This window comes from Daucus carota, chromosome 8 (assembly GCF_001625215.2).
Source record: "Daucus carota subsp. sativus chromosome 8, DH1 v3.0, whole genome shotgun sequence".
Lineage (NCBI taxonomy): Eukaryota > Viridiplantae > Streptophyta > Magnoliopsida > Apiales > Apiaceae > Daucus > Daucus carota.
Window position 1 is genome coordinate 7,654,378 of NC_030388.2, and position 72,089 is coordinate 7,726,466.

The 72,089-nt window shown below is 36.1% G+C and overlaps 4 protein-coding genes across 4 annotated transcripts; all 4 read left to right on the top strand.

The window, feature by feature from the left end:
* Nucleotides 1-12,633: 12,633 nt before the first annotated feature.
* Nucleotides 12,634-14,804, top strand: LOC135148238 (tetrahydroberberine oxidase-like). Its single transcript, XM_064082563.1, has 2 exons — nt 12,634-13,669; nt 13,865-14,804. Exons 1-2 carry the CDS (start codon nt 12,822-12,824, stop codon nt 14,634-14,636), a joined length of 1,620 nt encoding a protein of 539 aa, XP_063938633.1. The 5' UTR covers nt 12,634-12,821; the 3' UTR covers nt 14,637-14,804.
* A 979-nt stretch (nt 14,805-15,783) lies between these two features.
* Nucleotides 15,784-21,291, top strand: LOC108221132 (uncharacterized). Its single transcript, XM_064082562.1, has one exon. It carries the CDS (start codon nt 15,930-15,932, stop codon nt 21,153-21,155), a length of 5,226 nt encoding a protein of 1,741 aa, XP_063938632.1. The 5' UTR covers nt 15,784-15,929; the 3' UTR covers nt 21,156-21,291.
* Nucleotides 21,292-36,316: 15,025 nt separating this feature from the next.
* On the top strand, nt 36,317-38,487 carry LOC108199841 (tetrahydroberberine oxidase). Its single transcript, XM_017367837.2, has 2 exons — nt 36,317-37,352; nt 37,548-38,487. The coding sequence occupies exons 1-2, from the start codon at nt 36,505-36,507 to the stop codon at nt 38,317-38,319; spliced, it is 1,620 nt and encodes a 539-aa protein (XP_017223326.1). The 5' UTR covers nt 36,317-36,504; the 3' UTR covers nt 38,320-38,487.
* A 3,144-nt stretch (nt 38,488-41,631) lies between these two features.
* On the top strand, nt 41,632-43,390 carry LOC108197143 (scopoletin glucosyltransferase). The gene has a single exon (XM_017364658.2). The coding sequence runs from the start codon at nt 41,823-41,825 to the stop codon at nt 43,248-43,250; it is 1,428 nt and encodes a 475-aa protein (XP_017220147.1). The 5' UTR covers nt 41,632-41,822; the 3' UTR covers nt 43,251-43,390.
* Nucleotides 43,391-72,089: the final 28,699 nt, after the last annotated feature.

Below are 72,089 nucleotides of genomic sequence, written 5' to 3' on the forward strand. Positions count from 1 at the left end.
TCTGGAATGAAGCTACAAGTTGATTCCAACTTCAATCGAGTCAATAATGAAGCTACAAGTTGTTTCCGAGCTCAAACGAGTGAAGAATGAAACTACAAGTTGATTCCAATTTCAAATAACCAAAAATGAAGCTACAAGTCGTTTTCAACTTGAAATGAGTCTGGAATGAAGCTACAAGTTATTACCACGTTCAATCTAGTCAGTAATGAAGCTACAAGTTGTTTTCGGGCTCAAACGAGTTAAGAATAAAACTACATGTTGATCTAATTTCAAACAACCGAAAATGAAGCTACAAGTTGTTTTCAACTTGAAACGAGTCTGGAATGAAGCTACAAGTTGATTCCACTTTCAAACAACTGAAAATGAAGCTACAAGTTGTTTTCAACTTCAAAAGAGTCTAGAATGAAGCTACAAGTTGTTTCCAACTTCAATCTAGTCAAAAATGAAGCTACAAGTTGTTTCTGGGCTCAAACGAGTCAAGAATGAAACTACAAGTTGATTCCAATTTCAAACAATCGAAAATGAAGCTACAAGTTGTTTTCAATTGCAAACAAGTCTGGAATGAAGCTACAAGCTTTTTTCAACTTCAATCTAGTCAATAATGAAGCTACAAGTGGTTTACAAGCTCATATGAGTCAAAAATGAAACTACAAGTCGATTCCAATTTGAAACAACCAAAAAAGAAGCTGCAAGTTGTTTTCAACTTCAAACAAGTCTGAATGAAGCTACAAGTTGTTTCCAACTTCAATCGAGTCAATAATGAAGCTACAAGTTGTTTCCGGGCTCAAACGAGTCAATAATCAAACTACAAGTTGATTCCAATTTCAAACAACCGAAAATGAAGGTACAAGTTGTTTTCAACTTCAAACGAGTCTGGAATAAGATGTCAAAAAAAATTGTTTTCAACTTCAAACGAGTTTGAAATGAAGATACAAGTTGTTTCTAACTTCAATCGAGTCAATAATGAAGCTACAAGTTGTTTACAGGCTCAAACGAGTCAAGAATGATACTAAAAGTTGATTCCATTTTTAAACAACTCAAAATGAAGCTACAAGTTGTTTTCAACTTCAAACGAGTCTTGAATGAAGCTACAAGTTGTTTCCAACTTCAATCTAGTCAACAACGAAGCTACAAGTTGTTTTCGGGCTCAAACGAGTCAAGAATGAAACTACAAGTTGATCCAATTTCAAACAACTGAAAATGAAGCTACAAGTTGTTTTCAACTTCAAATGGGTTTTGAATGAAGCTACAAGTTGTAAGATTTGGTGGGATGTTGTTAAGCTTACACGCGACGTTAATCAGATGACTTGGGCTGATTTCGAGACCCTTTTTAACGAAAAGTTCTATAGTGAAGCTATGTTAAGTGCTAAAGTAAACGAGTTTAGTAGATTGTACCAGGGGAGTCCATCGGTTGCTGAATATGCTTGAAAGTTTAATCGACTAGCTAAGTTTGCACCGGATTTGATTGTCACTGAGGCTAGTAGGGTGAATCGTTTTCTTGAGGGATTACAACCGGAGTAGCTAGAGATGTTGACTGGGACATACTGGGCCTCTAACTTATTCTCAAGCAGTTTAAAAGGCTTTGATGGATGAACATAGGGAACAAAAGATAATAAGGGCGAAGGGTTCTCCTGCAATGCCTCGAAGAGAAGTTCCATTTAATAAAGATCAAGATCGGTTTTTAAAAAAACGAGGTGGTGAAGGATCTCAGAAAGGATTTAATCCAAATAAAAGATTTAAAGGTGAACCACGAAACAAACAATTGGGGCAACAACCTTGGCCACAATGTCAAAAGTTCGGAAAGTGTCATTTCAGGGTATGCAAAGCATCAACAAGGAAGTGTTAAAAATGCGGTAAGGAGGACCATCTAATCAAGGATTGTCTGATGTGGCAAAATGTGCAGAAGAAAGAGGAGCCTTCAAGGACTAATGCCAGAATCTTTGCTATCACTCAAGCAGATGCACATGCTAGCAATACGGTGGTGTCAGGTAACATCACTATCGATGGTATTCCTACTTATGCATTGATAGATTCAGGAGCCACACATTCATTTTCATCTAAATTATTTGAAAAGACTTAGGAGACCCTTTGAGAAGTTATCAAGTGAGTTTAGTGCAATATTACCATCCGGAGAGATTTTATATTCTAACCAATGGTCAAGAGCGGTTCCTGTATGTATTAATAACCATGAATTGTATGTTGATTTGGTGGTTTTAGAGATGTATGATTATGAGGTGATACTAGGTATGGATTGGTTATCCAAGTATAATGATACTATTGATTTTAAGAACAAAAAGGTGATGTTTAAACCTTCTAAGGAGGACCAATTTGTGTTTGTTGCTGATTTCCCCAATAACATGATATATAGACCGTCTCAGCTATTCAAGCAAGGAGAATGTCACAAGACGGTTGTGTTGGTTTTTTTGGAAACGTGTTAGGTACTAATTTCGTAGTAGGAAATAAGCCCGAGGAGATACCTATAGTTAAAGATTTTAGAAGTTTTTCCAGAAGAGTTACTAGGATTACCTCCCGATAGAGAAATACAGTCTGAAATAGATTTAATACCTAGTATGGCTCCAATATTTAAAGCACCTTATAGGATGGCCCCTGCAGAACTGAAAGAGTTAAAAAGTCAAATACACGAACTATTGGAAAAGAAATTCGTTAGACCTAGTTATTCGCCATGGGGAGCCCCAGTGTTGTTCGTGAAGAAGAAAGATGAGACTATGAGAATGTGCATTGATTATAGGGAGTTAAATAAGGTTACGATTAAGAATAAATATCCCCTTCCAAGAATCGATGACCTTTTTAATCAATTACAAGGATATGCGGTATTTTCAAAGATTGATTTAAGGTCTGGGTATCATCAATAAAGATGAGAGAGGAAGATATACCCAAAACCGCTTTTAGAACGATGTATGGTCATTACGAGTTTCTACTGATGGCATTTGGACTAACCAATGCTCCAGCAGCATTTATGGATCTCATGAATAGAGTGTTTAAGGATTATCTTGACAAGTTTGTGATAGTGTTTATAGATGATATTTTAGTATATTCTCGATCTAGGGATGAGCATGAAGAACATTTGACACCGACCTTACAAAAGTTAAAAGAGGAGAAATTATATGCCAAGTTGAAGAAATGTGAGTTTTGGTTGGAAAAAGTGGCATTCTTAGAGCATATAGTATCAAAAGAGGGTATTTCAGTAGATCCGGCCAAAGTTGAAGTAGTGAGCAACTGGAGTAGACCAAGGAATACGTCAGAATTGAGAAGTTTTCTTGGATTGGCAGGATACTATAGAAGATTTGTTGAGGGCTTTTCTAAGATTGCTACCCCATTGACACATTTGATGAGAAAGAATCACAAGTTTGAGTAAACAGATGTTTGTGAAAGGAGTTTTCAAGAATTAAAGAAACGTCTAGTGTCTGCTCCAATTCTTACTATTCCATCATGATTGGGAGGATTTGTTATCTATAGTGATGCTTCTCAGCAGTTTTTGGGATGCGTACTGATGCAAAATGGTAAGGTTATCGCTTATGCATCTAGATGATTAAAAGATTATGAAAAGAGATATCCTACACATGACTTGGAGTTGGCAGCAGTTGTATTTGTTCTTAAAATTTGGAGGCATTATTTGTATGGCGAGAAATGTGAGATATACACGGATCATAAAAGTCTGAAATATTTCATTACTCAAAAAGAGTTGAATATGAGATAGAGACGATGGTTAGAATTAGTCATGGATTATGATTGCGAGATTATGTACCATCCAGGAAAAGCGAACGTGGTTGCAGATGCACTTAGTAGAAAGGTTTATGGTAACTTGTCAGTTTTGAGATCATTGCCCAAACCTCTTCAAGAGGATATTAGTAGATCAAAATTTGAGTTGATTACCAATAGACTGGATAAAATGAGTATCGAGTCAACACTACTTGAGAGAATCAAGAAAGGTCAAATTGAAGATAATGAGTTGAATAAACGAAGAGGTGAAGTGGAAAGTGGTAAAGCAATAGACTTTAAGATATCGTCAAATGGGAGTTTAAAGTTTAAGGATAAAATATGTGTTCCTAACAATGAAGAGATAAAGAAATAAATCCCTACGGAAGCTCATAGTACCTCATACTCAGTACATCCAGGAACAACCAAAATGTATAACGATTTAAAAATGCATTACTGGTGGCCAGGGATGAAGAAAGATGTGGTAGAATTTGTGACAAGATGTCTGACATGTCAACAGGTTAAGGTTGAACATCAAAGGCCAGCTGGATTATTACAACCAATACAGATCCCCGAATGGAAATGAAGAGAAATCACCATGGATTTCGTAGTTGGATTGCCAAAGACTCTTAAACAGCACGATGCCATTTGGGTTATTGTTGATAGATTTTCAAAATCAGCACACTTCCTTCCAGTACACATGACATATAGTATGGATCAGTTAGCTGAATTGTATGTCCAAGAAATAGTTAGATTTCATGGAGTACCAGTATCGATAATTTCTGATAAGGATGCTTGGTTTACTTCTAAGTTTTGGGAAAGTTTGCATAAATCCATGGGTACCCGATTAAAGTTCAGTACTGTTTTTCATCCACAGTCAGACGGTCAAAGTGAAAGAACGATTCAGACATTAGAAGATATGCTTAGGGCGTGTGTTCTTGACTTCTCAAGTTTATGGAGTAAGTACCTTCCACTAATAGAATTTTCGTACAATAATAGTTTTCAAGCGTCAATTGATGCAGCTCCATATGAAATTATTTATGGTAGAAAGTGTTGATCTCCTATCCATCGGGATGAAATGGGAGAAGGAAATTATCTTGGCCCTAAGTTGGTCAGAGATACAACAGAGGCGGTAAAAAGAATCAGAGAGAAAATTTTAGCCACACAGAGTCGACAAAAGAGTTATGCGGATCCAAAACAGAGAGATATTATGTTCTCGGTTGGAGATAAAGTATTTCTAAAGGTAGCACCAGTAAAGGGGATAGTGAGATTTGGAAAGAAGGGAAAGTTAAGCCCAAGATTTGTAGGTCCCTTTGAGATACTCGAAAAAGTTGGAAAAGTAGTTTATAGATTAGCCTTGCCTCCATTATTAGAAAAGGTTCCTAATGTGTTCCACGTCTCGTTGTTAAGAAAATATGTGGCCGACCCATCTCATTTACTTAATTATGAACCTTTGGAATTAAGTCAAGATCTGACCTATATGGAAAAGCCTGTGCAAATTCTCGACAGAAAAGAAAAAGAGCTTAGAAATAAGAAGATTTCACTGGTGAGAGTTTTGTGGAGGAACTCTAAAATAGAAGAAAGTATGTGGGAGCGAGAAGATGAAATAAGATCCAGATACCCAAAGTTATTCCAATAGCAAATTCCGAGGAAGGAATCCTTATAAGGGGGTAGAATGTAATAACCCAGGGTTTCAAATTTAGATTTGATTATTATGGATCTAAATGGTCCAGATGATTATTGTGTGGATAGACATATATTATATGTATTGCGTGATTAAGTGTTATGTGTATAAGGGTTCGTGTGATTAATTATGATCAATTATGAATATTATGTGAATAATATATGAATTTTTGTGAATTTCGTTTTATCTGGTTTATTGATTTGACTGCTTATATGTGTTCGTATTTGAAATATTTCAATTTTTATAAGCACATGATAAAATATAGTTTATTTAGATATTTTCATATCGATTTTTGGTTTGCTATGTGATTTTATAATCGATTTATGGATTTAATTGCGTATATTGGTATTTGATTATTAATTATTTTAAAATCGTTTACTTAGCATTTTAAACCCTGGGGGCTTTCGGAAAAATTTCACCATTAGGCTATTTGGGATATTTCGAGCACTTTTTGTGTTTTAACTTTTTAAATTCGGAGTACGGTTTCACCCGTAATCAGTCTAGCGCAACTTTAAGGGTATTTTTTTGTTGATAATTATCTGGTTGTCTCGAAGTACGTGAAGCCTAGATATTTTCGTTATCTAAAAGTATATTCAAGGAATATTCCAAAGCATATTCAAGGAATATTCTATCCAAATGTATATTTAAGGAATATTCCAAAGCAACTCAAAGAATATTCTCAAAACTTCCTTGATAAATAGCTCTTTCAGTAGTTTTATTTCGCACACATAAGCATTTCACCAGTTTTATTAAGTGATTATCGATAGGAATCAAAGTTAAGCTCAAATCTGAGGTGATTATAAAAGATCTTGATCGAAAGTATCTTGCTGTTTAAGCTGGATTTGAGGTTAGTAAAGTACTTAACTGCAACACAAGATTACTTATTTGAATTTGTCCTTGGTGGTTGTCAATTTTGTGTTACTTTGTGATGATTGAAGTGATTGTAGTTACATGTGTGCGTATTTATCAAGAAATTTTGATAGCATATGTTGCTAAATATACGAAAGTATGCATGTGATCGACTGGGAATATGATTGTATAAGTGAATTGTGTCACTATTATGAGAAGATGAGTTTTATTAAGCCCTTCGTAGGCTCGTAAGGGTAGCCCGTTACGGGCAGGCTAGGTTCGGTTATCGAATATGAGTTTCCTCCTCCATGTTATTAAGATCTATTTGATCTAAGATCCACGTGATCAGATATCACAGCGCAAGGCCGCCTTAGGTCTTGAGCTCGACAGGGCAACGATGGAATAAGGTACACAACGAGCCACTCTGTTGGTAATGGCGCCTGAGGAGATTTCCCATGGGATATTATGTTATAAGAAAGCCCTGCAGGCAAATGTGTCGAACATGGTGCACTAATTAAATGTGTCGAGGTTCATAAATAATAAAAGATGAAATGCATTTATACGTGTTGAATTACTTATGTGTGTTAAATTATCTTCAGCTACTTTACTTACTGAGCGGCACAACTCATAGTTTCTTGTATTGCAGGCAAGGGTAAAGATAAAAATAAGTAGAAGTGGGACCGAGCTGAAGTAAAACCTTGCATGGATGATGTACATATGGCTACTTTGACCTGGGGATGGCTTATCTATATGTTTTGCTATATGTCACCTAGTAGTAATGACACGTTTTATAATACGTTTTAAGTATGATTTGTATTAAAGAATAAAAGTAAACTCTATATGTGTGTAATGTGGTTTTGTTGGAGTTATAAGAAGAAGAAAAAATATATGTTAAAGCTTATGTGATGAATTCGCAATGTTATTGTAGTAAGTTTCCTCTTATAAAGTAATTCGGGTTGGGGTGTTACACCTACAATTCATTAATAACTTAAAACTACTCACCATGTCAAGACAAAGGCATCCATGTTTGATAGACTAAGATTCAAGAAGACTCAATTTTACATGCCAGTTAAATTCCTCTCTAAAACAATCCGTAATGATTTTTCAGAAGAAGATTATGGGTTGTTCTAATTGGGAGAAGATTAACAAAAGAGCAGAATACAGATTCAACAACACTCTCATCTTGAAGCATAGACGGAAACGACTCCAAAGAACAGACAAAGTAGGCTTATTAGTATCGCCGGAGGAAGAAGACGATGGGGTATGAGGGATGCGTCCATGACCTGCAGATCGTAACCATCGCTGAGGACTAAAAACAAACAACATAATGCAAAAGCGAAATCATCAACAATCAAAATCAGTAAACACACCGGACATGGCACAGGCAAGATCGAGTTGCTCTATGAATGATCGAAGAAGCCAAACACACTACACTACGCCTCAGATTACGTCTTCAATAATCATGGAATTTCAAATTTCAAATTGATGGGGAGATGACAAAATTATGAGAAAAATTGGGAACATAGAGAAAAAGTAGTTAAATATTAGATACGTGATTAGCATTAAAATATGATTTTAACCGATAAGGATATGGACTATCCATGCAAGTGCAAAAATACACTCAAATAAAGACGGGTTCAGCTCGTTTTCAAATAGATAGTCCAGGTGGAAGTAAAATGTTTAAAAAGCACATGGGTATTAATATAGTGGATCACAAGTTAAGGGCAAATATAGTCATTTAGAATGTGCTAATACTAGCACAGTTTTATAATATATTGATATTGATATAAGAAACTAACAAACGTTTATACAGAGAAAAATAAATGAAATTTGTTATATAAGAGCAAGTTCAAAGAGTATCATTATAATTGATCTATAAATATTATAAATATAAATTTTAGTAATTTAAAATATTATATTTATATATCCACTCCAACAAAATTTCTCATCCATAAGTCTTGTTATCAAGATATTAATATATTTGAATTATAAGAATGGAAAGAGAGGATCCAATAATATTTTATTATTAAAATAAAAATAAATTCGAGTAGGGCAGTTTTAAAAATAAGACCCATCACAATACTCTAACAATGGGAAAATTAATTTTAAAGTCCCTCAACTATAAACATTTTTTTTCTAGGTCCCTGAACTATAAATGTCAATTCATAAGTAATTCAACTCTTGATTTTTTCCTATCTGGGTCCTTCCGTTAGATCTGGTTTGACGTCGTTAGTTCTTCTTAAGTTCATGAGAATCAAAGATAACTTTGAAGGTGATTCCGGTATCGAAATTTGAAACTTGAGTAATCAAATTGCTCGTTTTTCAATCCCCTATCCATCTATACCATCAAAATTTAGTTTGGTAATTTCCGAATTTTGAGTTGAATATTAGTTTTCATTTTAATAGCTTTTATTCGAATTATAATGATGTAGATCGATAGATCATGTGATTATGAGCATGTTCATATAATTTTCGTGATTTTTAATGTTCGAATTAGCCTCGTCGGAAAATTCGAGCACACCGGATTTGAGCTTTTCCGACCAAGTTCGTCGAAAAAACTAACGACGTCAATCATATCTAATGGAAGGACCTATGTAGGAAAAAATCAAGAGTTGAATTATTTATGAATTGATATTTATAGTTCAAGGACCTAGAAAAGAAAATGCTTATAGTTCAGGAATTTTAAAATTAATTTTCCCCTCTAACAATTTAAGACAATACAATGTTGAAACGTTTTTTTTCTTTTTGTCTAATATCTTCAATTTTGATTTAAAATATCAAATAAGATAGATGTTAGACTTGTTGTTACAATTGTCAAATACTTAAATGACTAAAATGGCCTCCTTAATTTGAAATATGATCCCTGCTCTGAACAAGTTATTTATGTTTTTACTTTTATGTCATTCCTAATTTTATACTTTAAATTTTTAGAATATAATAATAATCACATCCATCACTTTAATATACTATTAAAAAAGTATTAATTAATTATTAAGTGATCTCAACTTTTAGTTACTCTTTCAATATTTTATGTAGCATAATATTTGTCTCATGTTTTTATCCATAATAATATTTCGATATTTTATCTAATCATATTAAGTATTCTCATAATTATGAAAAAAAATTATTTTTTAAATATATAATTAGTACCAAGTTACATTAATAAATGAATGTGAATAGTAATTTTAAAGAGATATAATCAAAATAAATGATAGGAAGAGAATATATTTTTCTCGACTATCTCTCGCCACATGTAGAAAAGGGTGAGTGGAAGGAATATAAATATTATGTATTTAAATTTTATCTCATATTTTTTTTTAAATAACATGAGGGAAAGAGGACTAATTTTGATTAAATAATTTTGTATATATAGAATTTCATTATTATATATATTAATAACTACAATTTGGAAAACAACTTTAAAAATATTTTTTATAATACCCAATATTTTAATACATGTTAAAAGTCAGCATCCATCATGCATGCGGACTTTTCATCGCCATGTGGTAGGAGGTAATTCACAAACATGCAAATAAACAATAATGTATGCAGACAGAGCAAGTGAACCACTCAAGAGATAGGGACAGGTATGGGTAGAAAAACTAAGAATTGAAATCAACATGGCATATTCGCGATTGTTACCACGTTTTAATACTATTGTCCAGCGTTGATACAAAGGCATAGCCGTCGGCTAAATGATTTTTCAAACACGGGACGGGACAGCCGCTCCCACTTGGCTTGCTTGTCAACCTAATCTTTTAGGTGGAACTAGTAGTATACTCCCTCCGTCCCGCCCAATTTTTTACATTGGGTTTGGGCACGGAGGTTAAGAAATATGTATAAAGTAGTAGAAAAGAGAAAGAAAAGTGGGTGAAGTGGCGGGACCCACTGATTTTTAATATATAAAAAAGAGATAGTTGAGTAAAAGTAGTGTGAAAAGGAAGAAAAAGTGGGAAAATAGTGGGACCCATTAACTATTTTAGGAAAGTTTTGTAATGTAAAGAAATGGGTGGGACGACCAAATAATGAAACTGTAAAGAATCTGATGGGACGGAGGGAGTAGTAATTTTCAACTACATGTATTAATTATGTCTCTACACGCAAAACAGTGTTCTAAATAATCACGGGTATATATCTAATTATTTATTTTAAAATTTTACATATTTATATGATATTTTCATATTAAAATATTTAACAAATAAATAACATTCCTAAATAAGAATTAAGTTACTTATCTACATCAAAAAATCAAGTATAAAATTTTTACGCATATTTTAATTTAGAAATATCAAGTCTAAAATTCTTACATAAAATATAAGTATATATTTTGAATATTTCAGATAAAAGTATATACTTTGAAAAACGTGGATATGAAAAATGAATAAGAATAATCAGAGAGAGAAGGAAAAGAGAAGGGAAGATGAGGAGAAAAGACTGAATATAAATTTTGTGTAACAAAAGATTGGGGTAGAAAATGAGAGTATATATTGGTAATAAAACATTATTTCACAAGATAAAGTATTTGAACTCTAGTTAAAAAGTTTAGAAATTAAATGACGGAAAAATTGAAAATTTAGAACATTTAATTATATTATAATTTAAATTTCATTTCATTAATTTCTATTTTCATTCCCTCAACCCCAACATAATATACAAAATTAAGCATATTAATGTCCGAAAAGATACGAAAGCCGCGTTGATTATAAGTACTGAAAAATATATTACTAAGTATTTCTTTTTAAACTCGTCGCCTTAAAATCGAATAATACTGAAAACTACAGTAGAAACAGAGACATGCAATCGAAGACAGTGATCCTGACCATTAAATGCCATCCATATAATCAACTCGTAAGATAAGTGTTTTGACTTGACCTCAGCGTGTTGATGTACAAGTAGGCATTACTATATCATTAAAAATAAGTAAACAATATTGCCCGAGTTGCCACGCCGGCAGTTTCTTAATAAAATATCTAATTCGTCCCGTGTTCCAAAAATTGCTGATTTAATCTATAATCCTGAGCTAATTCGTATATTTGATTTTTGGAATTTAATTAATTCTTATAAATTTTTGTTAGTCGAAGTATATATAATAAATTATTAGTATTGAATACTATATTACTTTAAATATGAACAATTATAGAATTTATGGTATATAATATATATTTGTCATTACAACTAAAATAATAATAATTAAATATTAAAATAAAATTTTAATATTAAAGTACAAACAATTTTCACTCCGATTAATCCCCGATTTTTGATTAATCTTGAATCGGTAGTTCAACTGATTAGATACGATTTTCGATTTCTGTAACACTAGATTAGTCGGATAAAGAAAAACAAATTCTAAACCGAAACGATAAAATGGCCGGTCAATCTTAAGTGGGAATATTTACCAACTTCAGCTTAAGTTTCCATACGATTGAAAATGTTCGCGAATTCGAAGTTTATCAACGTTTAATTAAAAATGGTGGAAATTAAGTCATTTTGACCAACTCTTACACTGCCAAAGATCTCAGCAGGATTGATATATCTTCGAAAATCGAAAAGAATTTCGAATTGAATTCGTAAACTAGCTCATTGTACAAAATCGAACCAAAGTTTCCAAACTTTTAGGTGAAAAGTAGGTCAAACTAATTAGCAAAAAAAAAAAAAAACTTTTAGGACAAACTTGTTTGCGAACGTGTTATATTCGACTTCAGTGTAATTCAAAAATATTAGAAGGTACTTGGTTTTACTTGGTTTTGGTAACATTCAAAAATAATGTGTAAAACTTTATAAATAATATTTTTACTACTTGAACTCATATTTCAAGGTACTTGTTTGATATTTATGGCCACTTCAGTGACCATCTTGATACCGTTTTGAGTTCAGTTACCAACTTGATACATTAAGTTTACTTCAATGACCAACTTGATAATTAACCCAATTATAAAGTCGATAAATTAATTACTACTTTTAAACGAAAGGTACGAATATGTTTTGAAAGAAAAAAACAAAAGGTGGTACGAATATAAATAAAAAATACTCCCTCCGTCCCGGCCAATTCTTTACGTTTGGTTTGGGCACGGAGGTTAAGAAATATGTATAAAGTAGTGGAAAAGAGGAAGAAAAGTGGGTGAAGTGGTGGGACCCATCAATTTTTAATGAATAAAAGAGAGATAGTGGAGTAAAAGTAGTGTGAAAAGAGAGTAAAAGTAGTGTGAAAAGGGAGGAAAAGTTGGGAAGTGGTGGGACCCGTTGACTATATTTGGTAAGTTTTGGAATGTAAAGAATTGGATGGGACATCCCAAAAAGGAAACTGTAAAGAACCTGGTGGGACGGAGGGAGTATATATTTTAGTAAAATTACAAATGTAATCGATGAGGACAAGACAAAGGTTGTTGAATTTTAGTCACGATTCAAAAGATTTAGGTGGTGGCCTTGTGTCTGAAAATAAATAATCGATAAGCTTTCATTATTGAAGCCATCACCTCTACGTCCTAAACTATCATGGCCTTAGAATAATCAACTCTAAATTTCACCTTATATAAACACACATTCACAAACCCAAAATCATCCGAATCTGAAAATGAAGCTCTCAACTTGGCTCTTAGCCTTGGCTCTTGTAATCTCATCCCTATGTTCTTTCTCATCCGCAACTCAAACCACGGCTTTTCTCAATTGCCTAGCCCTGTCTAGCGACTCATCCACAATCTCGGGGCTTGTTTACACCCAAGCTAACTCTTCTTTCAACGCCACATTGCAATATTCCATCAATAATCTCCGATTCGGACAGGCCTCGAAACCGAAACCCCTCGTCATTATTACTCCCACGACCGAATCTCATATCCAGACTGTTATCTATTGCACCAAGCTAACAGGCTTGGAGATGAGGATCAGGAGCGGCGGCCACAGTTTCGAGGGCTTCTCCTATGTTTCCTCGATCCCGTTTGTACTACTTGACTTGCGCAACATTAATAAAGTTGTCGCGGACGTGGCTACCGCGACTGCATGGATCGATAGTGGCGCGACGAATGGCGAGCTCTACTATTATCTCAGCAGGGCCACGTCCGAGTACGGGTTCCCCTCGGGATTATGGGCTAATGTTGGCGTTGGTGGGATTTTGAGTGGTGGAGGGTACGGTATGTTGAGAAGGAAGTATGGTTTGGCGGGAGATCATGTTATCGATGCTCGGTTGATTAATGCAGATGGAGTTATTTTAACCAGGGCGACGATGGGGGAGGATTTGTTTTGGGCGATTAGAGGTGGTGGTGGTGGAAGCTTCGGAGTTGTTGTGTCGTGGAAAGTTGATTTAGTTCCTGTGCCTCCGGTGGTTACAATTTTTCAGGTTTTCAGAACTATCGAACAAGATATGACGAATATTTTCTACAAGTGGCAATCTGTGGCTCCCCTGTTCCCTAAAGAACTCGACATCAGGTATGGGACATACTGCGTATTTTAATTTATCACTTGTTTGACTTTAGAGTTGTTAAGTGATCACTTCTCTTAAAATCTCGTGAAAAGAATTATCAGGATCATATTTTATTCTTACAAAAGTAATTGATGAAATTGGAAATTTATTGGGAAACAATTATTGCAATTTTTGATCTAACGAACGAAGATCTGTGACAGGTGCAACGGAAATGTGATATTAAGTGAAAACAGTACCAGGGCCGATAACAAGACAGTCCGAATGAGCTTCGACTCATTGTACCTCGGACCAGCCTCGGAGGTTCTTGCAATCATGGGAGAACAATTCCCAGAGTTAGGATTAGTTCAAGAAGATCTCATCGAAGTTAGCTACATCCAAGCTATGGTATTTTTCTCACAGTTTCCATACAATGCGCCCCCAGAACTTTTACTAAACAAGACAATTTTACCCCGTCCCGCGTTCAAAGGAAGATCAGATTTCTTCAAGCAGCCAATGCCAGTAGAAGGCTTACTAGGCGTGTGGGATTACATGTTCCAACTTCCCGAAAACCAGGCATTCTTGCAATACACTCCCTATGGTGGTAGAATGAATGAAATCTCTGAAAGCGCGCTCCCATTCCCCTACCGAGCAGGGTACTTGTACATGTTCAATTTCTTTGCGGTGACATGTCCGGGTCTGGAGGAATGTGCAGAGGAAGCTGCGAGGATGGATTGGGTGCGGAGGTTGGTCGCATATTTGACTCCTTATGTTACCAGCAATCCCAGGAGTGCATATGTGAATTATGTGAATGTTTGGATGGGTCAAAACAATCCAACAGGGAGCACAAGTTATGCTCAGGCTAGCCAGTGGGGCAAGCGTTACTTTGGTGTTAACTTCGATAGGTTGGTTGCGGTGAAGACGGTGGCTGATCCTCTCAACTTCTTCAGACACGAGCAGAGTATCCCTGTTTTTTCACTTGTGTCCGATATGTAGATTGGTGCATCTTGGTTGTATTACAAGGTGTCTTACTAGATTGTTTGTACTTATTTATTTTGAAGATTGGATGGATCGTTTCATCTAATAAAATATATGTGTGTCCGTGAGTCTTGCAGTTTGTTTGGTAAAATTTTGAAAATAATAATATTTACGAGTTGGACTTTATGAGATGATCAAAACATGTCTGATAGGGTATAACCCGGTTAACCAACACCCGGGTCCTTCAGGAGCAGCACCCGGGTCCTTCAGAGGAACCTCCACCCCGGGTAGCCACCAACACCACAGGGCATCCCCAGCCTTGACAGGTGAAACAACCCGGACATGATTGCTTACCCGGGCACATGAAACTTACTACTCACCCGGATACACATGTACCAGCCGACACTTGCTGCACAAGGCGCAGACTGACACGATAAAGACAAACGTAACGGTCAACTACTGGCGATAGAGACAAGCCAAGGAACATTCCAAAATACTACTCCTAAGCTGACACCTGGACACGTGTAGGGGATCAAACCCCTACACGTGTAGGACCAGGATCCAGGTACGCACCCTTAAACCCTAATCCTTGGCCTATAAATAGGACCAAGATCAGGAGTTCAAGGGTAACTCTCTCTTTACACTCATTTTACACACACACTCACACTCAGCATATATTCAAACACTCTCAGCCACCAGTCACCAGCAACCACCATACATACATCTTCTCCCACCACACATAGATAACACTTTCTCTAATCTTTATCCTTCCGAAACCCGCGCTTACTCTCACGCCGGAGGCGCTTTGGGGCAAAACCCCCCCGCCGGCGTTGTTTTGTAGGCTCCCATCCAGCAGCTACACCACGGAACCACCAGTCACGGCGGAGGAAGGACCGGGATCGGAGATTGGCGTTATCATTTGGCGCTAGAAGGAGGGGAAGGTGTCCTCTGTCCTGTGGTCACGGTGCCACTGGACTCATCTTCTTCAACAAACCCCCAAAACGGGGGTCCAAATCACACCAGTAAGCTTTCGTAAAACACCCAGCTCCTCAAAACCTTCAGCCATGGTTTTTCTTGATGTGTGCATGATAGCAAACCCTGTCTGAGCAAAACCCTAATCTTGTCTGTAGCACATAAAATCTTTTGTCTCACACCTGCACACATTTTGTCACTTAACTATTTGTGGTATCTCTGAAAATAGTAAGTTGACTACTTGTGCACACTATTTTTGTCATCCTGTCACTATCTATACTATTTGTGGGCACTACCACCAAAACAGCAACCATACACCCTGTGTAAGTTCTTGAGACCATGACAAAAAGGACGCGCTCCCACCTGGGTCTTCCCCAGAACCCGGATAACCCTCAGACAGACCAGGATAACCCGAACCAGGATCATGCCTCAGGACCCCTTTTCACCCATGTGAACCCGGACGAGAACCAAGCAATCAACCCCAATGACGCCCGGGTCACGATCGAAGCAAACCAGTACAAGTACACCGACGTCCCGATCACCACCCTCCACCTGTCCCAGCTCACCAATGTAGAGTTGGCCGAGGCCATCCGGCAGTACCATGATCGCCGGGAAAGCAACCGCAGACTTGAGGACATCGGTGAGTCTGAGGACTCCGGGAACAGCCGTCAATCCCGGGGTTCCGTCTTCGACCGGATCGGAGACAAAGCCAAGAAAAAGAAACAGAAGGATAGTGAGGAAACCCGGCTAAGAATCTTAGCTGAAAGAAAAGAACAGATCCGAAAAGAGGAAGAGGAAAAACTGGAACAAAAAATTGCCATCCGGATGCAACTCGAAGAAGAGAAATTGATAAAGGGATCCCGGTCCAAGCGATACCGGAAGGAAACAACACCCGAACTCATCTCTGATGAAGAGGATGAGAGACCGGGGCAAACCAACCTCAGAGACATGATCAATGAACTCAACCGGAAAATCGGAAATGATGCCGGGCTTGAAATTGGGGGAACCCTGACTCCCTTCAGCCACTCCTTGGAATCCATACCCCGACAAAAGGGTATGAAACACTACAACTTCGAATCCTTCAATGGACTGGGTGACCCGGAGGAACACCTGCACTATTTTGAACAGATAGCCCTGATCTACTACTACAATGATCTGACCAAATGCCGCTTCTTCGCATCCACATTCAAGGGAGGGGCCCAGAGATGGTTCAGCCGGATCCCCTCCCGGAGCATCGGATCCTGGAAAGATTTCAGGGAAGCCTTCCTCAGAAGGTTCCGAGCAAACAAGACACATGAACTTCATATGTGTCACCTGGAAACGGTTCGTCAGTATGACAATGAGGCACTCTCAGATTACATGAAACGTTTCCAGGAAGCAATCAACAAAATCTCCAACCTGGACGAGCGTGAGGCTTTGAGCATTTTCAGAAGAAACCTAGACCCGGAACAAAACGAGAGATATGTTGTCGAGTTAATCAACAAAGAACCCCAGAGCCTGGCGGCTGCCTATGCCATGGCTGCAAAATTCATCAAAGAAACCGACGTACTCCAAGCCATGAGAATGACCAGACAGGGCAGCTCAAGAGGAAAACAGGTCGAGGACAGACCCAGGAAAGAATACCATCAGGATAAGAAATTCAAGCCAGACAGACAAACAAACTTCATCCAGCAATCAGGTTCCAAGAGGACAAGCCAACAGGGATCCGGGTCCAGAAGTGACCCCGGTCCAAACAAAGCAACCAGGGAACCAAAACCAGAGCCCGATTGGACTCCGTTAAACAGATCCCGCGAGGATATACTCAAAGAAATCAGAGACAAACCCTTCTACTACCCACCAAAACCTATGCAGACTCCTCCAGAGAGCAGACCCGCTAACCGGCATTGTGACTATCATGGCACCCACGGTCACAAGACGGAAAACTGCATATCCCTCAAGTACTTCATTGAAGAGCAAATCGGCAAAGGCAACATGGGACAATACATCGCCCGGAACACAGCAAACAAGGGAGAAGGTTCGGGGAAACAAAAGAACATTGTCAACGTAGTACTGGGCGGATCCTGTTCCCCTCCTCCCAGCCCGGACTCCCGTCAAGAAGTGATGTCCATCCAAGCCTTCCCCGAACAAGTGATTTCCTTCAGCAACAAGGACTTTGAAGGAGTCACACGGGGTCACAATCAAGCCCTGGTAGTGACCCTTGACATGGCCGAAAATGAAGTAAGGAGGATCCTGGTGGATAACGGCTCCTCGGCAAACATTTTGTTCAAACACACCATGGATCGGATGGAACTAGGAAGCATCCGGATGAACGACTACAGGGAGGATCCTTTATATGGATTCGGGAACAGCATTGTCCCAGTCCTTGGAACACTTTATCTCCCGGTCCGATTCGGAACTCTCCCGAACCAAGTCACCCACACTATCAAATTCTATGTGACGGATACACCCTCCCCTTACAACGTGATCATCGGTCGCCCAGGTCTGAACAAGATCGAAGCTATTACTTCTATCCCACACCTAAAGTTCAAATTCCCAACCCCGTTCGGGGTAGGGGAAGTCAGAGGAGATTCGGAAACAGCTGGGATGTGTTACAGCCAAGCCTTGGTCATGGCGGAAACACACCTGGACAACAAGAGAAAGGCCACCGTTTTCCAAAAACAGAGAAGTAACAAGAAGCATCGACCCTACCCGAAAACAAACCCAAAAGGAGAAGTCCAGGTGATCGAAATCGACCCGGGTAACATCAACCCGGGAGCAGCCAACCCTGATCCCAGAAAAAGCAACCAAAAAGCAACCATGAGCTCAGCTCAAGATTTTGCGGAAAAGAACACGGACGCTCGAATCCAGCAAATGATCTCGGCACAAGAATTAACCAAGGTCGAAGCTGCGGTCGAGACCGAGTCAGTCCTGATCGAAAAAGACAACCCGACAAGGAAAGTCAAAATTGGAAAAGGCCTAGATACCGTTTTTAAAGAGGAACTCATCCAACTGCTCCGGAGCTACGCAGACGTCTTTGCCTGGAGCCCGGACGACATGCCCGGGTTGGACGAATCATTGGCAATGCACAGCCTTGACGTCGATCCCAAAAAGAGGCCTGTTAAGCAGAAGCGAAGAAATTTTGCCCCAGAGAGGCAGAAAGCAATAGATGAGGAAGTCGGGAAGTTAATGAAGGCGGACATCATATGTGAGATCAAATACCCGGAGTGGCTAGCTAACGTAGTCATGGTCAAGAAAGCAAATGGAAAGTGGAGGATGTGTGTCGACTACACGGATCTGAATGCGGCATGCCCCAAGGACCCTTATCCTCTACCAAGCATTGACCAGCTTATCGATGCCACGTCCGGACACCTGATGCTAAGTTTCATGGACGCTTTCTCCGGGTACAACCAGGTCAAGATGAACCCAGCGGACATAGCCAAAACAGCCTTCATAACCCACCGAGCAGTTTATGCCTACAAGCTGATGCCTTTCGGGTTAAGGAACGCCGGGTCTACTTACCAGAAGGCAATGAACGAGATTTTCAAGGACCAACTTGGAAGAAATCTGGAATGCTACGTCGACGACATCATCTCCAAATCTACATCAGTCCCGGGTCACATTTCAGATCTCAGAGAGTGTTTTGAGAACATGAGAAGAACTAAACTAAAGCTCAATCCGGACAAGTGCACCTTCGGGGTAGAGGCCGGAAAGTTTTTGGGTTTCATGGTAAGCAACCGGGGTATCGAGGCTAACCCGGAGAAGATCAAAGCTGTACAAGAGATGCAACCACCTCGGACTCAGAGAGAAGTCCAAAAGCTAGCAGGGTCTTTAGCAGCACTTCGGAGATTTGTCTCCAAACTCGCTGAAAGATGTCTACCGTTCTTTGAGTTGTTAAAAGGGGCAAAAAATCAGAAGTTGGTAGAATGGAGCCCGGATTGCCAAAGAGCTCTCGACGAAATAAAAGCATACCTGTCCAAACCCCCGATCCTGACAAAAGCTTTACCCGGAGAACCTCTCTATCTATACCTGTCAGCCGGACCTCTGGCCGTTGGGGCAGCCCTGATCAGGGAAGAAGCCGGGCAGCAGAAGCCTGTCTACTATGTCAGCCAGGTCCTCAAAGATGCGGAGACCAGATACCCCAACTTAGAGAAATTCGCTTTCGCACTGATCACCGCATCCAGAAAGCTCAGACATTACTTCCAAGGAAGAGAAATCAGGATCGTCACAGACCAACCTTTGAGGAAAATCATTCACAAGCCAGACATCTCCGGGAGACTAGTAAACTGGGCGATCGAACTTAGCCAGTTCAGCCTAACCTTCCTACCCCGGACAGCAGTCAAAGCCCAGGTCCTGGCAGACTTTGTAGTGGAATGCAACTTCCCAGAAAACCAGTCAACTCCTATGGAAACCGAACCGGAAGCTCCAGTAGAACCCAACCCGGAGTCTTGGATACTCCATGTTGACGGCTCCTCAACAACCGAAAGGTCAGGAGCTGGGCTAATCCTGAAGAGCCCGGACGGGTTCACCATCAAAACAGCAATCTCTTTCAACTTCCCAGCAACCAACAATCAAGCAGAGTATGAAGCCCTATTAGCGGGATTGAAGTTGGTCCGGACCTTGTCAATCCGGAACCTCACCATCTACAGTGATTCCCAGATCGTGGTCAGACAGACCAATGGGGAGTACCTTGCCAAAGACCCGATCCTGACCAAGTATCAGGCCTTGGTAAAAGGCTACCTCACTCTGATCCCCGGGTGCAGGATCTTGCAAGTCAACAGGGAAGAAAATGCTGAAGCGGACAACCTCTCCAGGTTGGTCCAAAATTCAGCAGACCTGGATAGCTCGGTCTATTTCGAGGAATTGCACAAGCCAACAATAGATCATGAAGAAATTTTCGAAATCAGCAACAACCCTACCTGGATGACTCCCCTGATCAACTACATTGAGAGGGGAGAGTTACCTGAAGACAAGGGAAAAGCACAACGGCTGAAAGCTAAGGCGGCCAAGTTTTTTGTCGAAGAAGGAACACTCTTTCGCCGGACCTACTCATCCCCAATCCTGAAATGCATAGGTCCGGAGGAAGCCGAATATTGTCTGAGAGAAGTTCACGAAGGGATCTGTGGAGATCACATGTCAGCGAAAGGCCTGGCATATAAAATCATCCGGCAAGGCTACTACTGGCCAACAATTCATCAAGACGCCGTCGAGTTTGTTAAGAAGTGCAAAAATTGCCAACTGTTCAGCAACGTGCCCCGGTTAAGCCCTGTCCTACCTTCCTCGGTTTTATCCCCGATCCCCTTTGCTGTATGGGGGATAGACATCATGGGACCCTTTCCCCGGGCTAAAGGAGACCTCAGATACTTGCTTGTTTCCATTGATTATATGACCAAGTGGGTTGAAGCCAAGGCAATGCGGACGATCAATCAGCAAGATGTCATCCGGTTCATGGACAACATCCTGATGAGATTCGGGCTACCAAGAGTCCTGGTCTCAGATAATGGACCCCAGTTCATAGGGTCGGACTTTGAAAGCTACCTGGCTGAAAGAGGCATCAAGCACAAGAAGTCTTCAGTCGCCTATCCTTAAGGAAATGGCCAGGTCGAGGTCACCAACCGGATCCTCCTGAGAGGAATTGAGAAAAGACTTGAAGAAAGCAAGAGCAAGTGGCCAGAAGAACTACCCCATGTCCTCTGGTCATACCGAACTAGTCCTCGGACAAGCACCGGAGAAACTCCCTTCAAATTGGCCTATGGAACGGAGGCAATGCTCCCAATCGAAGTCGGGTCACCTTCCTACAGAGCAATCAACTTTGATGAAATTGCGAATGAAGAAGGACTCCGGGTCAACCTAGACTTGGTAGATGAGGTCCGAGACCAGGCAATCGCAAGGATGGAAAAATACAAAGAGAAGACCCGGGATCACTTCAGCAAAAGATCCCGGGTTAGAAATTTTCAAGCAGGAGACCTGGTCCTACGAGACACCGAAGCCTCTGATCCAACCAACACTGGCAAGCTGATGCCTAAGTGGGAAGGCCCCTACAAAGTCAAAGAAGTCCTAAGGCCGGACACCTACAAATTGGAGCATATGGACGGGTCAGAAGTATCCAACACCTGGCATGGTCTTAGGTTGAGGAAGTTCTATCAGTAAAATCGACGAGAAGGAAGGATCCTAGAAGACAGCAATATATCCCTAAAAAGCAATCATGTACTTTTGATCATTATCAAAGCTGTATAATCTTCTGAATATCAATGAAGTCAATGAAGTCTTTTGCTACTAATGAATTGCACCTGTTATTTTACTCAGAAAATTTCTAAAGCAACCAAAAACAAATAAAGCAATCAACCCGGGTAAGAATTGCCCGGGTCCATCCATTTTATTTACTTGGAAAAATTTTCTAAGTACAAACACAAATCAAGCAGTCAACCCGGGTAAGAATTGCCCGGGTCCATCCATTTTATTTACTTGGAAAAATTTCCTAAGTGCAAACACAAATCAAGCAGTCAACCCGGGTAAGAATTGCCCGGGTCCATCCATTTTATTTACTTGGAAAAATTTCCTAAGTGCAAACACAAATAAAGCAATCAACCCGGGCAAGAATTGCCCGGGTCCATCCATTTTATTTACTTGGAAAAATTTTCTAAGTACAAACACAAATAAAGCAATCAACCCGGGTAAGAATGGCCCGGGTCCATCCATTTTACTTCCTTAGAAAAAATTTCTAAGTACAAACATGTATAAAGCAGTCCACCCGGGTAAAACATCGCCCAGGTCCATCCATCTTCATTTTTGGCTTAGAAAAAATTTCTAAATGCAAAACACATTTAAACGACCAACCCAGGTAGATGCTACCCGGGTCAACCTATTTCATTTACTTAGAAAAATTTTCTAAGTACAAAACTATGTAAGCAACCAACCCGGATAGATGTTACCCGGGTCCACCTATTTCATTTGCTTAGAAAAAATTTCAAAGTACAAAACTATGTAAGCAACCAACCCGGATAGATGTTACCCGGGTCCACCTATTTCATTTGCTTAGAAAAAATTTCTAAGTACAAAACTATGTAAGCAACCAACCCGGATAGATGTTACCCGGGTCCACCTATTTCATTTGCTTAGAAAAAATTTCTAAGTACAAAACTATGTAAGCAACCAACCCGGGTAGATGTTACCCGGGCCCACCTATTTCATTTGCTTAGAAAAAATTTCTAAGTACAAAACTATGTAAGCAACCGATCCGGACGATAAGTATATAAAGCAAGCAACGAAGCATTCACGAGTCTATCGTTGACAAAAAAAAAAAAAAAAAATAAAATAGTTGATCAAAAGCAGCGAAGTAAGCATCCATAGTACCCGGGTACACACAGACCCGGTCAAATAACCAATCCTGATACACAAATATACTTGATATCACAAAAACATTGTTTTTCAAAAGCAAAGGCAAAAATCAATCTAAGCAGGAGGAGAGTCTTGGACGGGATGATCATCGGCAGGAGGATCTTGAACAGGAATCTCTTCATCCACCGGTTCGGATTCAGCCGAAGAATCCGAGTCCACATCCTGACCCGGGACAGCATAAGGCTCGGGCTCCGCCCCACCTGCATTGATTCTGTTCTTCACAGCAATGTATAAGTCAATGAAGCTTTGAGCATTAGCACCCGGGTCAGTTTTGATATGCTTCTCAGCCACAGTCCAGCAGCGCATGACTTCAGCAGCTGCGGCCTTGGCCAGGGCATCCTCATAAACCTTCGACTTTTGAAAGTCGGCGATGACCTCCGCAGGCGCTTTCCGGGTCTCCAACTCCCGCTTCAGGCCAGCCACCTCCTGCTCCAACCCGGTAACCTTCTTCTCCGCGCCCTCAGCCCGGGTTTTAGCATCTTTGACTCTCTGCCCGAGCTCAGCTTCCTTACGAACTTCAGCCTCCTTGACTCTGGTAGCCAAACTCGATTCCAACGCTTCCCGGGCTGACCTCTCTATATCAAGATCCTTCTCCAATTTCACTGCTTTGGCATGATTAGCGATAGAGAAATCTCTCTCCTTCTTCAAGTTAGCCAAAGCATGGGTATTGAACCCGGCCAAGCGACCACCGAGCTAACAGAGAAACATCAGACCCGGGTCAGAAAAACCAGAATTATAAAAAACAAGGAAAACGAAGCAAAGTACAAAAGAAAATTGAACCCGGGTAGGAGAATTACCTGACCCCACAGGTCCCCGATCTCCTTAAAATTCTCGACCAGACCCTGATCTTCCATCATCTCCCAATCCTGGTCAGAGGGGAGCTCAGACATTAATCCAATCACTTTCTTGACCGGATATTTTCCAAACCTGGGCGCTGGGCGGGAACCACCCTCGAGATCGACCCCCAGGTCCACCACTTCCATCGCAGACTTTCCCGGATCCTCCCCCGTCATATCAATCACTTGTTTCTGGGAAGAATCAGTCTTCTTCTTCTTTTTCTTCGGCTCGTGGACCGGGCTCTCCACCTCCACAGCATCAACTCCCAGATCCTGATCTTCAACTGGGACCTCCGGGTCCGGAGTAGCACTCGAATGCCCGGTCCCATCTGTCTCCTGACGAGAGGACCCGGACTCCCCCCTCTTCACAGCCCTCTTCTTCTTTTTTGCCGACTTATCCTTCGGCTGAGGCTTGGGAAGGGTATGAACTCCCCCCAAGTTCCTCAAAGCGGCAGCAAAGGAGTCGTTAGCAGACATATCTTTCCAGAGATCCGGGTCGAAGTAGGGAAGACCTGCCAAAGAACCAAAGAACCCGGGTCAATACAAAGAAATATGGCAACAAAAATTATCTAAGGAACATACACATAACAAGCAAAGAGACCCGGACAATACAGCAACACAAGATTACCAACTAGAAGACCCGGACAAAACAGGAGCAGACGTAAGACGAAGAAGACCCGGACAAGACTACAAAAGTGAAATAAAAGACTAAAGAAGAGATGCGACTCACAGCCGCCCTCATGCAATTTGTTGTGCTGCATAAACGTATCCCGGGTCAGCTGAAACCCGAGACAATTACAAAACTCGACCAACTGAGCCCGGAACTCCCCAGTAGCTCCGGGCGCCCCAGAGTCCGTCTTCACCTCCTTATCATCTACCTCTATATAAGGCATGAAACCCAGGTCTAGGCCCTTCAGCATGAGGACCTCGCCGTTCCAGCCCTTCAGTGAACTTTGATGCATAACCGGGCTCACAAACCCGGTTCCCAGACCACACTCCTTTGAGCGAAAGCGCAGTTCATATAGGGGCTTCACCCCGGACTTCTTAAACTGAAACAGCATGCGGAACAGCCTCAAAGTGGGATAGTAATTCATCTTATTGCAAGCCCACAGAAACCAGGTCATCCACTTGACCGCGTTCGGAGTCAGCTGCATCGGAGACACCTTCCACTCATATTTACATAGATGTTTGAAGAAAATATGCCATCGGGGATTCCACCCGGATCGAAGATGTTCCATCCACACCGGGACGAAACCATCTGCAGGCCGGTGGTAAATCATTTCCCCGGGCACAGGCCACCTCCACTCGACTTCCGGAGGCAATTGGAAAGCGGCCCGGATCATTCGATCGGCCGCGTCCGGAGACATTTCCCTGATATGGCTCTTCAGCGGGAACGGAGCCCGGATCCCAATCAGCTCCCGGAACTTCTCATCAAACTCCTCCTTACTGTAAGGTCCCAACATCCCGTTTGGGTGCTTACGCCTGTAGAATCCGGACATGTTGGTGTAAAACCCCTTCTCCTCGACCAGGGGAGCCTTGGTAACAAAGTAAGACTTAGAGTCACACCAGATACCTTCCGGGGACATAATAACCTGCTTCCCGATCGTCTTTGTCACTTTTTGGAACTCGGACACCACTCCCGAGGAAGAAACTTCTCTTTCAGCCATCTTTACCCGAGCACGGTGAGCAAGAGTATGGACCTCGTCGCACTCGGTGTCACTAGAAAACTCCCCGGGTACAGCTGAGTAAGCAACGATCTCTTTCCTTGGCGGCCTAGGGATCCGGACCATAAACCTAAATAAAGAAGGGAACCCGGGTCAGTTTTAGAATTCACATATAGTTACAGATTTTATTTGGGTCCGGATCCCATCCTAATTCTATGTGAAAAAGCATCCAGAAAAGAGAAACGACCAAGTACAAACAAGCACTACCCGGGTACCAACTACAGCAACCCTACCCGGGTCCTCCCCTTCCCCCAGGTTTTTGCGGGGAGAAGGGTACTACATACAAGAAAGCTACCCGGGGTCCCGCATACACACATCTAAAACAAAGCAACCAGAAACCCCTACCCGGACCTAAAGTACATAACCGGGCAAATACTCTCACGACTTACAAACATCTAAAACAGCCATGTCCTAAATCTACCCAACCCGGGTATAACCATATGACCCGGGTCCAGTTCAAATCACCGAAGAATCCCAAACGCCACAAACATTTCCACAGAAATTTCAAAACAAAATCAAGAATCAAAACCCAAACCCCCAGCCGTTATACACTCACTATACACATATACATACACATACACTCAAGAAATTCCAAACCAAAACCCAGATTTTCAAAAACCAAAACCCCAAACACCAAGCCATCTCAAATCAAAACACGAAACCATAAACTAATCTTACAAACCCCCAACGAACACATGCAATATCAAAACAAAAATGCAAACAGGGCACCAGCAACATTCAAAGATTACCAAGACAACATCAAGCACATATCAGACGAAACAATATAAAAGGAAGAAGCGAAATGAATCACTTACTTGGTACAAAGACGAGGAAAAAGAGCGAAGCCGCAGGCAACAATCGGCAAAAACTCCGACGAAAAGAAGAGCACGAACGAGGGGTTTTTGAAGAAAGGGCAGAGAAAACAAGTAAAAACTGAAGTGAAAATGGAGAAGTGAAACAGAGATGCGTGTATTTATATACATAAACGTACTGCTAGGCCACGTGGCAGTTTCCTATTGGCCACATAGCAATTATTACAGCCGTTTCTAATTTACTTCTCCTCAAAAGACGCGTCGGTGCAACTCCCAAGACACGCCACCCGTCTGAATTCCGCACATCTCGACCGTTTCACCATCCCTTGACCCGGGCTATAGCCTTACCCGGATCCAGAAATGCGGAAGAACAGCCGACCGATGAGGCCCACTCAACCCGGGCAGGATGGCGAAAGCGCAACACCCCTACCCCCACCCGGATCTACTCAGAATGAAAAGCGAACAACTCATATATCTACCCGGGCCGGGGGGCAACAATAAGCCTGTACTCTCATCCGGATCCACTCGACCGGGGAAACAGCACTGAAACTACACTTTACTCCCTCACATAGAAAATCTATATAAGGGAGTGGGGGGCAAATGATAGGGTATAACCCGGTTAACCAACACCCGGGTCCTTCAGGAGCAGCACCCGGGTCCTTCAGAGGAACCTCCACCCCGGGTAGCCACCAACACCACAGGGCATCCCCAGCCTTGACAGGTGAAACAACCCGGACATGATTGCTTACCCGGGCACATGAAACTTACTACTCACCCGGATACACATGTACCAGCCGACACTTGCTGCACAAGGCGCAGACTGACACGATAAAGACAAACGTAACGGTCAACTACTGGCGATAGAGACAAGCCAAGGAACATTCCAAAATACTACTCCTAAGCTGACACCTGGACACGTGTAGGGGATCAAACCCCTACACGTGTAGGACCAGGATCCAGGTACGCACCCTTAAACCCTAATCCTTGGCCTATAAATAGGACCAAGATCAGGAGTTCAAGGGTAACTCTCTCTTTACACTCATTTTACACACACACTCACACTCAGCATATATTCAAACACTCTCAGCCACCAGTCACCAGCAACCACCATACATACATCTTCTCCCACCACACATAGATAACACTTTCTCTAATCTTTATCCTTCCGAAACCCGCGCTTACTCTCACGCCGGAGGCGCTTTGGGGCAAAACCCCCCCGCCGGCGTTGTTTTGTAGGCTCCCATCCAGCAGCTACACCACGGAACCACCAGTCACGGCGGAGGAAGGACCGGGATCGGAGATTGGCGTTATCAGCTGGTATCAGAGGTTGTTGGGATTTTGTTTTCTGTGGTTGCTGAGTACTGCTTCCAGCCTTATCATCCCTCTTTTCTTTAGATTGACTCTGAGAGTGCAAGATTATCTCAGAGTTTAAATTTCCAGACTCCTTCTTTTCTTCATCCTCTTCCTCATCATCTGGTTTTCTCTGTTGCTGATCAACCTTGCATTTGTCTTTCAGTACTTTCTCCCCCTTTTTGGCATCATCAGGGATGAGAAATTTGACCAGTTGAGCAACAGAGGAGCTCAACTCAGCCAGAGTTTGCTGCATGGATTGCTGAGTGAATTCTATAGAGGATAGTCTGGCTTCCACAGAGGAAGTTGGAGCTCTTTGCATCCTCTTAGAGTAACTGAGAGTGCAAACTCTGTTTTCTGTAGGTTTGGAAGAAGGAATTTCACAAACAGGAGCCGTTGATGCAGATTGAACAGGTGAAGGATCTCTGACTGGAGAGACTTCCCTGACTGAAATGCTGACTCTGTTCTCAGCAGAGACTTCAGCTGCAAGAATAGCTGGGGCAATAGGATGACCAGAAGTGACCTCTGTAGTATCTGTATCATCATCATCAACTGCAATACTGAGTGTCTGTGAGCACAAAGGGGCTGTAGCTTCCTCAGAATTTGCAGCAGATAATATCTCCTGATCAGGAGCTGCAACCAATTCTTCAACAGGAGTTATAATTTCTTGAGCAATGTCTGGAGTAGTGACAATTGCCTCTGGAATCGACTCAGATTCTTCAGGAATGTTGTCAGAGATAGGAATTGCAGCCTCTGTGGAATGCGGCAAAGGATCCTCTGACTGAGGAATAGATTCTGACATTGGGGTGTCAGCATGAGGTGAAGTAGTCAGAGGTACTGCAGATAAGGGCTCTATCATCAGAGGATCAGATACTGTTACCATCTCAAGAGGATTTATTGTGGATTCTAGAGGAGGGTCCACAGTAAGATCAGTGATAGTGGAGGTGGGCTTGATCTTCTTTCTGGGCCTTGAGATGAGTGGTACTGGTTCTGGCTCAGAGTCTGAGTCTGAGTCTGATAGTTTCTGCATAAATCTTCTCTTCCTAGGTGGAGGAGATGACTGTTTGGATGGAGATGACTGTTTAGATGACCTCAGTACTCTTGTAGGTGAAGATGTTACAACTGGCCCTTTTTGGGAAGGACCAGAGGTTTGCTTTGGTTTAGATTTTACAACTGGCCCCTTTTGGGAAGGACCAGAGGTTGGTATTTCTTGTGGCTGTTGAGAGGAGGTTGGTAAATTCTCATCAGAGAATAGTGAGCCATATTTATCTGGCATTGCCAGCTTCAATTTATCCTGCACAGTTACAGGTATGGCAAAAATGGGCAGTTGGGGTTTCTTACTGTCCTTCTTAATTAAGTCAGAGAAAGCTCTTTTTGTAATTTTGAAGGGTGGTTCAGTGTCAGTATCAGGAATAGGTACCAGAGGATAACAATATGAGAAAATAAGCTGACAAAATCTAGCAAAGTAGACAGTATTTTCATCCTCTAATCTCCTATCACCAATAAATCTCAAGATATAAGGAGCAATATCAAAGTTGAGATTATGAATCAGAGCATACCCAATTTGCTGACTGAAGAGTGGGATTGCATCATAGTTGCTGCATTTATTTCCAAAAGCCCTGGTGATACAGTCGTAGTAAAAGCTCCATTCTTTGCAGAGACAAGGGCGCTTGAGTTCCCCCATCTTGTCAGTGTTACCAGAGTATCCAAAGAATTGCATCATATCCTTCAGAGTTTGGGTGCTGACAGAGCTATGATATTTGGAATGCTCTGGAAGGTGGAGAGCCTTTCTTACAGTTTCAGGAGTGACAATATACTCCTGACCATCATATATGCATGTCAAAGATGGTGATCCATGTTCACCACCATCATTGTATCTTGCTGAACGCCAGAGTGAGAGAACTTGTTCTGGAGAAATCACCTCTGGTTGTGTGAGTGCATACATGAGCTCACTGTGAGCCAGATAGTCCTGAATGAGATGGAACTCGCTTGGAGCTTCAGCGTTTGACAGGATTGCAGCGTAGTTGTTGGTGACGAACTTGGCACCATTATATTCAAAGGCTTTGGTCGACATTTTCTGAAAAATCAAGAGAATAGTGAGGTGTAGATAAGGTGTTTGATGAAATGCGCACAAGAGTTTTTGAAACGATTATCAGAGAGAGAGAGAATGATTAATTGTGTGAAATAATGAAAAATTTCAATTTCTGACAATATATATGTGTATACGCATGTTGGTGAGAGATAAACGCTGTAGTGGGGCACGTGGCAGGTTCTAAACGGTAAAAAAATATGGTAGTGGAGAGGTAATTATGAGTGGCGTGTGAATCTGAACAAATATGCACCATTTACCAATAAAACACAAATAATTACCGAGTTTTTCTCCACTCAGGAATTCAAATGGTTTTTCTACCGTTTGATAATAAAATCTAATACTATCTGACCAAAATATTTATTTTAACTCGGACTTCGATCAGAGGCTGACCATTGACCAGAGTTTAAATAAATGACTTACAAAGTGACAAATCAAAGAGTGATCATAGAATCTTGTAATGGTGAGAGATAAATATTCAAGGTCTATACGACACTTGCTCCTCAGAGTTTGCAAATATTTATTGAACTCTAGTCAAAAATTACTCGAAGCCAAAAAAAATTGTCAATCACAGAAGTGGAGTGAGGTGTGTGTTAACATGAATATTCTAATGTCACAGAGATTGTCAAATTTCTTAACTAATATTAGAAAGAATCAAATTATTAGAAAATTGTTTAATCATCTCATAAGCCGAGTTTCTCAAGAGATGGATCAGAGTATACTTATTTCTTCTCTTTGGAATCACAAATGTCTTTTGAAAGGGAACTCCTCATGGTAAGTGAGTCATAACCTTTATTAGACTTTTTGTTTTCTCAGAGTATTTCTCCAGTAATCAGAGAATGTGAAAAGTCACCAAAAAATTGTTTCAATTTTTGATGCATTTGCTTAATACCAGCAGTGCACTTGGTTCTTTCCTTTCACAAATTTTCTAAGATCTCAAAGGAGTACCTGAGATTATTTCTTTTGTTTTTCTTTTCTTTTGATTTTCTTTACTGAGAAGAAATTTCTTGAGGACCCATAACTGAGTTGTCTTAACTCTTAGCTTAGAAGAGGAATAAATCAGATTCTTTTCTGAGTACATGTCTAATATTTAAGAAGTAAGACAATCTAGGTGACAAAATTAACTCATGTGTTATGTGTTAAAGATTTCCACAGCTGTAATATCAAAAAAATCAGACTTTAGAGATACTTAACGACCAAATTCACGTAAGTGCAACATGTTCTTCACAGGAGTATCTTTCATCATGAAAAATTCAAGTCACCAGAGTTTGTCGGGTCAGAGTTTAAATATCAGAGTTTATCAAATCAGAGTATAATCACCAGAGTTTAGATCAGAGAATAACAGATGCAGTTGTAGATCAGATTTATAACAACAAATACTAACAGATATAGTATGATGCAATGTATCAGAGTTTAGAGAGGACCAGAAATCATCCCTAATTCGTTTACAAGCCTTGTAAATGTTGCTTCAGCCAGAGGTTTGGTGAAGATATCTGCCAACTGCTGATCTGTTGGAACAAAGTGAAGCTCTACTGTTCCTTCCATCACATGTTCTCTGATAAAATGATACCTTATGCTGATATGCTTGGTCATGGAATGCTGTACTGGATTTCCTGTCATAGCAATAGCACTTTGGTTATCACAATAAATAGGAATTTGAGTCAGAGTTAACCCATAATCCAGTAGTTGATTCTTCATCCATAAGATCTGAGCACAGCAGCTTCCTGCAGCAATATACTCTGCTTCTGCAGTGGATGTGGAGATAGATTTTTGTTTCTTACTGAACCAAGAAACTAATCTTCCTCCTAAAAATTGACAGCTCCCACTTGTACTTTTTCTGTCTATTTTGCATCCTGCAAAATCTGCATCAGAGTAACCAATCAGTGTAAAGTCTGATTCTCTGGGATACCAGAGTCCCATCTCAACTGTTCCTTTGAGATATTTGAAAATCCTTTTGACTGCTACAAGGTGTGGTTCTCTTGGATCTGCTTGAAATCTTGCACAGAGACAGGTTGCAAACATGATATCAGGTCTACTAGCAGTCAGATATAGAAGTGAGCCTATCATACCTCTATAGTTAGTAATTTCTACTGGTGATCCAGTATCTTTATCTAACTTAGTGGCAGTTGCCATTGGAGTGGTAGCAGCTGAGCTATCCTGCATGCCAAATTTCTTTAGCAGGTTCCTGGTATATTTAGACTGATTAATGAAAATACCCTCATCAGTCTGTTTGACTTGAAGTCCCAAAAAGTAGCTCATTTCTCCCATCATGCTCATCTGATATCTGGACTGCATGAGCTTTGAGAATCTCTCACAGAGTTTAGGATTAGTAGATCCAAAAATAATATCATCTACATAGACTTGAACTAATAGCAGATCATTACCATGGTTTAGATAAAATAGAGTTTTATCAATTGTACCTCTGTTGAAACCACTGTCCAAAAGAAATTGAGCCAGAGTTTCATACCATGCTCTTGGTGCTTGCTTTAGTCCATACAGTGCTTTATCCAATCTGTAGACATGATCTGGAAATTTTGTGTCCACAAACCCTGGAGGTTGTTCAACATATACCTCTTCCTCCAGCTCCCCATTAAGAAAAGCACTCTTTACATCCATCTGAAACACTTTGAATTTCTTATGTGCTGCATAAGCCAAGAAAATTCTGATTGCTTCCAATCTGGCAACTGGGGCAAAGGTCTCATCATAGTCAATTCCTTCTTGTTGAGAATATCCCTTAGCTACCAGTCTGGCTTTATTTCTTGTGATTATACCATCACTGTCTGTTTTGTTCCTAAAAACCCACTTAGTACCAACAATTGACCTGTTCTTTGGTCTTGGTACAAGTGTCCAGACTTTATTTCTCTCAAATTCATTTAACTCCTCCTGCATTGCTGTTACCAACAATTGACCTGTTCTTTTGTAGACCTTATTTCTCTCAAATAAGATAGATGTTAGACTTGTTGTTACAATTGTCAAATACTTAAATGACTAAAATGGCCTCCTTAATTTGAAATATGATCCCTGCTCTGAACAAGTTATTTATGTTTTTACTTTTATGTCATTCCTAATTTTATACTTTAAATTTTTAGAATATAATAATAATCACATCCATCACTTTAATATACTATTAAAAAAGTATTAATTAATTATTAAGTGATCTCAACTTTTAGTTACTCTTTCAATATTTTATGTAGCATAATATTTGTCTCATGTTTTTATCCATAATAATATTTCGATATTTTATCTAATCATATTAAGTATTCTCATAATTATGAAAAAAAATTATTTTTTAAATATATAATTAGTACCAAGTTACATTAATAAATGAATGTGAATAGTAATTTTAAAGAGATATAATCAAAATAAATGATAGGAAGAGAATATATTTTTCTCGACTATCTCTCGCCACATGTAGAAAAGGGTGAGTGGAAGGAATATAAATATTATGTATTTAAATTTTATCTCATATTTTTTTTTAAATAACATGAGGGAAAGAGGACTAATTTTGATTAAATAATTTTGTATATATAGAATTTCATTATTATATATATTAATAACTACAATTTGGAAAACAACTTTAAAAATATTTTTTATAATACCCAATATTTTAATACATGTTAAAAGTCAGCATCCATCATGCATGCGGACTTTTCATCGCCATGTGGTAGGAGGTAATTCACAAACATGCAAATAAACAATAATGTATGCAGACAGAGCAAGTGAACCACTCAAGAGATAGGGACAGGTATGGGTAGAAAAACTAAGAATTGAAATCAACATGGCATATTCGCGATTGTTACCACGTTTTAATACTATTGTCCAGCGTTGATACAAAGGCATAGCCGTCGGCTAAATGATTTTTCAAACACGGGACGGGACAGCCGCTCCCACTTGGCTTGCTTGTCAACCTAATCTTTTAGGTGGAACTAGTAGTATACTCCCTCCGTCCCGCCCAATTTTTTACATTGGGTTTGGGCACGGAGGTTAAGAAATATGTATAAAGTAGTAGAAAAGAGAAAGAAAAGTGGGTGAAGTGGCGGGACCCACTGATTTTTAATATATAAAAAAGAGATAGTTGAGTAAAAGTAGTGTGAAAAGGAAGAAAAAGTGGGAAAATAGTGGGACCCATTAACTATTTTAGGAAAGTTTTGTAATGTAAAGAAATGGGTGGGACGACCAAATAATGAAACTGTAAAGAATCTGATGGGACGGAGGGAGTAGTAATTTTCAACTACATGTATTAATTATGTCTCTACACGCAAAACAGTGTTCTAAATAATCACGGGTATATATCTAATTATTTATTTTAAAATTTTACATATTTATATGATATTTTCATATTAAAATATTTAACAAATAAATAACATTCCTAAATAAGAATTAAGTTACTTATCTACATCAAAAAATCAAGTATAAAATTTTTACGCATATTTTAATTTAGAAATATCAAGTCTAAAATTCTTACATAAAATATAAGTATATATTTTGAATATTTCAGATAAAAGTATATACTTTGAAAAACGTGGATATGAAAAATGAATAAGAATAATCAGAGAGAGAAGGAAAAGAGAAGGGAAGATGAGGAGAAAAGACTGAATATAAATTTTGTGTAACAAAAGATTGGGGTAGAAAATGAGAGTATATATTGGTAATAAAACATTATTTCACAAGATAAAGTATTTGAACTCTAGTTAAAAAGTTTAGAAATTAAATGACGGAAAAATTGAAAATTTAGAACATTTAATTATATTATAATTTAAATTTCATTTCATTAATTTCTATTTTCATTCCCTCAACCCCAACATAATATACAAAATTAAGCATATTAATGTCCGAAAAGATACGAAAGCCGCGTTGATTATAAGTACTGAAAAATATATTACTAAGTATTTCTTTTTAAACTCGTCGCCTTAAAATCGAATAATACTGAAAACTACAGTAGAAACAGAGACATGCAATCGAAGACAGTGATCCTGACCATTAAATGCCATCCATATAATCAACTCGTAAGATAAGTGTTTTGACTTGACCTCAGCGTGTTGATGTACAAGTAGGCATTACTATATCATTAAAAATAAGTAAACAATATTGCCCGAGTTGCCACGCCGGCAGTTTCTTAATAAAATATCTAATTCGTCCCGTGTTCCAAAAATTGCTGATTTAATCTATAATCCTGAGCTAATTCGTATATTTGATTTTTGGAATTTAATTAATTCTTATAAATTTTTGTTAGTCGAAGTATATATAATAAATTATTAGTATTGAATACTATATTACTTTAAATATGAACAATTATAGAATTTATGGTATATAATATATATTTGTCATTACAACTAAAATAATAATAATTAAATATTAAAATAAAATTTTAATATTAAAGTACAAACAATTTTCACTCCGATTAATCCCCGATTTTTGATTAATCTTGAATCGGTAGTTCAACTGATTAGATACGATTTTCGATTTCTGTAACACTAGATTAGTCGGATAAAGAAAAACAAATTCTAAACCGAAACGATAAAATGGCCGGTCAATCTTAAGTGGGAATATTTACCAACTTCAGCTTAAGTTTCCATACGATTGAAAATGTTCGCGAATTCGAAGTTTATCAACGTTTAATTAAAAATGGTGGAAATTAAGTCATTTTGACCAACTCTTACACTGCCAAAGATCTCAGCAGGATTGATATATCTTCGAAAATCGAAAAGAATTTCGAATTGAATTCGTAAACTAGCTCATTGTACAAAATCGAACCAAAGTTTCCAAACTTTTAGGTGAAAAGTAGGTCAAACTAATTAGCAAAAAAAAAAAAAAACTTTTAGGACAAACTTGTTTGCGAACGTGTTATATTCGACTTCAGTGTAATTCAAAAATATTAGAAGGTACTTGGTTTTACTTGGTTTTGGTAACATTCAAAAATAATGTGTAAAACTTTATAAATAATATTTTTACTACTTGAACTCATATTTCAAGGTACTTGTTTGATATTTATGGCCACTTCAGTGACCATCTTGATACCGTTTTGAGTTCAGTTACCAACTTGATACATTAAGTTTACTTCAATGACCAACTTGATAATTAACCCAATTATAAAGTCGATAAATTAATTACTACTTTTAAACGAAAGGTACGAATATGTTTTGAAAGAAAAAAACAAAAGGTGGTACGAATATAAATAAAAAATACTCCCTCCGTCCCGGCCAATTCTTTACGTTTGGTTTGGGCACGGAGGTTAAGAAATATGTATAAAGTAGTGGAAAAGAGGAAGAAAAGTGGGTGAAGTGGTGGGACCCATCAATTTTTAATGAATAAAAGAGAGATAGTGGAGTAAAAGTAGTGTGAAAAGAGAGTAAAAGTAGTGTGAAAAGGGAGGAAAAGTTGGGAAGTGGTGGGACCCGTTGACTATATTTGGTAAGTTTTGGAATGTAAAGAATTGGATGGGACATCCCAAAAAGGAAACTGTAAAGAACCTGGTGGGACGGAGGGAGTATATATTTTAGTAAAATTACAAATGTAATCGATGAGGACAAGACAAAGGTTGTTGAATTTTAGTCACGATTCAAAAGATTTAGGTGGTGGCCTTGTGTCTGAAAATAAATAATCGATAAGCTTTCATTATTGAAGCCATCACCTCTACGTCCTAAACTATCATGGCCTTAGAATAATCAACTCTAAATTTCACCTTATATAAACACACATTCACAAACCCAAAATCATCCGAATCTGAAAATGAAGCTCTCAACTTGGCTCTTAGCCTTGGCTCTTGTAATCTCATCCCTATGTTCTTTCTCATCCGCAACTCAAACCACGGCTTTTCTCAATTGCCTAGCCCTGTCTAGCGACTCATCCACAATCTCGGGGCTTGTTTACACCCAAGCTAACTCTTCTTTCAACGCCACATTGCAATATTCCATCAATAATCTCCGATTCGGACAGGCCTCGAAACCGAAACCCCTCGTCATTATTACTCCCACGACCGAATCTCATATCCAGACTGTTATCTATTGCACCAAGCTAACAGGCTTGGAGATGAGGATCAGGAGCGGCGGCCACAGTTTCGAGGGCTTCTCCTATGTTTCCTCGATCCCGTTTGTACTACTTGACTTGCGCAACATTAATAAAGTTGTCGCGGACGTGGCTACCGCGACTGCATGGATCGATAGTGGCGCGACGAATGGCGAGCTCTACTATTATCTCAGCAGGGCCACGTCCGAGTACGGGTTCCCCTCGGGATTATGGGCTAATGTTGGCGTTGGTGGGATTTTGAGTGGTGGAGGGTACGGTATGTTGAGAAGGAAGTATGGTTTGGCGGGAGATCATGTTATCGATGCTCGGTTGATTAATGCAGATGGAGTTATTTTAACCAGGGCGACGATGGGGGAGGATTTGTTTTGGGCGATTAGAGGTGGTGGTGGTGGAAGCTTCGGAGTTGTTGTGTCGTGGAAAGTTGATTTAGTTCCTGTGCCTCCGGTGGTTACAATTTTTCAGGTTTTCAGAACTATCGAACAAGATATGACGAATATTTTCTACAAGTGGCAATCTGTGGCTCCCCTGTTCCCTAAAGAACTCGACATCAGGTATGGGACATACTGCGTATTTTAATTTATCACTTGTTTGACTTTAGAGTTGTTAAGTGATCACTTCTCTTAAAATCTCGTGAAAAGAATTATCAGGATCATATTTTATTCTTACAAAAGTAATTGATGAAATTGGAAATTTATTGGGAAACAATTATTGCAATTTTTGATCTAACGAACGAAGATCTGTGACAGGTGCAACGGAAATGTGATATTAAGTGAAAACAGTACCAGGGCCGATAACAAGACAGTCCGAATGAGCTTCGACTCATTGTACCTCGGACCAGCCTCGGAGGTTCTTGCAATCATGGGAGAACAATTCCCAGAGTTAGGATTAGTTCAAGAAGATCTCATCGAAGTTAGCTACATCCAAGCTATGGTATTTTTCTCACAGTTTCCATACAATGCGCCCCCAGAACTTTTACTAAACAAGACAATTTTACCCCGTCCCGCGTTCAAAGGAAGATCAGATTTCTTCAAGCAGCCAATGCCAGTAGAAGGCTTACTAGGCGTGTGGGATTACATGTTCCAACTTCCCGAAAACCAGGCATTCTTGCAATACACTCCCTATGGTGGTAGAATGAATGAAATCTCTGAAAGCGCGCTCCCATTCCCCTACCGAGCAGGGTACTTGTACATGTTCAATTTCTTTGCGGTGACATGTCCGGGTCTGGAGGAATGTGCAGAGGAAGCTGCGAGGATGGATTGGGTGCGGAGGTTGGTCGCATATTTGACTCCTTATGTTACCAGCAATCCCAGGAGTGCATATGTGAATTATGTGAATGTTTGGATGGGTCAAAACAATCCAACAGGGAGCACAAGTTATGCTCAGGCTAGCCAGTGGGGCAAGCGTTACTTTGGTGTTAACTTCGATAGGTTGGTTGCGGTGAAGACGGTGGCTGATCCTCTCAACTTCTTCAGACACGAGCAGAGTATCCCTGTTTTTTCACTTGTGTCCGATATGTAGATTGGTGCATCTTGGTTGTATTACAAGGTGTCTTACTAGATTGTTTGTACTTATTTATTTTGAAGATTGGATGGATCGTTTCATCTAATAAAATATATGTGTGTCCGTGAGTCTTGCAGTTTGTTTGGTAAAATTTTGAAAATAATAATATTTACGAGTTGGACTTTATGAGATGATCAAAACATGTCTTTAATCATTTCTCAATGCTCTCTCCTAATATCTTTCTGAGGCGACCAAACTTATGCAGATTGGCGTGCGTTTTATACATGGGTTTTATCAATTGAATTTCGAATGACATTCGTTTTGTCGTACGTTGTAGCCTTTTTTAAAAATACCGGTATAAATCGAGTGATAAAATTGACAATTCATATTCGGGGTAAAGTTTGGGCGTACTTTTTGACCCTTAAAGTATACATATCGTTCCTTTTAACCCCTAAAAAATACATTAAAATACATTAGATGTTCTTTTTAATCCTTAATGTTTAATGCCCCTTTTAACCCTCACGTGTGAAATGTCAACTTTGTCCACCCGTTATATACCGGTATATGCCATAAAGGCTAAAAAGGTACAACAAAGATACTTTAAGGGTCGAAATGTACATTTTTAAACTTCAAGGCCGTATTAAAACTTCCACCCAAACTTCAAGGGCAAGAAGGTCATTAAACCTATATTTTCATGATGTATATTTAGTCATTGAATACAAATCAATGTCCATAAATCATAATTGACAATCTATTTTTTAATTATTGTTTACCTAACGCCGCTCTCATCACCACCGTTGTTAGTATATACACTCCCATGTGTTTGTTTTAAGAAAAAGAGAATAGCCATACGACATCTACAAGAATGATCGAGTCGACCAAACATGGAAAAAATTAACATGTTTGTCTTCCTCAAGATGAGACAAATAAGTGATGTTGAAATTGACGATGGTATATATAGAGATCCTTACTCTGTGTTCACCATCTTTTCCAAAAACCCGGTTTGAGCTATCAACCACAAATGCAATTCCCAGAAGGTTTTTATCAATAAATACAAATCAACTTTTACAAAAAGGTGAGAAATCATACATTCTCATCAGGGAGAGAAATCAAACTATAATCAAAAACTAGAGATAATCCAACTATAAATTAAAACAATTAGATCTGCACCACGACGTGTAGAAGATAATCGATCCACTCACAAATCCAAAAAGTCCTTTGAAAGCGCATAAGAACGAAAACCAAAACTTTGGTGACATAGATCTAAGAAAACTTTCTCTAAAGAGGGAGATTAATTAAGAAAATCAATGAAAAAGCAAAAAAAATCATAAAACAAGCAATCAAATGGAAAGATTTCGGGGCTTTCCACCGGAAAACAGATGGAAGCCCCTTTGGGGATGAGAAGAGGGAGGCGGCTAGAGAATAGAGAAAAAAAAACTAGGTTTTTTTTTGTTATACTCCCATGTGTTAAAAAATAATTACAAGAGGCATGAATGTAGAAATAATGAGGAGCTGAATATATTTCCTATATTATCAAACTAGGTAAAAACAAACGCGCTCTGCGCACTTGAATAGTTATTATAATTTTTTGAAAATATGGATATAAAATATATTATCGAGAATTTAGGTAGAAGAGAATATTTAAAATTTAAAGAATATATATATAAATATAGAGAGAGGGGGGCGGAGGGAGGGAGAGAAAGAGAGAAGTTATTTGGAGTGCCATTTTTTTGGAGTTCCCAAAATCTCAATCCTGACCCATCATTTTACTCTCATCTAACGGCTGTAATTTAATTAGAATTTTATAATATTTAAATCATTACATAATTTTTCAAATTGAGCACTCATTTCTTTCACGATTGTAGCGTCGGTTTATTTTGTTGCTGAATTTGTGAGAGAGATATTATCTTGCCATTTGTTACTTCACATGTCCTGCATTCAACTTCACCTCCTTTCTAGTTTCGTGGCGGTTTCTTTATTTCATTCTTAATTTACATCGAATCATTATTGAATTTTCTTAGCTTTCTCATCCTTTTGGAATCATGACACTATGGGCATGTTTGTTTGCCATAAGAAGAAGTTTTCTGCTTCTGGCTTCTGCTTTTCTTGACCCGTTTGTGTAAAGAAGTAGAAGCACTTTTAAGAAGCTGAGAATCCTAACTTCTCTCTCACAGCTTCTGCTTCTTTTCCAAACACTTTATTCACTTATTTACTTCTCAATTATGCTCCACTTCTCTAGTTTAAGCAAGAAGTCATTTTTTTTAAACTTGCCCAAACATCCCCTATATGCGAAAGGATATACCGCGTGTGTTTGGCTATTAATTTGAAGCACTTATAATGGGCTTGAGAAGTTCAAGCACTCATAATGGGCTTGAGAAGTTCAGAAAAGAAACCATATATTGTAGCTTTTATTTCACCGCAGCTTCTTCTGCTCTTCCTAATACACTTCTTAGTACAATTATGTTTATGGTATGTTTGGGAACCAAGATTTCATTTGAAATTCTGGATTGATCAAATAACTTGTTTGGAAAGTTAGATTTAGATTTCGTTTGAAATCCACACATTCAAATATCAGTATAAATATGAGAATTTGAAATGACAACTCAAATTCTATCATTTGAAATCCATCATCTGAAATGAAATCCATGTTTCCAAACGGCCTCTTATAATAAATTGTGCACGATTGTCATCTTCGTGAACTCTCTCACAGTATGCCGCTTGATGCACTACCTCCCACGAAAAGAAAACAGAAGACTTTTTATCTTAAGATATCATTAAATTAAAGTTGGCATTATGTCTTAAGTCAATATGTTTAAATCATAAAACTCTTTTTCTCGCAAAATTAATTATAATAAATTTAAATAACAAAATTTTTTGTACTATTGTAATTTAAATAGTAAAAATCTTTTATTATTGTTATTATTTTTTAATAAAGTAAAACAATTTTATATTACGAATTTATTAAATTATACCAAATTATAAGTTAAATTATCCAAACATTAAACAATTTATAAATTATGATATCCAAACACTTTTAATAACTTATAAATTCAAGCCAATTTTTCACTTATAATTCACTCTTTCACCCAAATCAATAAATCACTTTTTTTAAACTCAGCAAAACGGTCCAATATCTTGTTTGTTAACAAAAAGATAATTATAAAATAATCAAGACATCCATGTCACATGATTCCGAGTAAATTATGACGACGAGATCAAGACAAAGAGGGAGAAAAAAGTAACTTTATAACTTCCGACAAGTAATATCCAAATTCAGACGACGTTGAATATTATAAATAATTTAATTGACGAAATTATTATGGACGGTGTTGAATCATACACATGATTTCCGTTCTACTTTGCGATAAGAATGGTATTCGAGTCTTGTCACTGTTTTCAAACTTTTACTCTGGTTAAACGTTCTCAATTTGGATTCTTCTATCATCATATTGGTCGTACATGTACAGCCTAGGCTTTCTTACATATAAACGAAGACTAGAGGAAAACAATTCAGTAGCAAAATGGTGGAGCTTCGAGTCTTCTTCTTCCCTATGCTGGCTCATGGCCACATGATACCCACCCTAGACATGGCCAAGTTATTTGCCTTCCACGGCGTGCACTCCACGATCATCACCACCCCTCTCAATGCTCCTGCTTTTGAAAAAGCTGTGCAAGAATGCAACCACTCGGGCTTTCGAATGAGTATTGCGGTTGTTAAATTCCCCAGAGTTTCGGGCTTGCCTGAAGATTGTGAGAATGCTGATCAGCTCACTTCCCCTGCGATGTCACCGTTGTTTCTACGTGCTACGCAGATGCTTGAGGAACAAGTTGAGCAGGTTCTTGAGCAGCACCGTCCTGATTGCCTTGTTGCTGATATGTTCTTCCCCTGGGCTACTTATTCGGCTGCCAAGTTTGGCATCCCGAGACTCGTGTTTCATGGAACATCTTTCTTTTCTTTGTGTGCTTCGGAGCAAGTGAGGCTTCACGTGGCTGCTGATAAGTTGGAAAATGATTCGGATGAGATTATTGTTCCTAATCTACCGGATGAAGTGACGTTGTTAGTGAGCCAACTTCCGATTTATCAAAGGCAAAAAAATGAATCTGAGTTCAGTAAGCTGATGATTAGGATCAAAGAGTCTGAAATGAAGAGCTACGGAGTGATTGTGAATAGCTTTTATGAGCTGGAACCTGATTATGCTGATCATTACAGGAATGTTCTTATGAGACGAGCGTGGCATGTAGGGCCTGTTTCGTTGTGCAATACAAGTGTGGAAGACAAGGCGCGGAGAGGGAAAGAAGCTGCAATTGGTGGAGATGAATGCTTGAAGTGGCTGGACACGAAGAAGGCTGATTCGGTTTTGTATGTTTGTTTCGGGAGTGTAAGCAAATTTCCTAGTAATCAGTTGCATGAGATTGCAGTGGGACTGGAAGCCTGTGGACAACAATTCATATGGGTTGTGAGGAAAGGCAAAAATGATGAGGAATGGATGCCTGAAGGATTCGAGGAGAGAATAAAAGGGAAAGGCCTCATAATTCGAGGATGGGCGCCCCAAGTGCTGATTCTTGATCACAAAGCTATAGGTGGTTTTGTGACACATTGCGGATGGAACTCGACTCTTGAAGGAATAACTGCTGGAGTGCCAATGGTCACCTGGCCATCATTTGCCGAACAATTTTATAATGAGAAACTGGTTGTTGAGATTCTTCGGATTGGGGTTGCTGTTGGTGCCAAGGAATGGGTTGCTGGTACAGGCAGTGGCAATATAAAAAGGGAGGCATTTGAGAAGGCGGCGAGGAGTGTGATGGTGGGGAAAGATGCTGAGGAGAGAAGAGACAGAGCAAAAGCACTAAAAGAGATGGCAAGAAAGGCCATTGGAGAAGGCGGTTCATCGTGCTTAGATTTGGATGCTTTGATCAAGGAGCTGAGAATGCATCATTCCTCTTGTTAAAGCAGCACAAAATCAATTTCAGCTAGCTATTTTATATTTGTTTTGCTATGTGTTCTGTTTTGTACTAGTCTTTCAAGTTCATCTAGCTTTAATCCTATATTACTCAAGCACATCCAAACGATTAGTTCTTTAAGGGTGAATACTTGCATCTATACTTTCAGGCTGTCTAAGACTTTCCTTAACAGAATAAATATTAGAACAATATATGAAGAACATATATAAGAATACTAAAAACTAGATACCAGATACATAAACTCACTCCTCAACCATCCGGTGCTGTCTTGGTTTTGGTGGGATGTTGAGTGCCTTGGTGGTGGGTATGTAATGTTGTCAAGGAAATATGGCTTGGTTGGAGATTATGTTATCGATGCTCGGTTGATTAGAGTTGGTGGGGGGGGCTTTAGAGTTGTTTTGTCTGTTGCTACCCTGTTATCTAAAGAACTTGACATAGGGTATATTGCTACTAATATTTGCTCTTGAAACAAACATTTTGAGCTTGTGATTTTAATTATTTGTGTTTGGTATTTATAGTTTCTTTTTACTCGCCTTGTCAAGATTTTTTGGCCATGGGCTGATAGTCAGGGGCGCGTCTAGGAAGAGGCATGGGGGACACGTATCCCCCCTAAAATTATTTTTTAAGCTTTTCACCATTCTAAATTTTGTAAAAGTAAAGAAGTGCCTCCACAAAATTTAAAAATATATAGATGTTTTCTAAAAATTTGTCTGATGTCCCCTAAGTTTAAATCCTAGATCCGCCCTTGCTGACAGGTGCACCGGAAGACTTATGGATAATTCCAGTACCTGAGTTAAAGAAGACAATGCAAATGAGCTTTGGATCATTGTACATCGGACCAGTTATTGACGTTCTTTCAATACTTTGAGAGAGTTTGCCAGAATTAGGATTAGTCTAGGAAGATCTTCATGAAGTTAGTTCTATCCAAGTTATGGTGCTTTTGTCAGTTTATCACCAGAGATTTTGATAAACAAAGAGATTTTACCTAGTCTGGAACTCAAATGAAGATGTGAGTTTTAAAGAAACCAATGCCAGTAGATGGATTACATATTACAGGTGTTCCAACTTCCGACTAAGCAAGCATTCTTACAAGACACGCCTCGTGGTTGTGAAATGAACGAAATCTCGGAAACTTTAGATAAATCACTAAAGCTTTTCAAAAAAAATGCAGGAACTTAGTTTTAGCCTGTTATGCTCCTAATAATATACTAATTCACCCTGTTCTCAGCATGCATTATCATTTAATATCAGAACCTGGTGTACTAGTTATACTGTTAGAAAAGCATATCTTAAAGGATTATCATTTTACATGGCCTCACTTCTTTAACGGAGAATTTTAGCTACTGAAAAGAAGAATGAACTGAAGATGCTTTTTCACTAGAAAGGAGTCCTGAAAAGAGGTCCTTTCCTATGAGACAAGTTCATGATTTCACAGGTCCGTCCAGAAATTACGAAGAACAACTATGTTGGTAGAGCTCAAAATGAAGTATCTTCTGGATCTAATGTCAAGCTAAGTTGCAAAGATAAAAATTCAGATGATAAATTTGATAAAGATATAAGTTAGTTTTCGAGTAAGATTTAAAAACTTTGAAGTTTACTCAAAAAAGTTCCGTAAGTCAAGAGCAGAACTTCAAATTCAAAGGACAAACCTGCTTCAAAGAAGATGAGCCATTAGCTCCTTTCAAAGCTAAGCAGGCCTAAAGAAGCATAAATAAATGGACACACTTATTCACCAAGGACAAAATTAGCGAGTATATAGGCATGTTGTCCTAACAAGGGGACAATATAAATTAGGTTTAGGCTTCTTATTTTGTTTGTGTTCCAGCTTCTGTTTCTATAAATAAATCCTACTTATCAAACCAATGATATATATAATTTGAAAATTCAATATATACATATATATAAGTTAGATATTTAAAACTTCATAATTTAATTTCTAATTTAATACTTAAATGCGAATTTTAATTTCATAATTTAATTTCTAACTTCTACGTAATAAATTTTCTAACATAAATTTGAAATATTTTATAAATAATCTACAAATCAAAAAATCAAATCATCTCTACATATTTGAATATTAAATTTATTATCCAAATTTGAATACTAATTTACTTGTTTAATTTTTAATTTTGATCTAATAAATTTTGAAACCTAATTTTTAAATATTATATAAATAATCTATGAATCAAAAAATTATATCATTTCTACATATTTCGAATATTAACTTTATTATTTGCATTGATAAGAAAAACTTAATTATTTGCATTCGAATTTTAATTTCAATATTTTATCTAATAAATTTTCTGATCTAAATTTTAAATATTTCATAAATAATCTATAATAGCACTTAACGACCCCAACCCCTCCATGGCTCCATCTCCGGAACACGTTATCCACAGCAGAAAAGTAGCTAGAAATTTAAAATGCTGATACCAACAGGCTAATACAAAAGAAACTCACCGCAGGGACCAATCAAAAATTAAAAGAAAATACCCAACTCGTCCGGAGATAACTAAATTACCGGGCACAACAAGCTAAACAAAAAGCATAAAACTGAGATCTAAGAGCATCTCCAACTGCTCACTGCTAAAACTGTAATGATCTGGACTTTTTTTTAAAAATTTATTTATTAGAGTTAAGTTCTATGGAGACCATTTTTTTTAGAGACTGTGGAGACCACTTATATTCTGCAAATAAAATATTGCATAAAAATATTGCAAAACTCGTAATTTTGCAAAACATGTTGTACAAAGATCCTTATATCATTTAAAATCTTGAATATCATGTATGTTTTGCATGTAGAATATTACAAAATGTTTTGTCCAGCGGAATATGTTTAGTTTGCAGAACATTTGTTCAATTTGCAGAACATACACATTCTACTTATTAAACATAGATGTTCTTCAATAATTTTGATGAATTCATGATATTTGTAGTACATACTTCACAAAATAATGTGTTTTGATTTGCAAAATTATGAGTTTTGCAATGTTTTTATGCAATATTTTACTTGCAGAACATAATGGTCTCCACGGTCTCCAAAAAAAGTGGTCTCAATATAACTTTTCTCAAATTTATAAAATAAAATAAATTTGCTGTAGTCTATAAAAATTATATTAATGATTCAAAATTAATATTTATGGAATAAAATAATTTTATGTTATAAACATCTCGATGCAATACCAATATTAATATACAAAATTGCAAAATTGGATTATAATTCATGAGTAAAAAAATGAAAATAAAAATCTGCATGTAATTAACGATTCAAAGCACAACAAATCTTAATTTTGGTTGTGTTTAACATAGGTGCGTAAAAGTCTAAAATATATTCGTATACAAATCCGAAACCATCCTTAATTTTTTAATAGAGATAAATATTATGTTCTAGTTGTACGAACATTAATTATCTCGGGACGTATGAACTCCAATCCATGCACGAGTGTATTAGTGATTCCTTCATTTTTTGGATCGATTGACTGCAAAAACATCAACTTAAATCCATGAGGTCTCGGTTTATAACCACCCTTGCAACAACCTTTATTTATTCTGTATAAACAGCCTACACTTACAAGGTGCTTGAACTGAGCAAACAGATGTTGTGAAAGTGTTGCATGAATAATCTTTTCCTGTATACAAAGTAAATCATATAAAAATTAACAATAACAAACATATCCGATTAACAAAACAAATATTATAAAAAAATAAAGAACAAACATATATCCTCTATTAATCTTTTCATGCATCAATATCATGTCAAGACTATATTGTTCTCCCGTATTTGGATTTGTCGACTACCACATCCGGCAAACTCTTACTTTTATCAGCCAATCATCTCTATCGTGATTCAAAACATCTAGAGTGTAATTCATTATTGTATTAGATGGAGAAGACAAATAACCTCAAGAAAAACTGTGTGTTAAATTTTATGAAGTCTGGTCTTAATTTATAGGGGTTGTTTTGAGAAAAGACCGGTTTATCAAAAATACTTTTTGTTTTTGATATACACCTTTCCCAAAAATATGATGATAGTTTAAGATTCTGATTTGATTTTGATATTTTGAAAAAAGTAGTTTTGAAATTTTCATCCCATATATCCGAAACTAAAAAAGACAGTTTTTATTTTAGATATTTTTTCATCCAAAAATTCCAAAAAATTAAAAAAATAGAACAGAGCTCTCTGGGAGGCGCCACCTAAACGACTCATGCTTCTCCTTTATATAAATATACTAGTGAATAAAGCCGCGCTTCGCGGCGGCGTTATAAATTTGGATACGAATAAATATTATAATAGCATAAAAATTATTTTGAGTCATCTTCCCGTCAAACATACCACTAATTAAAAAAAATTATAATTAATATAAAAATTTGTTTAAGTGGTCATCCTGTCAAACACAATACTAATAATAATATTAGTTCGAACCGTCCTCCAGTCAAAAACAATATTAATCCATAATTATTATTTTTATGATAAAATTAAATATTATAATTTAGATCAAAATTAGTTTGAGTCACCCTCTTGTCAAACACAATACTAATTACAAAACATTGTAATTTAGATATTAGTTTGAGTCGTCTTATTGTCAAACGCAATACTAATAAAAAAATTTCTAATTATGATAAAATTAAATATTATAACTGGATAAAAATTATTTTGAACGGTGGTCCCGTTTTAACAAAAAAATATTTTTTAACATAGATAAAAAATTATTTTAGCCACTATCCCATCAAACATAATACTAATAAATTTTTTTTAACTATTTAGATAAAAATTAGTTTGGGATGCTTCCCGTGCCCGTCAAACACAATACTAATAGAAAAATTATAATTGTTTAGATACAAATTAATTTGGGCCGCCTCCTGTGGCGCCCTCCAAACCCGGGTCAGAAATTTGGGGTCCACACCATAACATAAACCTATAATTAATATAATATGTGCAGTGACCCTTAACTGTCCATGGATCGCAACAGGTTAAAGTATAAAACAAGCCACAACATAACTTTAATTATTACAAACCCAAATCCCAAAATATAAACTTAATTCTTACAAGCTTACACATCACTTGTGTCTCGTTACTCAAACTAATACATATATAAAAAGCCAAGTGCTGCTGATAGCTCTCTCCATCTCTCAGCCTGGAATCCTGGCCTTACCACTAGCCTGAGGGTCATCATTACCAACTTTCTCTGCCTTCACTGGAAAGAACATAAAGTATCGCAAGAGTGAGCTAACAAGCTCAGCAAGTATAACAATGTCAATTTAAAATATTAATCATAAGCTGAAGGAAACCAGTGTCTAATGGAATCAATCTCAATATCAAGATTTGTTTTTCTTTTAGAGTATCAATTAGAATTGGATATTAAATTTATTTTTAAAAATCAAAGGTTAGGCTGCTTATCAGTCAGACACTAACCCCGAGCAGGTCCCACCATGCTCGTTTACTGGATCCAAGGCACACATTGGCCTAAAGCGACCACTCATCTGGTCTGACCACTCATTTGGTCCAAGTTTAGAAAACTATCCAATTCTATCACAATCAAGATGATCAACAATATTATTCAATAAAATGGAAACACCAATATCATAAATAAATTTTGAAGCAGAAGCATGTTGGGTTTCGGGGCAACAAACGCAGCGGATAATCGACGTAAAATAAAAAAAATCCGAAACCCTAACCCGAGGATCCATCTATAAAGAACGGCTGATCATGGAGATACGAAATAATACCTTGTTGAAGCTTTACGTTAGCGAAAGATGGAGGTCCGGAACAAGCAATCACCACGCAGCCCTCGTCTAAGGATCGCGTCTCTAAGCAGTCCACACGAACGTCTGATCGCCAAAGATCACCGGAGCCGGTACTAGCCGAATGTAGCCTCTCTCTCTCTCTCTAGCCTCTCTTGATGTAGAGCTGCTAGGGTTTTATAATAAAACGAATTTTATGTTACTTAACCCTAAAACAATACATCATTATGTATTTATAGGGAAGAGAGATAGATGGGCCAAACCCTAATCGGATTTGGGCTTCTCCAAACCTAATCCGATTTTGGTTTTAATATTAAATTCGAAATTCTAATTACTTAATTAAGACTGGCTCAATTAAATAATTTATTTCGAACTTAATCATTTAATTTAAATTCAGAATTTAAATTAAAACTCCTTTAAACATTCAAAGTGTGTGACCCTTTAGGTTATTATTACGCTGGCAATAATTTTAATATCCAATAATAAAATTGTAAACAATGAGCGGCATCTAGTAATACATCATTGCTACCCAAGTAATAATAATAATTGGTGATTCAATTAAACCTTTTGTGAATAATGTACAATGTAATATAATCCCTTTAACCTTATATTATAGATCAGACTCAAGGCATGTATTGTGTCATCCTCTTCATCGTCTAATCCGAATTTCCTTGATCAATGAGTAGACTATTAAACAAATCAATATTTGAGCACGGCCATGCATTTTATAGTCTCACTCAATCAAGAGGCCAATAATATCACTCCTAAAATAGGAGGGTTAAATCCTTTCTAGATCATTCATATTTCTCATACGATTCATAATATACCCAATGTACATTTCATCATTACCCGGTCAAAGGTAACTTTTAGTGCAACCAAAGTATATTAATTCTCATATAGAAATATAATGATATCAAGTCAGAGGATCATTACATCATTATCACAGTGAGAATTTCTAATGACACTTATTAACATGTAAAATCTCACGGTGGGTCATTCCAGTGCCATGTGTCGATACATGCACTTATGTTCTTGACTTTAGCATCACTATACCTATGATCAATGAGATGTGATCATCAGTCAACAAACATACTAGTCTTAATGCATCATTATTGTCCCTTAACAATGATACTCGACTAGGGACATTTAGGAATATTGATATTATTCTCATAATCTCATTTCTAAGTCACGTACTTAGAGATATAGAATTACATATAATATTCCAAGGACATTTATTATGCTTTCAATTTATTACGCAGTAAATAAAGACACATTAAATATTTATTCCATAATCAATATAACATAATCCATAAATGTCTACGATAGAACACAATAGTATTGTCTCTAGGACACCAATACTAACAAAGCAGACCACTATTCAAAGTGTCTCAGATGTATTTCAAAGGAGGAATGAGAAACAACTTCAGGGTTTATCAAAGAATCAGATATCGCATAATTGGATTACAAAGTATATCAAAGTTTAGTGTTTATATGAAGAAGGGTTCTAGGTTCACAAAAATTCAAGTATAAATGAATGCTTTTAAGATCAAGAAACTTGGGTTTATGGAAAGAATCAAACAACTGTAAGGTATATGTTATAACAGACGTTATTTGGTGTTGATCAACTGGTTAAGGTCTGAAGGATATGGGATTGACCAACTGGTTGAGGTATCGAGGGTATGTTCTTGAAATGAAATGAGATTCTTATGGTAATCATTTAGAAGTTTTTAAAAAAATTAAAGGTTTACAATTGAAATAGGTTTCTTAGCAGGTATCAAAGAACCGGGTCAAAGGTTCAAGAATCAATAAAGTAAATAATCCATATTATAATTCAAGGAATCTGGTTCAAGGTTCAAAAATCACTAGGATAAATAATCCATGCTATAATTCAATAGATCACAGGGCTTAATCAGAAAGCTCGCTAAATAATCACAACAGACACAATATATAATTGTAGGAAAGTCTCAGGGAACTTGCCTTATATAGCTGATCTCAAGTTTCAACTACGCTTGCTCGCTATACTACTCTATCACCACTTGCTTTCCCCTTTTTACGTCTCGCTTCTCTGCTAATCACAACAATTCTTTATCAATATATGATCTCATACTCTTCTTATTATCACACCTTCGCAACGAGTTTCTATCTACTCTTCGTTTCACCCAAATCCGATTTATGGATTAAAAGATATGTCAAAAACAATCATATAAGGTTCACATAGACATGTAACACATCAATCAGATATCACATAACACATATCAAACAAGATATTCAATAAAATTTATCTTTCAAAGAAGGTTTGAAGTCAAAAGGAGTTTTCTGGCATTTGATATGGATTTTAAAACATTTTTCGGAATTAAAACGGGTCAAAGAATCATTTTATAAATAAATAATCAATTTTGGATACTCGAAATCAAGTCCGAAATCATTTGAAATCAATTAACGAGCTTCAAACATATTTTAGAATAATATTTCAAAGCTCGAAACTATTTTTCGGAATTTTAGAATCATTTAAAATAATTAAATCTAATTAATAAATCAATTAAAATTAATTAATAATTAATTAAAACAATTAATCAATTAATATTTAAATTAATTGACTAATTATAAAAATTAATTACTAATTAAAATTAATTAATAAATTAAATCAGATTTATTTTTGAATTAATAAATAATTAAAAACTATTTTTGAAATTAAAATAAATGATTTAAAAAAATGATTTTGAAAATAAATTGAAAAGGTTTATTTTGTAAATAATTGAAAGTTTACACAGGGGTGCAAACTGTCAGGTTTTGAAAATATGATATGATCAATGAAAGTTTAGAAACCATGGTGACTAAAAGTCACCATCTTCAAAACTACGGTGACCAAACAGCATAAATGCCGTCGGCCACCGTCTGAGTCGCCGGAGATTGATCTCCAGGCCGTAGACCACTACCAAAACCTCCAGATCAGCTATATCAGCCACCAGGAACCGATTGGTGGCTTCAGATTCTACAGGAGATAAGCCGTTTGCCCGGAAAAGCTGAAAGAAACTCGCCGTCCGGCGAGTTCTTCATTTTGCCGATTCGGCCAAAATCCAGCTCCTCCGCTTGATGTGAAACCCTTAAACAAGTCACTACAACACACTGAATATGCCCGTACCCTTCGATTATTCCCAGAATCATTAAAACTCGAAATCCCAATTCTCAATTAAAAACATTCAAGAACACATATAAACTCTAATTCGAGAATCAAACCTTAATTTGAACCTGTTATCGAACTCCAAATCAAGCATATGATATATGGAAATGCTCACAATTCAATTCTCTACAACATACAATCATCAAAACACATAAAAAACTTCAAAATCAAAAAGTCCTAATTTAATCTTAATTATTTCGAATTAAAAACCTTAAATCCCTCCTCACCTGCAAATCTCTTGATGTTTTTGATGACAAAATCAGCTTCTACTCCTCAAAACCTTCGATTTGGATACTTGAACACTGAAATCTGAGTCCGATAACGCTTCCAAATCTTCGTTTGAATCTCAAGAACACGAAGAACACTCTCTCGATAAACCCGTGTTTAACTGAGATTATGATTTCCCCAATGAATTAAAGTGCGGTTAAGGCTATTTATATTTACGAATAATTAATACCCCTCTGGATCATATATGACACGAAAATACAATGTTTAATAGCTTCATATTAATAAAACGGGTCCAATCGGTACCGGTTTTCGAGATAACTATCAAAACGGGGCTTTTTAATCAGTCATTAGTATGCGGGTCCCATTTGCACTTATTACAAGATAATAAATAATATAATAATCAAAATATCTGGTTTCACGTATATCGAGACAACCAGATAATTATCGATAATTTAAAATACCCAAAAAGCTCCGCCGGACCGGCTCCGGAACAAACCGTACTCCGGATCGAAAAAGTCAAAACATGAAAAGTGTCCGGAATATTCAAATTAGGCTAAAGGTGAATTTTGTTGAAATTTTCGGGAAGTAAAATCTCGGTACCGTTACAGGTTGACGGTTTTCGTAAAATCAAAATAATTAATAATTAAATATAATATACGTAATTAAATCCATAAATCAAAGATAAAATCATACGACAATACATAAATCGATATGAAAATATCTAAATAAACTATATTTTGTACTGAGCATATAAAAATTGGTATTCCTCAAATTTAATCAGAAATACGTAACTAAATTAATAGAACAGGAACCAATTAATTCACAGAAATTCACATAATATTCATATAATATTCATTAATCATTCAAATAATTACACGGATAATCCCAGATGTTACATCCTTCCCCCCTTAAAAGGATTCTGTCCTCAGAATCGCTTAGGTGAACAAATGAGGGTACTTTTCACGCATATCACTTTCTAATTCCCAGGTTGACTCTTCAACCTTTGGGTTTCTCCACAATACTCTTACTAAGTTAACTACCTTGTTTCTTAACACCTTCTCTTTTCTATCTAGAATTTCCACTGGCCTTTCTACATACGATAAATCTGCCTCGAGTTCTACCGGCTCATACTCTATCACATGTTTCGAATCTGGATTATACTTCTTAAGCATCGATACATGAAAGACGTTATGAATGTGCTCCATTTGCGGGGGTAACGCCAATTCGTATGCTACTTTGCCTACACGCCTCAAGATTTCAAATGGCCCCACGTATCGGGGACTTAGCTTGCCTTTCTTTCCGAATCTGGATAGCCCTTTCCATGGTGATACCTTCAGTAACACTGCTTCTCCGTCTTCAAATTCTACGTTCTTCCGGGATTGATCTGCATAATTTCGTTGACGACTCTGTGCTGCAATTAGTCGTTTCTGAATAATTTCAACGATTTCCTTTGTTTGTTGTACTAATTCCGGTCCAAGTACTTTGCGTTCTCCGACTTCATCCCAATATACTGGCGATCGACATTTGCGTCCGTAAAGAGCTTCATAAGGAGGCATCCCAATACTTGCGTGATAACTATTATTGTATGCAAATTCCACTAAAGGTAGATGTTCGTCCCAATTGCCTTTGAAATCAATTGCACAAACACGTAACATGTCCTCGATCGTCTGAATAGTTCTCTCACTTTGGCCGTCTGTTTGTGGATGATATGCCGTACTCATATTCAATTTAGTGCCCAAGCATTCTTGAAAACTTTTCCAAAATCTCGAATTAAATCGTGGATCTCTATCTGATACAATGGATACGGGGACTCCATGACGAACTACAATCTCTTTCAAGTACATATGAATTAATTTATCCAAAGAGAATCTCTCATTGATCGGAAGAAAATGAGCTGACTTGGTTAGTCTGTCCACTATAACCCAAATGGCATCATGGTTTGCTTTGGTCCTTGGTAATCCTACAATAAAATCCATAGCAATATGTTCCCACTTCCATTCTGGAATCTCTAAAGGTTGCAATAATCCACTTGGTCTTTGGTGTTCTGCTTTCACTCTTTGACACGTATAGCATTTACTCACCCATTCTGCAATCTCTCTTTTCATGTCTGGCCACCAATAGTTCTCCTTTAAATCTCTATACATCTTAGTGCTGCCTGGATGAATTGAATATTTAGAATTGTGTGCTTCCTGCAAGATGTCATTCTTTAACGCTGTCACCGGTGGAATCCATATCCTGGAAGAAAATCTAAGAATACCCTGATCAACTTTCTGTGTACATAACTCTTCTCCTACTAACCTGTTTACATCCTGATCCATTACCTCTTCCTGGCACTTCCTAATCTTTTCTGATAGCTCTGGTTGGAAGGTCATGGTATAAACTGCTATCTCTGATGGTTCATGAATTCTTACCTCGATTTCCAACTTCTGGAACTCTTTATATAATTCCTCTGGCACAGTCAATAGGTTTAACCTCTCCTTTCTACTTAAAGCATCCGCTACAACGTTGGCTTTTCCTGGATGATACTTAATCGTACAATCATAATCCTTAATCAACTCGAACCATCGTCTTTGTCTCATGTTCAGCTCCTTCTGAGTAAAGATGTACTTCAAACTTTTATGATCTGTATAAATCTCACATTTTTCTCCGTACAGATAGTGTCTCCATATTTTTAATGCAAATACAATAGCTGCTAACTCCAGGTCATGAGTGGGGTACTTTTGTTCATGAGGTTTAAGTTGTCTAGACGCATACGCAATAACTTTATCATGTTGCATCAATACACATCCTAATCCTTTATAAGAGGCATCACTATAAATCACAAAATTCCCTTGATCATCTGGAAGGGACAATACTGGTGCTGACACTAATCTTTTCTTCAACTCCTGAAAACTTTCCTCACACTTCTCATCCCATATGAACTTTTCATTCTTTCTAGTTAACTTAGTCAGTGGGGTTGCAATTCTTGAGAAATCCTGTACAAACCTTCTATAGTAACCTGCTAACCCCAAGAAACTCCTGATCTCTGTGGGGGTCTTTGGTCTTTCCCAATTCATTATAGCTTCAATCTTTGCTGGATCTACCTTGATTCCTTCACGACTCACTATATGTCCTAGAAATTGAACTTCTTGTAACCAAAATTCACATTTAGAAAACTTTGCATACAACTTCTCCTTTCTTAGTATCTCTAAGGCTGTTCTTAAATGTTCTGCATGCTCCTCAGCTGTCTTAGAATATATCAGAATATCATCTATAAAAATAATCACAAACTTGTCCAAATACTTCTTAAAGACTCTATTCATTAAATCCATAAAAGCTGCTGGTGCATTCGTTAATCCAAAAGCCAACACTAAAAATTCATAATGACCGTATCTTGTTCTAAAAGCTGTCTTAGGTATATCCTCAGATTTGATTTTGAGCTGGTGGTATCCCGACCTAAGGTCAATCTTAGAAAAATATTCTGCTCCTTTCAACTGGTCAAACAAGTCGTCAATACGGGGTAAAGGATATCTATTCTTGATAGTAAGCTTGTTAAGCTCTCTGTAATCTATGCATAACCTCATACTTCCATCTTTCTTCTTTACAAACAACACTGGTGCTCCCCATGGGGATACACTCGGTCTAATCACTCCCTTTTCCAATAACTCTTGTAATTGTTTTGCCAATTCTTTCATCTCTACGGGTGCCATCCTATACGGGGTTTTGGACACCGGCTCCGTTCCAGGTGCTAAATCAATTGCAAATTCTATCTCTCTATCTGGAGGAAGTCCTGGTAACTCATCCGGAAACACGTCTGGAAATTCATTCACTACAGGGATATTTTCAAGTTTTACTGGTTCTTGACTTTTATCAATTACATAGGCAATATAGGCTTCGCATCCTTGACGTAACATCCTCTTTGCTTGAATCATGGTTAAGAACTTCTTTACTTGCTTTTGTCCTCTAAACGTTATTATCTTATCGTCTGGTGTCATTAGTATTACTTTCTTATTTTTACAATCTATCTGCGCACTATGTTTAGACAGCCAGTCCATCCCTAAGATTACATTAAATTCCCCCAACTTGAAAGGTATCAAGTCGGCGCAAAATTTACTTCCTAAAATCTCAACTTCACAATTAGGACAAACTTGATTAACAGAAATACAATCCTGATTAGCTAGGTCTACATTCATAACCTCATTCAACAATTCAACCGGAAAATTCAACTTATCAACAAAAGCTTGAGAAATAAATGATCTAGTGGCTCTGGAATCAATTAACACCTTGGCATTTAAAGAGTTTACGTTAAGCGTACCTGCCACCACATCAGCATCCTGAATAGCATCCTTTACTGACATATCAAAGACTCTTGCCCTAGGAGGCTCATTCACTTCTGGAACAGTTCCCATGAGTTTAAGTGCATTACTAACTGGGGCTGATGTTTTGCAATCCCTAGCCATATGTCCCTGCTTCCCACATTTGAAACATGCATATCCTATAGCTGGAGCTTTACTTGTCGAGCTCTTATTCGCCTGATCTCTTATCGCTGGTTGGTTCTGACATTCTCTAGAGTAATGTCCTTTCTGGTTGCACTTAAAGCACACTACGTTCGGCTTGTTACACACTCCTCCATGTCTCTTGCCACATATCTGGCATTCTGGTATAGAAGACCTCTGCTGATTGGCCTGATTTCCCATAATGAAACGACCACCTTGTCCACTACTGCCTATATTCTGCTTCTTAAAATTGGAACTCCTTCCTGCTTGAAATTTCCCTTTCTTCTGGAACCTCCCCTGATGGGATGGCCCTTCTCTATTGTCTGGCTTTCTCTTCTTATCCTCTTTAGACTTCTGAAACAACTCATTTTCAGCCTCCGCAATCATTGCCTTCTCAACCACTGCCGCATAAGTCTCTAATTGCAAAATAGCTAATTTGCCTCTAATCCAGGGTTTCAGACCTTGCTGGAACCTCTTCGCTTTCTGCCTATCGGTCTCTACATAGGTTGGCACAAACCTAGCCAATTCCGCAAACTTATTCTCATACTCAACAACAGACATATTTCCTTGTTTCAGCTCTAAAAAGTTCAACTCCATTTGGTCCTGAAGAAACCTAGGAAAATACTTTTCTAAAAACAATTCCTTAAACCTCTCCCAAGTAATCTCAACTGTACCTTCCATATTCTTCACAGATTCCCACCAATACGTTGCTTCATTCTTTAAGTAATGATTGGCAAACTTTGTTTTCTGGTCCTCACTTGCTGGAACTAATTCAAAACACTTTTCCATTTCTTTTAGCCATGTTTGGGCTGCAACAGGATCTGCTGAGCCTTTAAACTCTGAAGGATGAACTGCCTGAAAAGTTTTAAAAGTTACCCTAGGATTCTCTTGATGTTGCTGTTGTCGGGTAAGATGAGCAGTTTGTTGTGCCAAAATTTGAATTAGTTGGGCCACAACAGAATCTACTGGGTTGACATTCCGGTTATCATTGTTATCATTGATGCTGTTGGTGCCTTCAGGATCACTGTTGGCACGAGTATGTCTTGTTGGAGGCATTCTGTAAAGAAGAAACAATTCACTTAGTCGTTTTAAATCAAATTCTCTTTTTTTTTTTTATAAAAGGTTTTTAAGGAAACAGAATTATACATTTTTGAAAACATTTTTGAGATCGTTTAACTAAATAAATTGCATGCTTCTTTACAGAATGTAAAGCAATAAAAGAAAGGGTGCAATATTATCACAAGAGTTTATGATCGGTACTGAAAGTAAAGTAAAGTAAAGCAAGTGCGATAAAGTAAAGGACAAGACTGGAAAGTAAAAGATGCTGATATATATAAGTCAGTGCTGGAGATACAAGCGTCAAGCGCTTCGTCAAAAGTAACGTACAACAACAGCAACAACAAACCTATCATCTAGTCAGCTCGGCTAGTCTATATATACATGTCAAAATCTGCTGACAACCACAACAACATACCTATCATCTAGTCAGCTCCGCTAGTCTATATATACATGTCAAAATCTGCTGACCTGATACATACTACTCACTACACACTACATCATACACACTACTCACTATAATACTGATCATCTCCAACATCTGATATATTCCAGACCTATGGGAAGTCTGGGCCTCCGATAACATCCAGCTGCTCCAAGACCCAACGAGCCCAATCTATCACATCCCCAGGGGTACCAAACTCCGAAGTGGCTCCATGTAATCTCGCTGCTGCAATCCTCCGGAAAACAAAGATATCCTCTCTCAACTGTCGCTCTCCCCTGTTAGGATCTAGATCCCTCATCGCCTGTGTCAGCTCTCCAATCTGGCCCAACAGCTCCTCTCTCTCCATCAGGAGTGCCTGATAATAGTGATAGGGTACCGAAAGAGGGGAACACGGATAAGAGGGTCCGACACCTGAAAATCCAGAAGAATCATGCTCCGGTGGAGGTCCACGGATAGGAGGTCGTATCATGGGAGCAGGTGGGGGCATCACAGGAGCGGGCGGGGGTATAGCCCTAAGTGGTATAGGTGCAATAGGGGTCTGTCCACTACGAGGGTATCCAGGTGGACGTGAAGGTCCAGCTACAGGTGGGGGTGTAGGTGCCCTAGGTGGAGATATAGGTACAACTCCAGGACGGGGTGGAAGTCCCTCAACCGTCGACTCTGAATGATCAGAATGAACCGGGGTACTGGGGCCTGACATGCCTGATAGTCTGAGAATCAACATAAACAAACACGTATAAAAATCTGTATCCACTACCAAAATCAACCCTAAATCTTTTACGAATTATCCTCAACCTCTCAACGTTCTATCTACCTATCACTCATTTCTAGTCCTAATCTTCTACCCAACCTAACAATCTAGGCTTGTTTCATTGACTTATAACCTGTCGCTCTGATACCAACCTGTGGCGCCCTCCAAACCCGGGTCAGAAGTTTGGGGTCCACACCATAACATAAACCTATAATTAATATAATATGTGCAGTGACCCTTAACTGTCCATGAATCGCAACAGGTTAAAGTATAAAACAAGCCACAACATAACTTTAATTATTACAAACCCAAATCCCAAAATATAAACTTAATTCTTACAAGCTTACACATCACTTGTGTCTCGTTACTCAAACTAATACATATATAAAAAGCCAAGTGCTGCTGATAGCTCTCTCCATCTCTCAGCCTGGAATCCTGGCCTTACCACTAGCCTGAGGGTCATCATTACCAACTTTCTCTGCCTTCACTGGAAAGAACATAAAGTATCGCAAGAGTGAGCTAACAAGCTCAGCAAGTATAACAATGTCAATTTAAAATATTAATCATAAGCTGAAGGAAACCAGTGTCTAATGGAATCAATCTCAATATCAAGATTTGTTTTTCTTTTAGAGTATCAATTAGAATTGGATATTAAATTTATTTTTAAAAATCAAAGGTTAGGCTGCTGATCAGTCAGACACTAACCCCGAGCAGGTCCCACCATGCTCGTTTACTGGATCCAAGGCACACATTGGCCTAAAGCGACCACTCATCTGGTCTGACCACTCATTTGGTCCAAGTTTAGAAAACTATCCAATTCTATCACAATCAAGATGATCAACAATATTATTCAATAAAATGGAAACACCAATATCATAAATAAATTTTGAAGCAGAAGCATGTTGGGTTTCGGGGCAACAAACGCAGCGGATAATCGACGTAAAATAAAAAAAATCCGAAACCCTAACCCGAGGATCCATCTATAAAGAACGGCTGATCATGGAGATACGAAATAATACCTTGTTGAAGCTTTACGTTAGCGAAAGATGGAGGTCCGGAACAAGCAATCACCACGCAGCCCTCGTCTAAGGATCGCGTCTCTAAGCAGTCCACACGAACGTCTGATCGCCAAAGATCACCGGAGCCGGTACTAGCCGAATGTAGCCTCTCTCTCTCTCTCTAGCCTCTCTTGATGTAGAGCTGCTAGGGTTTTATAATAAAACGAATTTTATGTTACTTAACCCTAAAACAATACATCATTATGTATTTATAGGGAAGAGAGATAGATGGGCCAAACCCTAATCGGATTTGGGCTTCTCCAAACCTAATCCGATTTTGGTTTTAATATTAAATTCGAAATTCTAATTACTTAATTAAGACTGGCTCAATTAAATAATTTATTTCGAACTTAATCATTTAATTTAAATTCAGAATTTAAATTAAAACTCCTTTAAACATTCAAAGTGTGTGACCCTTTAGGTTATTATTACGCTGGCAATAATTTTAATATCCAATAATAAAATTATAAACAATGAGCGGCATCTAGTAATACATCATTGCTACCCAAGTAATAATAATAATTGGTGATTCAATTAAACCTTTTGTGAATAATGTACAATGTAATATAATCCCTTTAACCTTATATTATAGATCAGACTCAAGGCATGTATTGTGTCATCCTCTTCATCGTCTAATCCGAATTTCCTTGATCAATGAGTAGACTATTAAACAAATCAATATTTGAGCACGGCCATGCATTTTATAGTCTCACTCAATCAAGAGGCCAATAATATCACTCCTAAAATAGGAGGGTTAAATCCTTTCTAGATCATTCATATTTCTCATACGATTCATAATATACCCAATGTACATTTCATCATTACCCGGTCAAAGGTAACTTTTAGTGCAACCAAAGTATATTAATTCTCATATAGAAATATAATGATATCAAGTCAGAGGATCATTACATCATTATCACAGTGAGAATTTCTGATGACACTTATTAACATGTAAAATCTCACGGTGGGTCATTCCAGTGCCATGTGTCGATACATGCACTTATGTTCTTGACTTTAGCATCACTATACCTATGATCAATGAGATGTGATCATCAGTCAACAAACATACTAGTCTTAATGCATCATTATTGTCCCTTAACAATGATACTCGACTAGGGACATTTAGGAATATTGATATTATTCTCATAATCTCATTTCTAAGTCACGTACTTAGAGATATAGAATTACATATAATATTCCAAGGACATTTATTATGCTTTCAATTTATTACGCAGTAAATAAAGACACATTAAATATTTATTCCATAATCAATATAACATAATCCATAAATGTCTACGATAGAACACAATAGTATTGTCTCTAGGACACCAATACTAACAAAGCAGACCACTATTCAAAGTGTCTCAGATGTATTTCAAAGGAGGAATGAGAAACAACTTCAGGGTTTATCAAAGAATCAGATATCGCATAATTGGATTACAAAGTATATCAAAGTTTAGTGTTTATATGAAGAAGGGTTCTAGGTTCACAAAAATTCAAGTATAAATGAATGCTTTTAAGATCAAGAAACTTGGGTTTATGGAAAGAATCAAACAACTGTAAGGTATATGTTATAACAGACGTTATTTGGTGTTGATCAACTGGTTAAGGTCTGAAGGATATGGGATTGACCAACTGGTTGAGGTATCGAGGGTATGTTCTTGAAATGAAATGAGATTCTTATGGTAATCATTTAGAAGTTTTTAAAAAAATTAAAGGTTTACAATTGAAATAGGTTTCTTAGCAGGTATCAAAGAACCGGGTCAAAGGTTCAAGAATCAATAAAGTAAATAATCCATATTATAATTCAAGGAATCTGGTTCAAGGTTCAAAAATCACTAGGATAAATAATCCATGCTATAATTCAATAGATCACAGGGCTTAATCAGAAAGCTCGCTAAATAATCACAACAGACACAATATATAATTGTAGGAAAGTCTCAGGGAACTTGCCTTATATAGCTGATCTCAAGTTTCAACTACGCTTGCTCGCTATACTACTCTATCACCACTTGCTTTCCCCTTTTTACGTCTCGCTTCTCTGCTAATCACAACAATTCTTTATCAATATATGATCTCATACTCTTCTTATTATCACACCTTCGCAACGAGTTTCTATCTACTCTTCGTTTCACCCAAATCCGATTTATGGATTAAAAGATATGTCAAAAACAATCATATAAGGTTCACATAGACATGTAACACATCAATCAGATATCACATAACACATATCAAACAAGATATTCAATAAAATTTATCTTTCAAAGAAGGTTTGAAGTCAAAAGGAGTTTTCTGGCATTTGATATGGATTTTAAAACATTTTTCGGAATTAAAACGGGTCAAAGAATCATTTTATAAATAAATAATCAATGTTGGATACTCGAAATCAAGTCCGAAATCATTTGAAATCAATTAACGAGCTTCAAACATATTTTAGAATAATATTTCAAAGCTCGAAACTATTTTTCGGAATTTTAGAATCATTTAAAATAATTAAATCTAATTAATAAATCAATTAAAATTAATTAATAATTAATTAAAACAATTAATCAATTAATATTTAAATTAATTGACTAATTATAAAAATTAATTACTAATTAAAATTAATTAATAAATTAAATCAGATTTATTTTTGAATTAATAAATAATTAAAAACTATTTTTGAAATTAAAATAAATGATTTAAAAAAATGATTTTGAAAATAAATTGAAAAGGTTTATTTTGTAAATAATTGAAAGTTTACACAGGGGTGCAAACTGTCAGGTTTTGAAAATATGATATGATCAATGAAAGTTTAGAAACCATGGTGACTAAAAGTCACCATCTTCAAAACTACGGTGACCAAACAGCATAAATGTCGTCGGCCACCGTCTGAGTCGCCGGAGATTGATCTCCAGGCCGTAGACCACTACCAAAACCTCCAGATCAGCTATATCAGCCACCAGGAACCGATTGGTGGCTTCAGATTCTACAGGAGATAAGCCGTTTGCCCGGAAAAGCTGAAAGAAACTCGCCGTCCGGCGAGTTCTTCATTTTGCCGATTCGGCCAAAATCCAGCTCCTCCGCTTGATGTGAAACCCTTAAACAAGTCACTACAACACACTGAATATGCCCGTACCCTTCGATTATTCCCAGAATCATTAAAACTCGAAATCCCAATTCTCAATTAAAAACATTCAAGAACACATATAAACTCTAATTCGAGAATCAAACCTTAATTTGAACCTGTTATCGAACTCCAAATCAAGCATATGATATATGGAAATGCTCACAATTCAATTCTCTACAACATACAATCATCAAAACACATAAACAACTTCAAAATCAAAAAGTCCTAATTTAATCTTAATTATTTCGAATTAAAAACCTTAAATCCCTCCTCACCTGCAAATCTCTTGATGTTTTTGATGACAAAATCAGCTTCTACTCCTCAAAACCTTCGATTTGGATACTTGAACACTGAAATCTGAGTCCGATAACGCTTCCAAATCTTCGTTTGAATCTCAAGAACACGAAGAACACTCTCTCGATAAACCCGTGTTTAACTGAGATTATGATTTCCCCAATGAATTAAAGTGCGGTTAAGGCTATTTATATTTACGAATAATTAATACCCCTCTGGATCATATATGACACGAAAATACAATGTTTAATAGCTTTATATTAATAAAACGGGTCCAATCGGTACCGGTTTTCGAGATAACTATCAAAACGGGGCTTTTTAATCAGTCATTAGTATGCGGGTCCCATTTGCACTTATTATAAGATAAGAAATAATATAATAATCAAAATATCTGGTTTCACGTATATCGAGACAACCAGATAATTATCGATAATTTAAAATACCCAAAAAGCTCCGCCGGACCGGCTCCGGAACAAACCGTACTCCGGATCGAAAAAGTCAAAACATGAAAAGTGTCCGGAATATTTAAATTAGGCTAAAGGTGAATTTTGTTGAAATTTTCGGGAAGTAAAATCTCGGTACCGTTACAGGTTGACGGTTTTCGTAAAATCAAAATAATTAATAATTAAATATAATATACGTAATTAAATCCATAAATCAAATATAAAATCATACGACAATACATAAATCGATATGAAAATATCTAAATAAACTATATTTTGTACTGAGCATATAAAAATTGGTATTCCTCAAATTTAATCAGAAATACGTAACTAAATTAATAGAACAGGAACCAATTAATTCACAGAAATTCACATAATATTCATTAATCATTCAAATAATTACACGGATAATCCCAGATGTTACACCTCCCGTGCCCGTCAAACACAAAACTAATCCAGAATCATTTACATTATCATAAAATCAATATATGATTCCTATTCTATATATCATATTTTATTTGTTAATTATTTTTGTTTTATGATTCCTATTTATTAGTTATTTCGAACAAATAGAATTCTACTCTTTTATGATTCCTAAATAAGTAAAAGAATTGTACTATCTTTGCAATCCTTTTATCTATACAATTCTTGAACCTGATTTTTAGATTATAAATATATTTTCTATCCGAAATTTAAGAAAAATCAGAAGACTGAATCGAACAATTCTAGAGATGCCCGCATCCTCCTTTATATATAACTAGTGAAAAAAGCCGCGCTTCGCGGCGGCGTGATAAATTTTGATATGAATAAGTATTATAATAACATAGAAATTATTTTGAGTCATCTTTCCGTTAAACATATCACAAATGAAAAATATTATAATTGGTATAAAAATTTGTTTAAGTGATCATCCTGTCAAACACAATACTAATAATAAAATTAGTTTGAACCTCCTTCCCGTCAAAGACAATATTAATCCATAATTATTATTTTTATGATAAAATTAAATACTATAATTTAGATCAAAATTAGTTTGAACCGCTCTCTTATCAAACACAATACCAATAACAAAACATTATAATTTAGATATTAGTTTGAGTCGCCTTACTGTCAAACACATACTAATAAAAATTATTATAATTATGATAAAATTAAAGATTATAATTGGACAAAAAGTATTTTGAACTGTGGTCCCGTTTTAACAAAAATATATACTATAACATAGATAAAAAATTATTTTAGCCACTTTCCTGTCAAACATAATACTAATAGAAAATTTATTATTATTTAGATAAAAATTAGTTTGGGCCGCCTCCCGTGCCCGTCAAACACAATACTAATCAACATTATAATAAAATCAATATATGATTCCTATTTTATATGTATTATTTTATATGTTAATTATTTTTATTTTTTGACTCCTATTTATTAGTTTAAAATTATTATTCTTTTATGGTTCTAATATTTTTGGTATTAGTTTTTTAATGATTATTATCTTTACAATCTTTTATTTTCTATTCGAAATTTAAGAAATTTATAAGACTAAATCGAAAATAAAAATTGTGCGTATTACCTTACAAATCTTAAATATAAATTGTATTTTATCTATGATTATTAGTTTAAATAAATATAATCATATTTCTTTTGGCATTCCTAGATAATAAAAAAATTGTATTACCTCTAGAATCCGAAAAAAAAAAAGAATTATATTAACTTTTGGAATCCTTCAAGTTGATTTTTTAAATTATAACTATAATTGGATAAAAATTATTTTGAATTGTGGTACCATTTTAAAAAACAAATATTATAACATAGATAAAAAAATTATATTAGCCACTTTCCCGTCAAACATAATACTAATAGAAAATTTATTATTATTTAAATAAAAATTGGTTTGGGCTGCCTCCCGTGCCCGTCAAACGCAACACTAATAAAAAATCATTTACATTATTATAAAATCAATATATATTTCCTATTTTTTATATCCTATTTTTTTTGTTAATTATTTTTATTTTATGATTCCTATTTATTACCTAAAAATTATTACTCTTTTATGGTTCTAATTTTTTTGCTATTAGTGTTTTTTAATGATTATTATCTTTGCAGTCCTTTATTTCTATAGGAAATTTAAAAAATAAATTATGAGACTAAATTGAAAATAAAAATTATACGTATTACTCTACAAATCTTAAATATAAATAGTATTTTATATATGATTGTTAGTTTAAATAAATATAATCCAACTTAGGATTTCTAAATAAGAAAAAAATTGTATTATCTTTATAATCCAAAAAGAAAAGAACTGTATTAATTTTTGGAATCTTTGAACCTTATTTTTTAAACATAATCTTATTTCTTTTAGGATTACTAAATAAGAAAAGAATTATGTCATCTTTAGAATTCAATAAGAAATATTAAATAAAAAGGAAAAGAGTTGTATCATCTTTACAATTCAATAAGAAAAGAGTTGTATCTTCTTTAGAATTCTTAAACATGATTTTTTGAATTATAACTATATTTTCTATCCGAAATTTAAAAAAAATCAGAAGACTAAATCGAAGAATTCTAGAGACGTCCGCATCCTCCTTTATATATATATACTAGTGAAAAAAACCGCGCTTCGCGGCGGAGTGATAAATTTTGATATGAATCAATATTATAATAGCATTAAAAATTATTTTGAGTCATCTTCTCGTTAAACAAAAAATGTTATAATTGGTATAAAAAATTGTTTAAGTGGTCATCATGTCAAACACAATACTAATAAAAAAATTATTTCGAACCCCATCCCGTCAAAGACAATATTATCCATAATCATTGTTTTTATGATGAAATTAAATATTATAATTTATATCAAAATTAATGCGAGATGCTCTCTTGTCAAACACAATACTAATAACAAAGTATTATAATTTAGATATTCGTTTCCTTACTTAATAAAAATTATTATAATTGTGATAAAATTAGAGATTATAACTGGATAAAAATTGTTTTGGACCGTGGTCCCGTTATGACGAAAAAATATATTATAACATAGATAAAATTTTATTTTAGCCACTTTATTCTACCCACTTTCCCGTCAAACATAATATTAATAGAAAATTTATTATTATTTAGATAAAAATTAGTTTGGGCCGCCTCCCGTGCCCGTCAAACACAATACTAATCAAGAATCATTTGCATTATCATAAAATCAATATATAATTCCTATTTTATATATCTTATTTTATTTGTTAATTATTTTTATTTTATGTTTCCTATTTATTAGTTAAAAATTAATATTCTTTTATAGTTCTATTTTTTTTGCTATTAGTTTTTTAATGATTATCATCTTTACAATCCTTTATTTTCTATTTGAAATTTAAAACAATTATAAAACTAAATCGAAAATAAAAATTATACGTATTTCCTTACAAATCTTAAATATAAATTTTATTTTATCTATGATTGTTAGTTTAAATAAATATAATTTTTTCCCTTTTAGGATTCCTAAATAAGAAAAGAACTGTAATTGTATTAACTTTTGGAATCCTTGAACTTGATTTTTTAAATTATAATTATATTTTCTATCTCAAATTTAATAAAAGTATAAGAAAAGAATTTTCTTATTTTTAGAATCCAATAAAAAAAGAATTGTATTATCTTTAATATAATTGAACTTGATTTTTTGAATTATAATTTTACTTTCTATTCGAAATTCAAGAAAATTATACGACTGAATCCAACTTTTATTGAGATTGGTTGTAAGTTATGTATGCATACTATTTGAATGAGGTTGCGACGATCTCAAAGATGTTTTCATGATAGAGTTGCTATCTTATTCATCTTTTTGGAACGACGTGAGTTTACCGTTACGAACAGATAATTTGATATTCGGGAAGATGATGATTTTTATTTTTTAGATATATGATTTGAGAAAAACTAATAAAATAAGATTATAAAATTTATAATTTTTAAAAATAAGAATTATTTTTTTTTAATTATATTTGTTAAATAATTGTTATTTTGAATAAATAGGATCCTACTATTTTATGATTTTTAAATAAATAAGGAATTGTACTATCTTTGCAATCCTTTTATCTATACAATACTTGAACCTGATTTTTAGATTATAATCATATTTTCTATATTCTTAATTTTATTTTCTACTCTAAATTTAAGAAAATTATTTATGTATATATAATTTGAATAGAATTAATAAAATAAGACTATAATTTTATAACTTTCGAAAATAAGAATTATGTTTTTATTGTATTTTTTCAATGATTGTTATATTAAATAAATAAAATCATACTCTTTTTACGAATCTTGAATAAGAAAAAGAATTGTATTTCCTTTGCGACCCTTGAACCTTATTTTTAATTTTATTTTTCATTCAAAATTTAAGAAAATTATTTGTTAGGTATATGATTTGAAATTTTTTAATAAAATAAGACTATAAGTTTTATAACTTTTGAAAATAATAATTGTATTTTTCAACCTGATTTTTATGTTATAATTTTATTTTCAATTTGAAATTTAATTAAGAAAATGATAAGACTAAATTTAATAATTCTAGACACGTTGAGTTAATAAATTTTATGATTCGAACATATCATGTTCTCTAATTTATTATTTGTGTCTACTATTTAGACTCTTAAACATAGTTGAGTATTAGATTATTCTTCTATATATCTTATCAAAAATAAAATTTTATAATATAAATTTCGAATATATCTTCGATATATCTTATAGAAAATAAGAATTGTACATATTACCTTAAAAATCTTAAATATAAATTATATTTTACCTATTATTGTTAGTTTGAATAAATATAATCCTACTCCTTTTAGTATTCCTAAATAATAAAAGAATTGTATTACGTTTAGAATCCAAAAATCTAAAATATAAATTATAATTTATCTATTATTGTTAGTTTGAATATATATAATCCTACTCCTTTTAGTATTCCTAAATAATAAAAGAATTGTATTACTTTTGGAATCCAAAAAGAAAAAAATTGTATGGACGCTTGGAATCCTTGAACCTGATTTTTTAAATATAATCCTATTTCTTTTAGGATTACTAAATAAGAAAAGAATTGTATCATTTTTAGAATTCAATAACAAATACTAAATAAAAAAGAAAAGAATTGTATCATATTTAGAATTCAATAAGAAAAGAATTGTATTAGCTTTAGAATTCTTGAACCTGATTTTTTGAATTATAACTATATTTTCTATCCGAAATTTAAGAAAATTCAGAAGACTGAATCGAAGAATTCTAGACACGCCCGCGTCTTCCTTTATATATATATAGGGTTGGGTTCCAGAGAGACTGCTCGTATTGAGAGACTGAAGAGACTGTATCCAGACCATTGATTTTAACGTATAGCAGATCATAATCAACAATTATACAAAAAATTATACGCTTCATTGTTATGAAAATATGGTAATATGAATATTTTTAGCAATTAACAAATCTTTGCAAATTTGGAAAGAGCAATCAATAAGAATAATTATTAGAGTTTTAATTCAGATACAGATGCTCTTCATTTTGACTTATTAGTCGCAAGAACTATCATCACTTCCATCTTGGTTCCTTCTAAACACAGAAAATATAAATCATCAAGTTCCTTTTTTCTTCATATCACTCACATAATAATCATGCAATATTGAATCTTTAAAAGAACATGATGGAGGTAGTATAATGTTTTTTCTGTACAAATAATTAAGATATTGCTAATTTGCTTATTCGAAATTTTATCTGATGATTTTTTTTATTGATACTATTCTAATAGGTTCTTTTGTGTGTTCTTGGTCGTAGTATTGGAATTTGTTGTTACGATTTTTAGTTCGAGATTTCTTTTGCTATACTTATGCAGGTTCACAATGTCATCGATCACTAACTCTTTGAGATGAGCAAAATGATTAGGTTAATTTAACAGGTTTTGGATTTTTATTGAGGTTTTATGTCCGAGAATACCTTAGTTGTTATCGATATATTGTAATGTGTTCTTTTGAATCTGTCATGTTTGTGTACAATGTGTTTGTAATGAACACTTTCATGCTTTTGACCCAAATTCTATTAATTGTTGCTTCAACTGTTCTAAGATATTAAAGAGATTGCAAATATGATGCAGGTCTTCCTCCGTGTTCCGGCAAAAAAGAATCGGATAAAGAATGTAGTAAAACAAGATGGGCAATAGATCTGTAAAACCAACTCTTGGGTTTTCATTATTAGCATGTGTCAAGATTTTCTTGCACATAATGATGGAGAGATATCCAACAAATTCTTGGGATTCATTTAAAAGCGGAATAGGGAAGGAACCACTACTACTAGGCTTTGCCAAAAAGTTAGCAAGGAAGAGAGAGTCTCTGCACAAACGAGAACTTCTGTCCATATGGGGCTTCGATATACTTCCTTCACTACAAAGTGCTAAGTCGTTGAAGTTTTTACCAAAACATGGATCAACTATGCCTGTCATAAGACAACATACTATATATAAGTGTTATGTTTTTATTAGATACTCATGAATATTCTGTAATATTAAAATAATTTATAAGATCATTTATCCCTTTCGTGATCTTGACGCTAGTAATATATTTAGTTCAAATCAGATTCTTTGTATTGTATACAACAAGTTCATTTTTAATATATTTACCAAAACACTGGTAACTAAATACACAAGATTCTTCATTGGAAACACGGAAAGAATTTCATGTAGAGAAGTGAAAAATTTGCTATTAATGATTTAATTTATATGGAGATTCCATAATGTGTTCATGGCTGTAATAAGAATAAATCCATCTTAAAATTAAAAAAAAAAAAATTAAAATTACCTTATATCAATGAGGTTCTACTTGTAATATCCGCAACATCACTCGTATTTATTACTATATTTTATTGATTAATTTATACTTTTTTATATTAAATTATCAACTTCATTTCACAAGAATCTTTAAGGTGTTCCTTAGACAAGAATTTATATTTTTATTATAAATTACGATAAAGTTCTCTAAACTATTGTGTTTAATAATATATTAGGATTTATTATTTTATTGTAATGAAGTTATAATTATTTAAGAAAAAACACTTTAAGAAACATTATAACGAATATTATACTATTCAACAAAATGTTCGTAAAATCTAATGAATTTTTTACGAAGAACACTATTAAATATTTCTATTAAATATTGTTATCAACATATTACTAAATTATATTAAGATCTAACAATATATTTTATTCAATTATATTATAAATACTAGTAGAATACTTACAAAATTAGAAAAACAACATATTATGTTGATTATTTACAATAACAATAATATTATTGAGCACAATTAATTATTTAGACACCATATTTCTTAATATATCATAATTCTTAATATATCATGATTCAATATTATGAGTAAATCACATAAGAGAATCTTATTATTATCAGTCTTCATTGGAATTTTATAACACTTGTCTTCTAGAATTTTCATGGGATATCTTTGTTTTTTTTTTTAGAGAAGTATGTCATTGAATTTTATTTCACTGATAAAGTTTTATTATTATTACTTTTCTCTTATAATTTTTTTATAGAGCGATCCAAAATTTTTGAATTAAGTATGTTTTGGGATGAATATCATAAGAAGAAAATCTCATAATTTTTATTTACTAACTTATTTTTACAAGATTTTTTAAGGTGTTCGTTGAAAACACGATAAGAATTTCATGTAGAATCGAAAAAATTGCTATTAATAATTTAATTTTCTAATTTATATGGAGATTCCGTAACGTGTTCATGACACTGATAAGAACCATATGGAATTTAATATTAAGAAAATTAAAATTTCCGTAGCATCTGTTGTATTTATTATTCTATTTTACTAACTAATTTATACTTGTTTTAATACTAAATTATTAACCTACTTTCACAAGATTCTTTAAGGGGTTCATCAGAAAAAAAAATTTATTTTACTATAGATTACGATAGAGTTCTCTAAACTATTGTGTCTTATACAATTAACATAAACATAATTTTTTTAATAAAAATTTATCATTGTTTAAATTATTTAA

Coding starts and splice junctions, on each gene's coding strand:
- LOC108197143 (XM_017364658.2), top strand. CDS start 41,823: ATGGTGGAGCTTCGAGTCTTCTTCTTCCCTATGCTGGCTCATGGCCAC.
- LOC108199841 (XM_017367837.2), top strand. CDS start 36,505: ATGAAGCTCTCAACTTGGCTCTTAGCCTTGGCTCTTGTAATCTCATCC. Junction 37,353..37,547: donor CCTAAAGAACTCGACATCAG/GTATGGGACATA, acceptor GATCTGTGACAG/GTGCAACGGAAATGTGATAT.
- LOC135148238 (XM_064082563.1), top strand. CDS start 12,822: ATGAAGCTCTCAACTTGGCTCTTAGCCTTGGCTCTTGTAATCTCATCC. Junction 13,670..13,864: donor CCTAAAGAACTCGACATCAG/GTATGGGACATA, acceptor GATCTGTGACAG/GTGCAACGGAAATGTGATAT.
- LOC108221132 (XM_064082562.1), top strand. CDS start 15,930: ATGACAAAAAGGACGCGCTCCCACCTGGGTCTTCCCCAGAACCCGGAT.